General features: G+C 31.3%; 10 protein-coding genes across 14 annotated transcripts in view; 7 read left to right on the top strand and 3 right to left on the bottom strand.

Annotated features, from left to right (window-relative positions):
* The window catches only part of LOC130821404 (LRR receptor-like serine/threonine-protein kinase RPK2), a 3,163-nt gene extending 535 nt beyond the window's left edge, over positions 1-2,628 (top strand). Inside the window, exon 1 of the mRNA XM_057687158.1 lies at positions 1-2,628. This exon is cut by the window's left edge and continues 535 nt beyond it. Within this exon, the coding sequence (XP_057543141.1) occupies positions 1-2,361 (2,361 nt within the window). The 3' untranslated portion in view covers positions 2,362-2,628.
* A 5,244-nt stretch (positions 2,629-7,872) lies between these two features.
* On the top strand, positions 7,873-9,099 carry LOC130821677 (uncharacterized). Its single transcript, XM_057687464.1, has 3 exons — positions 7,873-8,170; positions 8,458-8,805; positions 9,089-9,099. The coding sequence occupies exons 1-3, from the start codon at positions 7,873-7,875 to the stop codon at positions 9,097-9,099; spliced, it is 657 nt and encodes a 218-aa protein (XP_057543447.1).
* Positions 9,100-14,384: 5,285 nt separating this feature from the next.
* LOC130821403 (protein SPIRAL1-like 1) lies at positions 14,385-17,660 on the top strand. The gene is made up of 3 exons (XM_057687157.1): positions 14,385-14,560; positions 16,081-16,345; positions 17,150-17,660. The coding sequence occupies exons 2-3, from the start codon at positions 16,097-16,099 to the stop codon at positions 17,228-17,230; spliced, it is 330 nt and encodes a 109-aa protein (XP_057543140.1). The 5' UTR covers positions 14,385-14,560; positions 16,081-16,096; the 3' UTR covers positions 17,231-17,660.
* Positions 17,661-18,137: 477 nt separating this feature from the next.
* LOC130821402 (ubiquinone biosynthesis protein COQ4 homolog, mitochondrial-like) lies at positions 18,138-25,074 on the bottom strand. 4 transcript variants are annotated; one of them, XM_057687155.1, is made up of 4 exons: positions 24,761-25,074; positions 23,608-23,684; positions 20,740-20,935; positions 18,138-19,423 (listed from the first exon to the last, which is right to left on the bottom strand). In XM_057687155.1, the coding sequence occupies exons 3-4, from the start codon at positions 20,920-20,922 to the stop codon at positions 18,914-18,916; spliced, it is 693 nt and encodes a 230-aa protein (XP_057543138.1). In that variant the 5' UTR covers positions 20,923-20,935; positions 23,608-23,684; positions 24,761-25,074; the 3' UTR covers positions 18,138-18,913. The 4 variants fall into 4 exon arrangements, with proteins under 4 accessions (XP_057543138.1, XP_057543136.1, XP_057543139.1 ...); XM_057687153.1 differs by having other exon boundaries at positions 20,740-20,940; positions 24,761-25,065; XM_057687156.1 differs by lacking the exon at positions 23,608-23,684.
* Positions 25,075-27,485: 2,411 nt separating this feature from the next.
* Positions 27,486-32,426, top strand: LOC130821401 (uncharacterized). Its single transcript, XM_057687152.1, has 5 exons — positions 27,486-27,845; positions 29,796-29,854; positions 30,006-30,181; positions 31,213-31,321; positions 31,752-32,426. Exons 1-5 carry the CDS (start codon positions 27,596-27,598, stop codon positions 32,055-32,057), a joined length of 900 nt encoding a protein of 299 aa, XP_057543135.1. The 5' UTR covers positions 27,486-27,595; the 3' UTR covers positions 32,058-32,426.
* A 635-nt stretch (positions 32,427-33,061) lies between these two features.
* LOC130821399 (probable 6-phosphogluconolactonase 1) lies at positions 33,062-37,194 on the top strand. Its single transcript, XM_057687149.1, has 4 exons — positions 33,062-33,190; positions 34,307-34,508; positions 34,898-35,033; positions 36,511-37,194. Exons 2-4 carry the CDS (start codon positions 34,336-34,338, stop codon positions 37,024-37,026), a joined length of 825 nt encoding a protein of 274 aa, XP_057543132.1. The 5' UTR covers positions 33,062-33,190; positions 34,307-34,335; the 3' UTR covers positions 37,027-37,194.
* A 402-nt stretch (positions 37,195-37,596) lies between these two features.
* LOC130821400 (cytochrome b5) lies at positions 37,597-41,349 on the bottom strand. The gene is made up of 3 exons (XM_057687151.1): positions 41,056-41,349; positions 38,710-38,776; positions 37,597-38,339 (listed from the first exon to the last, which is right to left on the bottom strand). The coding sequence occupies exons 1-3, from the start codon at positions 41,140-41,142 to the stop codon at positions 38,098-38,100; spliced, it is 396 nt and encodes a 131-aa protein (XP_057543134.1). The 5' UTR covers positions 41,143-41,349; the 3' UTR covers positions 37,597-38,097.
* A 5,342-nt stretch (positions 41,350-46,691) lies between these two features.
* LOC130821398 (squamosa promoter-binding-like protein 6) lies at positions 46,692-52,107 on the top strand. Of its 2 annotated transcripts, none has more exons than XM_057687147.1 (4): positions 46,692-46,970; positions 47,277-47,909; positions 49,115-49,218; positions 51,027-52,107. In XM_057687147.1, exons 2-4 carry the CDS (start codon positions 47,287-47,289, stop codon positions 51,524-51,526), a joined length of 1,227 nt encoding a protein of 408 aa, XP_057543130.1. In that variant the 5' UTR covers positions 46,692-46,970; positions 47,277-47,286; the 3' UTR covers positions 51,527-52,107. The 2 variants fall into 2 exon arrangements, with proteins under 2 accessions (XP_057543130.1, XP_057543131.1); XM_057687148.1 differs by lacking the exon at positions 46,692-46,970 and adding an exon at positions 47,022-47,166.
* Positions 52,108-55,098: 2,991 nt separating this feature from the next.
* On the bottom strand, positions 55,099-60,188 carry LOC130821396 (protein CRABS CLAW). Its single transcript, XM_057687146.1, has 7 exons — positions 60,051-60,188; positions 59,697-59,825; positions 59,082-59,217; positions 58,391-58,439; positions 57,934-58,009; positions 56,095-56,166; positions 55,099-55,352 (listed from the first exon to the last, which is right to left on the bottom strand). The coding sequence occupies exons 1-6, from the start codon at positions 60,153-60,155 to the stop codon at positions 56,104-56,106; spliced, it is 558 nt and encodes a 185-aa protein (XP_057543129.1). The 5' UTR covers positions 60,156-60,188; the 3' UTR covers positions 55,099-55,352; positions 56,095-56,103.
* Positions 60,189-70,749: 10,561 nt separating this feature from the next.
* The window catches only part of LOC130821395 (protein BIG GRAIN 1-like E), a 1,532-nt gene continuing 988 nt past the window's right edge, over positions 70,750-71,293 (top strand). Inside the window, exon 1 of the mRNA XM_057687145.1 lies at positions 70,750-71,293. This exon is cut by the window's right edge and continues 988 nt beyond it. Coding sequence (XP_057543128.1) covers positions 70,874-71,293 — 420 coding nt within the window. The 5' untranslated portion in view covers positions 70,750-70,873.

The raw sequence follows: 71,293 nt of genomic DNA, 5'->3' as shown, positions 1-71,293 counted from the left end.
TGTTTTAATGTTACTCGATACCCTTTTTATGGATTAGGGATCAGGAGGTTTTGTGATGCTAGAATTGGGAAATTAAGTGGGGGTTTATCACCTGTGATTGTGAATTTAAATAAACTTAGGGTTTTGTCACTTCCGTTTCATCACTTTAGTGGTGAAATTCCTGGCGAGATTTGGGGGTTAGAGAGTTTGGAAGTGCTTGATCTTGAAGGGAATTTGATTTCTGGGAAGATTCCCACTTCAGTTTCGGGTAAGGGTCTGAGTAGATTAAGGGTTTTGAATTTGGGGTTAAATAGAATTAGTGGGCAGATACCTAATTCCTTTTCAGGATTGGTAAGTTTGGAATTGTTGAATTTGGCTGCAAATGAGATCGAGGGTTTGCTTCCGGTATTTCTTGATGATTTTCCGAGGTTGTGGGGGATTTATTTGTCGTTGAATCGATTTGTAGGGATAATCCCCGATTTGTGGGGGAGTAATTGTGGAAATCTAAAGTATGTTGATCTGTCCGGAAATGCATTGAATGGTAAGATACCAGTTGGCTTGGGGAATTGCAAGGAGTTACGAGTATTGTTGCTGTCGTCAAATGTGTTGAAAGGCGGTATTCCACGTGAGCTTGGCCTGCTTAGGAAGCTTACCGTTTTGGATGTTTCGAGGAATAGCCTTAATGGTAACATTCCAACTACGCTTGGGAGTTGTCGTGACTTGTCGGTTCTTGTTTTGTCGAATCTAGATGATCCGCTTTCGGTAAATAGTGAGTCAAATGGTGCAATTACTCATAGTGAAGGCAATCGATTTCAAGGATCGATTCCCTTTGAGATAACCACATTGCCAAAATTGAGTGTTCTTTGGGCACCGAAGGCAGGTCTCCAGGGTGAGACTAATTGGGGTAGTTGTGATCACTTGGAAATCGTAAATTTGTCGCAGAATTCGCTCACGGGGATAACAGATGTAGCATTTGATAGCTGCAAAAGCCTCATTTATGTCGATGTTAGCTCAAACGGGTTTTCTAGGAAGCTCATTGAGAATCCTAATTTGGCCGAGTTTACATCTAGGACCTGCCAGTCTTTGTTGTCGTGGATTTCCCATCGTCGCCATCATAACAATGGAGTCGCTGCGTACCTTTCGTACTTCATCAGTAAATCTTGCTCGGGAATCTCTTCTCGTCTTTCCATGGAAAAATTTCAAGTAAGGAGACCTAAAAGTAGAAGGTTACTCTCAGAACTCAACAAATCCTTTGATGAAACCGTGTCATCTTCAAGTGCACAGACCAATAATGAGGAATTGCAGCCTTCGGATGGGAATAGTAACAAGAACAACTTCAACTCCATAGAGATCGCGTCCATTGTGTCTGCATCAGTTATCGTCCTTGTTTTGTTGGCACTCGTCGTCCTCTTCATTTATACAAGGAAATGTGCTCCCCGAGATGGCTCTAGGATTCAAGTGTACGAAAGACGGGAAATCAAGGTCTTCACCAACATTGGGGTGCCATTGACGTACCAGAATATTGTTAAGGCCACCGACTGCTTCAGTGCAGGTAACTGCATCGGATGTGGTGGGTTCGGTGCAACCTATAAGGCCGAGATATCTACAGGCGTGATCGTGGCTGTAAAGCGGCTTTCTGTCGGAAGGTTCCATTGCATTCAACAGTTTGATGCTGAGGTTAGAACCCTTGGAAGGATCCGGCACCCTAATCTGGTTACCCTCATAGGTTATCATGCCAGTGAAACCGAGATGTTTCTCATTTATAACTACCTTCCCGGTGGTAATTTGGAAAAGTTCATTCAAGAACGATCCACCAAGTCCATTAAATGGAAAGCCCTTCACAAGATCGCATTAGATGTCGCCCACGCAATCGCGTACTTACACGACGAATGCAATCCAAGGGTTATACATCGAGATGTAAAACCAAGCAATATCTTGTTAGACAATGACTACAATGCCTACTTGTCTGATTTCGGCTTATCAAGGTTGTTGGAAAATTCCGAAACCCATGCCACTACCGGTGTTGCAGGAACTTTCGGGTATTTAGCACCCGAATATGCCATGACTTGTCGTGTGTCTGAGAAAGCTGATGTATACAGCTACGGTGTTGTATTGCTAGAGTTAATCTCCGACAAAAAAGCATTAGATCCGTCGTTTTCCTCCCATGGAAACGGATTCAACATCGTCTCTTGGGCCCACTTGCTCTTACGACAAGGTCGAGCTAAAGAAGTGTTCACAACCGAAATCTGGGAGAGTGGTCCACATGACGATCTGGTGGAGGTGCTACATTTGGCCGTAAAATGCACCGTTGACACGCTCTCAATAAGGCCGACTATGAAGCAAGTCGTACAATTGTTAAAGCAGCTTCGGCCGCTTGGCTAGTTTATGTTGAAGTTAATAGTTTTCATGTTCGTTTTTCAACCAGTTTTGCATCAGCCAGTGTATCTTGTATGCCATTTTAAGAAGGGAAAAAACCTGCTGTGAATGTATTTTTAGAATGTAGATATTAGTCTTTTCCCAGGTATAATCTATTAGGGATCAATTTCAGATTTATGTAAGTTTTTTTTTTTTTTTTTTTTTTTTTTTTTTAACTTTGTTCTTGCAGCATTTGAAATGTATATATCATGAGATCAATTAAAATATTTGTAACTTATTTCTTATTTTCTTCATTTTAAGACTATTTAAGGTTGAAATCTTCAAAAAGATGTGAGGATAAGTTGAACCCACAACGACAGTGGAGTATGTGGTGGGTGTTCATTGTTGATCCAATTACATTGACCGTCCACTCCAGTGTTCTAGACTTCAAGTGGATTTCGGGTATTTATCTACTCGGGCTATTTTTTATTATTGATTAAAATCAGCTAATCTCTTTGAGAGATATATCTCAAGTTAAGTCCATTAAAGATTAATGTCAACTTATCGTATTCTTGATACTTACTTACATTATTTTTAATGATTACTTACCGTATTCTTAATGTCTACTTTTAATATTTTAAATGTCTACTTACATCATTTTTAAGGCCTACTTACAATATTTTTAAAAAGTATATAATTGGCCGGTCCAATTAGAAATGGTATCTTAAAGAGACCGTCTTTCACAATAATTTGTAAATTAAAATATCTTTGTGATTTGATTTTGATTTTTATATCTTAGTTATTTTAGGTCGAATATGTTTATATGGGCTAATTTAAACAATTAATCTTTGATTTAAAATTTTTTCAGAAATTCTTATATGAGACGGTTTCAAATAAAAAGGACTGGAAATCTTTTGAGAAAGAAAATTAAATACTATATTGTTGAAGAGCAAATACTACTTTTCTAAAAATGTTATAAATTTAATTTTAACCTAGACGTCCAATTCCATCGACCCATTCAATAATCTAAAAAATAATTTTTGTACTTTTGACATAACCCCTCATAAAAAAAGAAAAATAAAGATACGTTTAGGATTTTCTCACTCGTTGCTCATGCAACATCCTTTCAGGAAACTTGCTTTTTAAACAATGGAAAAGGATAGCCAAGATTTCGTTGGATTTATTAGGATAAATTAGCATTGACTGTCATTAGAGTTTCTTCATTTTATTAGAGAAAGTTTTTTAATAAGAATTTACTTGAATTGAGTATAAATATTTAAGTAATAAATAAAAATTAAAATAGAAAGACTAAGCTAAATATAATATGAAATGAATTTAATTGTCAAATATGTGGAAGAATTTGTTAGAAATAAATAAAAAGTAAATATAATGAATAACAAATAATTATCTCATATTGGGGTATAAATTACCCTAGGAAGGATAGGGGAATACTTTACTCTAAATAAGCAAAATCATCTTATTTTTTATTTACTCTCATTTCACAATTATTTCAGTCACTTTATCTACACCTCTAAATTACTTTATTCAATTAGTTTGACTTTTTTTTACTCCTTAAATATTTACACTTAATCCAAGTAAGTCTTAAAAGTTTCCTAAATCCCTAGAAAACTTGTAAATCGATAAATAGTTTAGGAAGATAATATTTGAAAAATTATAAGGGAGAAATATAAGTTGGGACATTAAAAGTAATTAATTTGTGTTAAAATATAGTGTGAAAGATAATTAATGAATATAATATGAAAGGTAATTAATGAATTTACTTTAATGTGAATGCATTCAATGTAATTTTGGGTGAACTTGCCTATAAATATAGAAGTTCACCAATGTAAAAAATACACCAATGAGTAAAAACATCTACATCTTCTAACTTTTACTCATTCTATTTCCTCCTTATCTCTCTAAGTTTTAACACGTTATCAGCACCAGCTCTACCCTTAATAATCAAGAAGATAATATTTTTAAAACCTAATTAAGCATATTTCTTCATCGGTACCCACAAATGGACCAAGAATCAAATGGTATCAACATCTTCATCCAAGGTGTTTCTAACACATTTTTATATTTTATAATTTAGCATAATTCCATACTCTTAACTATAAACCCAGCAAGGACTGATTTAAATTAGCTCCGACATAATAATCTCAATAATACTAATGGTCCACCAGTACCACCAACTCGTAATTTACATGTACGACCAACTAATAATCCACTAGTTCCACCGACTAATATTCCACCAGTACGACCAAAAAATAATTCATCAACACAACCAATTAATAATGCTCCAACAACATCAACTAAAAATAAACCCTCACCAAATAATAAAAGAACCAAAGATGATGAGGGAGAAACAAGTACTAAACGTTGCAAGATAAATTTAAATGACCCATAAAATAACCCGATTCTTATTTGTCGCCACCCTTTTCATTTTATCGCCACCCTCCCTCCTAATGAAATTACGAATTTGCCCCTGATTTTTAAAAATTTACAAATTTGCCATTGAGTTAATAACTTTTCATTTTCATTTTTTTAAAATTTTTTTAATTATTTATTTATATTATTATTATTATTATTATTATTATTATTATTATTATAACGGTTATTATTATTACGGTTATTAATAATAATAATAATAATAATACTAATAATAATAATAATAATAATAATAATAATAATAAAAATAATAAAAATAATAATAATAAAAAAAATTAAAAAAAAAAATACCAGTCGCACAAAGCAGTCGCACGTTTTGTGCGACTGGTATTTTTTTTTTTATTTTTTATTATTATTATTATTATTATCACAGTTATTATTATTACGGTTATTATTATTATTATAACGGTTATTATTATTATTATAACGGTTATTAATAATAATAATAATAATAATAATAAAAATAATAATAAAAAATATCAGTCGCACAAAACGTGCGACTGACAGTCGCACAAAACAGTCGCACGTTTTGTGCAACTTGTATTTTTTAAAATTTTTTTTTTATTATTAATAATTTTATTATTATTATAATTATTAATATTGTGGTTGTTATTATTATTATTAAATTATTATTTTTGATTTAATTATAATTGTTATAACTGATATAAGAAAGAAAGTGTAAAAATTTTATTACTAGAGGAAACCCAAAATACAAATATTGGCTAGATTATAAAAAATAAGAGTTTATAAATTACTCCAATACATAAAACCTTAGCCAAAAAAGATTTTTTTGGATGATGCAAAACTAATGCCCAAGACTTCTTTTATAAGGAGAAGAATAACAAGCCTTTGTTATTCTTCCGATGTGGGATAATGATAAACATTAATCTTCCAATGTGGGATAATGAAAAACATTAATCTTCCAATGTGGGATAATGACAAACATCAATCTTCCAATGTAAGGTTATGTCTTGAATCCCACATTGGAAGATTGATGTTTGTCATTATCCCATATTGAAAGATTAATGTTTTTCATTATCCCACATTGGAAGATTAATGATTATCATTATCCCACATTGGAAGATTAATGTTTATCATTATCCCACATCGGAAGAATAACAAAGGCTTGTTATTCTTCTCCTTATAAAAGGAGTCTTGGGCATTAGTTTTGCATCATCCCTAAAAAATTTGTTTTGGCTAAGGTTTTATGTATTGGAGTAATTTATAAACTCTTATTTTCTATAATCTAGCCAATATTTGTATTTTGGGTTTCCTCTAGTAATAAAATTTTTCTTTCCTCTGCCTGTGGACTTAGTCAACACATTGTTGGTGAACCACGTAAATTCTATGTGTTTTGTGTTTGTCAATTTTTATGCTTTCTTTTTTACATCAGTTATAACAATAATAATTAAAACAAAAATAATAATTTAATAATAATAATAATAACAACAACAATATTAATAATAATAATAATAATAATAATATTAAAATTAATAATAATAACCGTAATGATAATAATAATAATAATAATAATAAAATTAATAATAATAAAAAAAAATTAAAAAAAAAATACCAGTCGCACAAAACGTGCGACTGCTTTGTGCGACTGGTATTTTTTTTTTTAATTTTTTTTATTATTATTATTTTTATTATTATTATTATTATTATTATTATTATTATTAGTATTATTATTATTATTATTATTATTAACCGTAATAATAATAACCGTTATAATAATAATAATAACCGTAATAATAATAATAATAATAATAATAATAATAATAATAATAATAATAATAATAACTATGATAATAATAATAACAATAATAGTATAAATAAAAATAATTAAAAAAAATTTTAAAAAAATGAAAATGAAAAGTTATTAACTCAATGGCAAATTTGTAAATTTTTAAAGATCAGGGGCAAATTCGTAATTTCATTAGGAGGGGGGTGGCGATAAAATGAAAAGGGTGGCGACAAATAATAATGCCCTAAAATAATTTATTGAACAATACGTCACCTTTACGGATGACAAGGACACTTTATTGCTTTTGTTATTATTTTATTTTATACCGCCCATATGGCTAGTTAATTTTTTTTTACCGCCTAAATGGACGGTTAGTATTATTTATTTCTTTTGTTACTCTTTAAATCGCCTATATGGTTGGCTAATTATTTTTTCTTTTACCGCCTAAATGGACGGTTAGCATTTTTTTCCATTCTCGTATATTTATATGTGCATTTTTTTGCAGTATTTGCATTTACATCCATGTGCATTTTTTTATTTACCTTTTACTTTACGTATTTTTTTTAAGTATACATAAATAATACGGTATGTTGTACACTTTGGAATAACCCTCTATAAAATCGAATTACCCCTTTTTTTTTACCACGTACCCCTTATCCTTTCAACTTTATTCTTCACATCAAAAACCCTACTTCTCCTTCTTCCTCCCACCGACAACGTACCACCATCACAAAAACAATCTATTTTCTTCCTCGTTCCATACATTTAGATTTGAAGAAAATTTTGCCAAACTTAAATTATATATCTCCTTAATTATGGGTTTGGTGGTCTTTCTTGTAGCATTAGGAATTATAATAATTATGAAGAAGTAATTTATTTGGAAGAAGAAGAAACAAAATGCACATGATTTTTTTTTGTCATATTTTCTTTTGTTTGTTAGTGCATTTTGTATGATAAATTATACTAATATATTATGTAAATGCTATTTTTTTTACACTCTTTAGCATTTATTGTCTTTAATTTTTTTTCGTTCTTCTCCTTATTATTATTATTATTATTATTATTATTATTATTATTATTATTATTTCTCTTGTTCTTGATTTATTCTTAAATTTGTTACCTACAACAAATTCATAATAATAAACCAAGGGGGAGAAGATTATGAAATTAAAACATCATAATTTTTCTAATGGTTTATTATTATGAAAATATAAGAATTATTGCATTGTCATATACTTACAAAACAATTATATATTATGTAGCAAGTATTGCAGAAATTACTAAAAGACTATTCAACATATTAGAATTAACTGGACAAAAATTCTTAGAATGGAAACATCATGAACTTAGAAGCTCAAGGATTTGAACATACTGTATTGGAAGTAAAAGAAAAGGATCCAATAGATGGAACTCAAGCTACCAAATTAAAAGTAGCTACAAATCAAGAAAAGGCCAAAGCCTTAGTCCTCTTGAGGCATCATATTCATGATAACCTTAAATCTAAATATTTATTCATAAAAGATCCCAAAACATTGTGGGACTCTCTTGTTGAAAGATTTGATCACCACGAAAGGGTGCTTTTTCCACAAGCTAGCCATGACTGGAAGAATTTAAGATTTTCTGATTTTAAGACTCTCAGTGAGTACAATTCAACATTATACCGAATTGCATCAATGTTGAAATATTGTGAGCACCTAGTGACTGATGCAGAAATGATTAAACTCATATTATCTACTTTCATCCATCAAACATTATTCTGCAACAACAATATAGGAAAAGAAATTTCAAAAGATATTCAGATCTGAGTATAGTACTCTCACTTGTTGAACAACATAATGATCTTGTCTGAAAAAATCATAATATGAGACCTATTGGATCTTAAACTATCCATGAGACACACCCTACTAAAACATATGTGCCTGTAGCACATGCTGTTGAAAATAAAGGCCGTGGAAATTATAATAACCGTGGTAGAGGACGCGGATATTTTCGAGAAAGAGAACGAGGACAAGGTCGTGGAAATTTTAATGGCCATGGTAGAAAGTTTCAAGGATTCGGTAGAGGCAACTTTCCCCAAAATTGTCAAAATGGTCATTACAATAATAATTCTCGAAGGGGAAAACAAGTTGGATATCACAACAAAAATAACCATCAAGAAGGAGAAGAAAGTATTTGTTACAAATGTGGCATGACAGGTCATTGGGCACGTACATGTCTTACTGTTAAACATTTGGTGGAGCTGTATTTAGCTTCCCAAAAGAAAAAGGGAAAAGGTATGGAAGCAAACTTTAATGAAGCAAGCACCTCAATGCCTAATGTCGATCCTTATAATAAAGCAAGCACGTCAATGCCTAATCTTGACCTTTCAGACTTCTATTTAGATGGCGATGAAAATGATAAAGAATATGACGAAGATATTTGAATTTTTCTTAACAATGTTGTGGTGATATTTAGTTGTATTTCCTTTTTTTTATATATGCAATCTTCTTTTTATGTATTGATATCATCTAATGTTAATAAAATTTTATTTTAACTATCTATTTATCTGATATGAAGATACGGATTAGTTTGAAAATGGATTCAAATATCAATGCCTCCTAGATAGTGGAACAACTCACACTATCCTAAAGCACAAAGAATACTTTTCTGAGTTGAAAATGGTGAAAGCAGATGTCACCACAATCTCTGGAACTACTACACTAATAGAAGGATATGGAAAAGCTCAAATAATACTTTCTAATGTGACAAAACTAGTAATTAATGATGCTTTATATTCGAGTAAATCTCGACGAAATCTCATAAGTTTCAAAGATGTACGCCAAAATGGTTATCATTTAGAAACAATGACCGAAAATCATACTGAATATTTATGCATCACATCTGAAAAATGCGGCAAGAAAAGCATTCATGAAAAATTACCAGCATACTCATCGGGATTATATCGCATTAATATAAAACCGGTTGAGATAAACATGGTATCTAACCAGAAGTTAGATAATAAAGAAATGATAAATTTATGGCATGACCGATTGGGTCATTCTGGTGTGGGAATGATGCGAAAAATTATTAAATTCAATTGGGCATCCAATGAAGAAAATGAGAATTTCCCAACCAAATGAATTATCATGTTCTGCATGCTCACAAGGCAAATTGATAATTAGAAAATCTTTAAATAAAATTGTTATTGAAACTCCTAAATTTATAGAAAAAATTCATAGAGATATATGTGGGCCAATTAATCCTGCTTCTGGGCTATTTAGATATTTTATGATATTGATTGATGCCTCAACGCGATGCTCACATGTAAGTCTCCTACAAACCAGAAATGTGGCATTTGCGAAATTACTTGCTCAAATCATTCGATTGAGAAATCAATTTCCAGATTATACAATTAAGCGAATAAGGCTTGACAATGCCGGAGAATTTACATCTCAAACTTTTAATGATTATTGTACGTCAATTGGAATTGATGTAGAACATCCAATAGCTCATGTTCATACTCAAAATGGTCTGGCTGAATCATTGATGAAAAGACTCCAATTAATAGCAAGACCATTTGTAACACCCCAGAATTTCCGACCCCTTAACAAAACCAAAACCGTAAAGGACGGGAGGAAATTCGGGTGTTACAAAAAAAGAAAAGGAAAAGATTTTAGATAAAGGTTAAATATTAACTTTTAAAAAGGTGTGTGGAAATTTCGGCAGCATCTATTCTAAAAATCGAACATGTGGTAGGGCAATTAGCACAATAAAACATTAAACTAATCTAAGGCATCATTGCCTTTTAAAATCTCACATCACGGCGAAATGATTCGTCGCCGCTTCTCAAATCAACATGCCAAGCATGGATCGTGGTTCCAGTGTCGACGTTTGCGTTTTAGAAAGACTTAACTCCTTAAAACCATACAGAGTTATAAACTACGCAGCGGAAATACAAATATACGAGGGAAGACACAAGGCCACATAACAAACACATACAACCAAGGTTTACAAAAGATAACCAAAGCTACAAAATCGAAAGATAGCAGTACGACACAGGTTATGCTCCACCCTCATCACTCTCCCCCAATGCAATGCAATGCAAAAGAAGCTCCAGTACCTGCTACGCCTGTCTATGATCCTCCTGTTGCTCGACATTAAACCAAAGACCAATGTGTCATAGTAGGACAATCATAGAAGGTCATCAACAATCAAACATAAACACAAACACGTACACGTCAGTAACTAGCATCAAATATAATTAGGTCAACTACTAGATAACATTATATTATAAAACAACATAAGATGATTTCATAAGACGCAAGCACAGATAGTAACCGTTTATCGGCCACTTATACTTCTTAATTTCATTACGTGCTTTCCAACCCGGACCATGTGTTCTTGGGTAGAATGCAGGTCTTCACGCTCCTCTTTTCAAACATAAACTCTTGCAACCCACGTATAGTTCGACTCGACCAAGGCATTAACAGAATACCTAACACATGACCTTATAGAGCTTGTCTATCTTAAGGTAAGTGTGATCATAGTCTGTAATACCCTTGAGATAACTTAACTTAGGCACACTTCTCACTAGTATAAACTATTTTATCAATAAGTAGATGTTCTATCAATGAGTAAATATTCTATCAAAGAGTAAACATTCTATCAATGTAAGCTTTCTATCAAAGAATGAACCTTCTATCATTAAATAACTTTCGATCAACGAATAAACTTTCTATCACTGAATAACTTTATATCAGTGGATCTTTTCTCTACTTCCTGGCATAGTGACACGGCCAAGGGCGTTATCGCCCTCCCGGCGCCCATTGGCAAAGTATGAGCTCATGCCCCCTCCAGCTGACCCTCTCGGGTCCTACCTTCGGGAAAAACTAACACGCTGGGTAACTAAACCAGTGAAGAGGCCACCATATTGGGGTTTGCTAGGCCCGCATGGTAACACCTCGGTTAAGGGGCGTTATCGGCCTCCCGGCGCCCAATGACCCAAGCATGCTCATACCCCCTTTACGATGGTCCCGTCGAACCTCACCTAGGGGACTAATAAAACAACCGGACATAATCCAGTTGAGTCACGCCAGCTAATCATAATCTAGTACCTTATCAGATGGGAATAACTTCCACTCAACTATTAATGAGCGCCCTGGGATAGCAGCGCGCCAAAACCCACTGAGCCACTCAATAGAATAGAAAATTCATCTATAACGGAGTCATTCTAACTCCGATTAAGGCATAATCTAATTCTTAAATAAATAAGGGAGTGGTTCTACTTCCCGCCTTCTATTAACACTCTCATTCTCTAAACTATTCTAAGCGCAAGGATTTCATAGTCGATAGCTCTTCATGTAAAGTGTACTCACTAGTACTTCATAGTTTCGATACAATGCATACTATCAAAATAAACAATAATGTCTTAAAGCAAATTGCATATAAGGGTTAGTTACTGCGTGTACGTAAAAAATTATTTACTAGATATTAATAGAGATCAGATGGTAATGCATGTAAGAACTTAATCAAACCGCAGAATAGGTGGTTAATCATCCTCATTTCTCTTTCAATAAAATTTAATCTTTCATCAAGTCAATTCATGAAAATCAATTAGAATAAGAATAAAGATGGAATATATAAAGTTCACCTAAAAGGGAGCCCCTCAAGCCTCTTCAATCGCCATCTACAAGGACCATAGCATTCACATTCAGCATCACAGTGTTTGTTTCAAGTTTGCACCATTTTGTTGCATTCGGGGACTGATAAAGGAGGGTTGCCAATAATAATTAGCATTTTATAACTCAACAAGCCAATCTTCGGCCCATTTCACATAGATAGCAGGAGAGACAAATATTTTTTCATAGAGCATTTCATTTAGAGCACTCCTACCAATCCAATCATCACTTAATTTGAGAACGAGTAATTGAGATTCTCGCTACCCTCTTCTATCAATAATTGCATATGATGCTTCTTGGTGGTTCGACTTCCACTTGCTAAAACCCGTAGGAAGTTGAATAGTTTAGATAACTTTCATACATTCCTACTTTATGCCGAATAAAGTTGCAAAAGAAATTGCCCCAAATCACTTCTTAGTCATTTTCTTGCATCAATCAAACATCCTTTTATAGCTTATGACTTGGGCAAACACAAAAAAATATTGCCTTCATCATTTCTCATCAAAATATAGTGAACTCTAGGTAATTGAAAATCCTTTAAAAATTAAAAATAAATATAAAATAGATTTAGATGCGACAAAAAGATGACGTTTCACAGGGAAATAGCTATACCTCTACATGGTTTCACAGGAAATCCTTGTTTGGGAATGGATAATAACTAGGCTTTTTGCTTCACCACAGATGCTTAATCTCAGGATTAGAAATTGAACAAGAATATTTGAGATCTAAAATCATGAGAAAGACATGTTTTCAATCATGCTGAATACTTCATTAAAGATCTATAAATATTTAAATTTCATTAAGACCATGTCCACAACTTCCCTTTTGTATACTCCTTCCGTCGCTAAAAAATTGCCATAGTTATATATTGTCATAAAAGAAAAAAATATACGTAACTATACATAATAAGGAAAAAAAATTCTTCGAGGAGCATTTTCTCAATGCTAAATCACTAATCACAGTGTCTAAATCAAGAAATTCAAGTATATCTTTTTATTTGCAAGAACAAATAAACGTTCTTGAAAAATTTAAGATCTGAAAAATTAAGTATTATCAACTTTGAAAAACTCCTCTAAGCTAATGCAACATTGACATCAAACACGAAACCCATTTACATATCAAGTTTAACAATCAAACGCATGATAAAGGAATTAGCATCACTTAAACAATCAAGAAATAAGAGTACACACCATAATCCCCCATTTAACAAGATTACCAAATAACAATATTTTGTATCAAACTAAAAAGAAGGAATTTTAATTTTTTTATCATTTACATATCAAGGCTCAATTTATGGAGTTCCGGTACTAAATATCTTGATGAATTATGAATTTTTGATTATGATTAACAACAATAGCAATCACTCATGTGATAAACATTGCATTCAATATCAAATTAAATAATTAAATTATAAAAGAAAGGAAATACTTGTTTGGACTTTGGAGGCAGTGAGGCAGTAAGGACTAAGGTGGCGGAGGCAGGATGATCGGCGGTGGTTATCTGCCGATTCGCGAGTCCCGAGTGGTTTCTCGGCTTATATGGTTAAATATGTGCATAGCACATTCATACAATTAATACAACTACACATTAACATTCGTATTTCTACTACATTTATCTTAAATTTGTATATCTTCTTAACTAAGTAACACTTAATTTCATACATCAAGGTGAATTGAACTAAAACTCAATAGAATTTACCTTTTAATCTATTATGACAGTTGTTTTCATACAACATTCCAATGGTTGCTTCTCTAGGTAAACAAAAGTTAACCAAAGTATTTCCTCCGTTCCACTATATTTGCTACATTTGACTTTTTATGCAATCTAATATGTTATTTTAATCATTTATATATTGAACTATCCACATCTAAAAATTGTAAAAACTTAATCTTATGAAAGTATGTGATTAGACGATTCAAACAAGATCCCACTTGACCATATTTTTCTCTTATACATTAGCTGTAATATATAAAATAAACTTAAATGATAAATAGTGTCAAAAACGATATGCAGGAAGTATTTCAAAATGAAAAAAGTATTAAACTTATCTTCTTCAATTGAACAAAGTATTGATCTTCAATTATATTTTAATCGATAAAAGCAAATATGCATTATTTAAACAAGACAATTCCAATACTTTAATACACAGAAAAATCATAATTTTCAAAAAAATTAATTAAAAAATTAGTTTTTTTCTTCATAAAAAGATGAATGCACTTGGGGGCACATTATTATTAAAATAAAATTCCTCATTTCATAACTTTTGTTTTGCCTCCTAGCTTTCTTCCTCTTACTCTAAGCTATTAAGCTCTCCCTCTCTGTCTCCCTTTCTCTCTCATAGCTCCTTTGCTTCCGTTTCAGATCTACCCAGGTACTCCATTTTCTTATGTTTTTCAAATATTTTACATTTGTAGTTTATAGACTTAGTTTTCTATGGATTTTTAATTTTGATTTTCAAAGAATAAAATTGGTACTCCGTATTTGATGTTGATTTAATTTTTTGGATTTTCTATTTGTAAAATCAAGATTGAATGTATCATGAGATAAGATCCTTTTGGCGGACATGCTTTTGATGATAATTTGTTGCTTTTCTTTCGAATGATAACCGTAGGAAATCGGATTTGTGACTGATAAATGATAATCATCAAAAAAGCAAAATTAGAAAGACGACTATTTTTTTATTTTTAATTAATTTTTAATTTTTGAGGAATTAGGCAGATCTCAAATTTCTCCTAAAAACATTATTGGAGAGGAGTAATTTAAGAGATTCAAAATTTCCATGATTACTATATTTTGAGAGAATAAAGTTTTCAATGATGTAGATCTTCTTGTGAAATTCCTGTAGGTGTTTGATGAAATGTAGATATGCTGTTCTCTCTTATAATTGGTAAAAGTAACTAAGTTTTTATATGGTGTTTAGTAAGGCATCATATTAAGTAGGGTTGTTATTGGTTTCTTAGTGCCTCAAGAGGTCTAATACAGTTTTTGTGCTTCCGAAACAAGTATAACTATAAGTAGAGAGCACAATGAGTGAGCACTCTCAATTAAATTACAATGGATACAAGAAATAGTGGATAAGAATAAATTTGTGTATTATATGGTATACAATGTAGACATGGAGGTTCATTGGCTTATGTAAAGGCTACTCTGTTATGCGGCTTCTCTTGCTTGTTTGGATGGGTAGTGTACTGGTGTTGTTTGTATGAAAATGGAGCAACATTCCCCTATATGTATTAGTGTAGTGTCGGTTAACCTTTGGCAAAGAAATGATGTAGAGCTATCTCAAGGTATTAAGAAAGAGGTTCTCATGAATGTTCCTCCACTGACATTCATTTTTTCCATAGAGTATTCTAGTAAATCATGATGATCATGTGATGGATCATCACTTGAACTAACTATAAAACTTTGGGCCACTGACACAACATTCCATTTGTTTTTCTATCTATTATTTATGATCAAACTTGTATGGATTATATTATAAAAAGGTGGAGCAAGTTTGTTTATAAATTTATTGATGAAGTATATATTTGTTATAATTAAAAGGCGTTGTATAATTTTTGGTCATGGCCTCGAAAGTATTCAAGATGGCTCTGTGTGGCAAATATAGACTCAATTTTTGACATCGTGGAGTACTTTTCATCTAATATGTCCAATGAAAATGGGGTAAACAAGAGTAAGACCCGTTTGGTTGTGTAAGAGCAGTCATCATTGTTGAATTGATGATGATCCAAGCTTCATTGTTGTGACATATTAGCCTCTCAATTTGACTTTGGCTGCCATGCCATTAGTCAGTCTGTTTCCTTAATGATTTTCTATGCTAAAATTCTCTGATTGCTGTGGTTATCCTTTGTTACTTTGAATTTTAACTTCGTTAACAATTGATCAATTCAGTTGGAGTTTGTTGGAAATGGGACGCGGTGTTAGCAGTGGAGGTGGACAGAGTTCATTGGGCTACTTGTTTGGAAGTGGAGAGGCTCCTAAGCCAGCGGTTAATAATCCTCCAGCCAATACTAGTGCTGCACCGGCTGTAAAAGATGCACCAAAGCCTGTTGTTAATTCCCAGCCTGTAGATTTTAAGAATGTTCCTGCTGGTGTTAATAATAATATAAACAACTATCACCGTGCTGATGGTCAGAACACTGGCAATTTCATCACGGTATAGCTTGCTACACTATTAACTTTTTCTTTTGGCACCTCGTTAGTTTATGCATATATAATTTGTTTTGAATTGCCCTTTGCTACTTGTTATTGGCTTGTTTCATTGTTTGAATTCAATCATAGATACCAGCAATATCTCCAGATTGATTAATTATATTGATTATTGTAATTCATTTATTCCTGGGAATTTGGGATGCTCGTACAAGATCCAGGAGAAAGTAAACTTTTGAAATTATAGGTCTTATATGACAAAAATTTATCATAATTCATATGTACCCTAACCTGTTTGATAAATTTTCCGGAAGACAACTTGTGGGCATCACATGGGAATGCTTTTCCATCACCTTGTGTTAACTGAATGTTGTGTGGGCATGGAACTATTGTGTACCTTTTCTTCTATATTTCTAGGGTTGGTATGTTGGGATTAATTGATGAGACTAGAATTGCGTATTGGCTTTCACTAGTAGTTTGTGGTAAAGTGCAAAAATGCCATTTTGGTCACAATTGTGGTAACAGGTTGGTCCCACTTGTACTGCCAAAAATCAATCGAAACCATGTTGTATCTCTTGAATTGGCTTAAAACCATTTATTATTAACCTTTATGATGCTGGTAGTATTGGTAGTAGTTTCAGTGTCTTGTTTTTGCTTAATTGATACTGCGGGTTAGTATGTATTTTTAACGATGAATAGTGATAAATTATGAAATGCCGATCCCCTTGTGTAAATCTGCATTACATGACATATATTTACGCGATGCCTCTTTACTTATTTGAATTCAATATCATGGGTTTTATAAACACAGGACCGACCCTCGACCAAGGTTCATGCTGCCCCAGGTGGTGGATCTTCTTTAGGTTATTTGTTCGGTGGTGGTAGTAAGTAGTAACTAGCAAGACTAAATGGCCACCATTTCAAATATAGATATCCAAGTGTTGAGTTTGTTTAAAGGTTGTTAAATCTTCTATTGTTGATGCTCAAAAAATGTGGATTAATATCATGTAATCAAACTTGTAGATTTGGTGTTTTCTGAGAATTTCTTTTATGTTTCAAAGAATCACTGTTCTTAGTGACCCAGAAACAAAGCTTTTTCTGTTGCAGGCTTCTAAACTTTCTTGGACATTTTATTGACTTCTTTGTACATGTCATTTTTTTACTGTCAAAAAATGATTGATTTGAAAGAGACTTGCCGCAAAAAAAATCAAATTTTGGAAAAAAATTTTGGCACATAAGACTTGAGATGTTCTGAGTGCGAATCAATTAAGGGTCCAATACTAGATCCCCTCAAGAAATATTACTTTACTATATTTTTTATTTTATTCATCGTATTTATTTGTATTATTTTTTATTTGAAAATAAATAATAACACTCTTGTTAAATTCTATTTACATAGTTTATTTTTGTTTTTAATATAATCAACACAATTTAATAGAAATATTTCTTTTCATACTATAAAATACACTAAGTACCAATTACAACATTAATTCATACTCTTCTTAAAAACTGCTATTCAAATGATACTAATTGTACTATATTTTTTTTATCCACTTTAAAATTCTTTTATTAAAAAAGGAAAAAAAAATTAAATAAAATTTAAAGGGATATGTTAAAGATAAAATATATTCATATACAATCTTGCTATATTCGTTTTAAAGCAAATTTTTATATCGAAGAATTTTATAAATTTGTATGATGATTATTTAAAAATAATAAACCTCAAAGTAAGCGTGCAAAAAATAAAATGGACAAATAAAAGAAATAAGAAAATAACATAAATTATCTACTACCTCCTATTTAACATAAATATTCTATTTGAATTTTGACATTATTCATCAATCAACTTATTAGTAATAGCAATAGTGTATTGACAAAAGTGTCTAATTATTATCATTTTTAATTACGCACAATTAAAGATATTAATAATAAAAATAGTACATTGACAAATGTTTTAAATCAAATGAGACATTTAGGCTGAACACGAAGAGTATTAAAAAGCTCAATCTTAGTTTTAAAATGTGCGCTCAAGATGCCCGTGTATATGAGGTTCAAAGAGCCAACTTAAAAGGCATCAAGAAGCAAAAGCAAAGCAGAAGCGGAAGCAGAAGCAGATTTTTGTATACCCTGTCCCAATAACTGTACCTTTCATTGATCCTCCTTGCTCACATGATTCTTGAAGAACAGGGATTCTGACCATGTCTTGCCAGTTGTCTATATCAGTTAGATCATGGATAAGAGGTAACTAGAACCCAACTTCTCAAACATACAAGTATTTACAGGACAGCACCAGAAAACTATTGACTGAACATTCGTACTTAACCTCGATTTATGACAATGGTTAACTGTAAGCTTGATTCTAATGACAAATTAATAACGATATTCAACCCTCAAAGTTCTAGCCAATGTCGAGAATGAAGGACTAATCCAGAAATCTTCATCTGCTGTATAATAAGACAACAAATCCAAATTGCCTTCCGATCCTGCAAATCTGAAGATGGACTTTGAGCTTCAAATTCGTACACTAAACGCTGATAACTTGCATTAGGGCCGTTGATTATTACTCTTGGTCATGCTATGCTTCAGTTTTGGTCGCAATGGGGGAAGGAGCAGGAATGATTCCCCATTTTCGCCGAACAACATCCAGATCCTCTTCAAAGTGGCGTTCATAATATATGCACATCAGATCTGTGCAGTTCATCCCAGCACGTAAGGCCCAAGGGAAGTAGTGCTCAAAGAAGAGAGCTCTTTGCTTCGAGTTGAATCTTGCTGTGCCTCCTATGACTGACATGAAGCACATAGGAAGGTACATTTGCTGAAACTCTATGACTTTCAGAGCTGACTCCCCCAATAGGTTTGTCGGAAGACCAAACAGAGTGTGCCAAAAGTCATGCACCTCTCGGGCCCGCATCGCCACATATGCTAGTTCTTCTGTATCCATAAAACGTACAGGTGGTCTATCATCTGGGGAAAAATTCCTCGACCCCATGAACTTTGCATAAGCAGCACCGAATGTGTTTTCTGGGAGGTCCCATGCATGCCCAACATTTGTCGATATAACCCGAGGTTTTTCCAGGAGAACCGCCTGAAAAAAGCACTTAATGTCAAATTATAAACAAGAATTTTACATATTAAGCTTCAGATTATAAACAATGCAATAGCGAAAAGAAAAGGTTTCAAGGGACATTATGGCATGAGAGTTCAAGGGAATGAGGGACAACGTACTTCTGATTTTATTACAAGTTGTAAGAGCAGAGTGACAAACCAATCACACAAAAGGTTCAAAAGTCCTGAAGTAAAGTTTTGACGCAAAACTACTTCAACGTAGTACGCAACAGCAGCACACTAAGAAACAAAAATTGTCTAAGCATGCTAGACGCTCGCACACACTCGTATTTGAGCTGGGGCATGTAGGGCTATTGGCCAGGGTCCACAAAGGAAGAAGCCCAATAGTACTTCATAACATAATGCCTAAATGGTAAAAATAAAGGAGAAAACATCAAACTCAATGCATAACAAAATCAAAATCCATACCATACTCAATGGTTTTGTTTAATTTTCCAAATTTCCTTTAATAATTCAATCTATCAATTGATGAGCACACTTTATAAACTCTAACTCAATTAAAATAACTTCTTTCCTAATGCAATATCATAGAGACTCATAGTGGCGGCTAATTGAGCTCAAGAATCTCTTTCAATAAGAGCCCTATCTGTTAAGTTTTTTGAAAAAATCACTTTGACAAATAAGTAATTAAATTGGAATGAGAATTAAATCCCATATTTGCAGTTCGCCTATAGGCCTCCAAATTTTCAGATACGGCCCTGCATTAACAAAATACCACAGACACACACTCACAATCATTTACATTTGCACTTGTGCTATAATTTTTTTGAAAAAATATTACCACATTATTAAACCCCATTACCGAAGAAACAATACAATAATTCTGAATGTTTAGAGCCTGAAACAAGTTTTTGACCATATAAATGCCTCAGAGAAAATGCAAGTAATTTAAATGACATGGTCATTTGATCAATTTCCGAGAGAGGGTGTATTCCTCCCAAACTATGAGAAACTTAACATTTATTTTAGTAAACTAAAACCAAAAGGATTTGAAACAAACAATAATATTCAAGCTTAACTTCACCCATGAAATCATTTGTTCATCAAATCCACAGTCCACACGAAAATACATGACAGTCAACTTGTAAATCATAGTCAGCACAGCATAAAAACTATTCCTACTGAGTTTTCTTTCTCAGGCCAGAAACATACAAAAAACAAAATTGAACGATCATGTGAGAACTATCAAAACAAACCTAGTTAAGATTACCTATTTCAATAAAGTGCTAGACTGATAGCATGTCAAAAGTTAGATAAATGTATCCCTAGACTTACTGTGCCTTCTGGATTTCTTTTCATTCTTTGAAGAACTTTTTCAAAAGCAGGCTTCCCGGTTGTCTCTCCCAAGGCAGCAATGAGATCAGCTCTTCGTGGATCAAGTAATGCACCGACAGCAGAACCAAGAGCAACGGCAGCCTGCTGCCAACCACTAAGTCGGACACGGGCACCTCCTATCATGGCAGCTTCTCACCTAATCTTAAAAATAAAAATACCGTCAAGCAATGACAAAGGAACTGAGCACATCAACACCAATTGATTATGGAAAAGTTAAAGCAAATGACCAAATCTAGGTTAAGAACAACAATAATAAAAGAAATTGCAAGCAATAAGAGAAATCAGACAAGATTTGGGAGGTGGAAAATCCTAAGAACAATGTGTTCATAGACAATAAAACCCACCCAACCATTTGAGACCTTTTATTTGACGTGTTCAAAGTGTTCTTGGTTACAATAAGATTGAATCCAACACTAATTGTGAACACTCACTAATGATTTTAAAGAGAACCACCCCCTTACGAAACCCTAGTTTTTTTGCAATCAAACACAATCATAAACGCTTCTAAATTGTGGAAGAACAAGGAACTAATGGTCCATTTGGTTATCGGTGCTAATTGGTGTTAATTAGAATAATTGTAGTGTAAATATTCATGGTATACATCACATTATTTTCATGAAACCTTAATCATAAAAAAGTTTTTTACCACAATTTTTTATTACCACCTAATGAATGTTAAAATAATCTAGAAAAAACTAAGATTTTAAAAATATTAAATATAAAAATATCTAAATTAAAGAATTAAAAAATAAAAATATCTGAGATATTATAGTAGAAGTTTCTAGAAAAAAGTAATTAACAAATAAAAATATCTAAGATATTTTAGTAAGCATTTAACTATCAATAATTCATCTTTCTCTCTAAATAAATCAATTCACTATTTTTCTATCTAAATTTTCCTAAAATGAATTGGAATGAATTTTATGAAGAAAATGAGATTGTTGAAAGAAAATAAGCATGATCATTAATGTAACACCCCTGAATTTCCGACCCCTTAACGAAACCAAAACCGTAAAGGACGGGAGGAAATTCGGGTGTTACATAAAAGAAAAAGGAAAAGAATTTAGATAAACTTTAATTATTAACTTTAAACAAAGGTGAGTGAAAAATTTTGGTAGCATCTGCCTTAAAACTGTGCGCCTTTGTAGAAAAACAAAAGTTAATTTAAAAACTAATAAAGTAAAGGCACCAACGGCCTCTTAAAGCTATGTCACGGCGGAACGATTCATAGCCGGCTTCTTAAATCAACATGCCAAGCATGGATCGTGGTTCCCGTGTCGACGTTTGCGTTTTAAAAAGACTGAACTCCTTAAAACCATTAAGAGTTATAAACTACGCAGCGGAAATACAAATATACGAGGGAGGGCGCAAGGCCTCACAACAAAACATATACAACCCAAGTTTACAAAAGATAACAAAAACTACAAAATCGAAAGATAGCAGTATGACACAGGGTATGCTTCGCCCTCATCACTCTCCCCAAATGCAATGCAATGCAAAAGAAGCTCCAGTTGCTACTACGCTTGTCTATGATTCCCTGCTGCTCGACATTAGACCAAAGGCCAATGTGTCATAGCAGGACAATCATAGAAAGTCATCAACAAACAAACATAAACACAAACACGTACACGTCAGTAACTAGCATCAAATGTAATAAGACCAACTACTAGATAGCATTATATCATAAAACAACATAAGATGATTTCATAAAACGCAAGCACAGCTAGAAACCGTTTATCGGCCACTTATACTTCTTAATTTCATTACGTGCTTTCCAACCCGAACCAAGTGTTCTTGGATAGAATGCAGGTCTTCACGCTCCTCTTTTCAAGCATAAACTCTTGCAAAACACGCATAGTTCAACTCGACCAAGGCATTAATAGAGCTTGTCTATCTTAAGGTAAGTGTGATCATAGTCCGTAATACCCTTGAGGTAACTTAACTTAGGCACACTTCTCACTAGTATAAACTATTCTATCAATAAGTAGATGTTCTATCAAAGAGTAAATATTCTATCAACGCGTAAGCTTTCTACCAAAGAATGAACCTTCTATCATTACATAACTTTCGATCAATGAATAAACTTTCTATCACTGAATAGTTTTCTATCAGTGGATCTTTTCTCTACTTCCTGGCATAGTGACACGGCCAAGGGCGTTATCGGCCTCCCGGCGCCCATTGGCAAAGTATGAGCTCATGCCCCCTCCAGCTGACCCTCTCGGGTCCTACCTTCGGGAAAAACCTAACACACTGGGGTACTAAACCAGTGAAGAGGCCACCATATTGGAAAGGCCCGCATGGTAACACCTCGGTCAAGGGGCGTTATCGGCCTCCCGGCGCCCAATGACCCAAGCATGCTCATACCCCCCTTACGGTGGTCCCGTCGAACCTCACCTAGGGGACTAATAAAACCGGATATAATCCAGTTAAGTCACGCCAGCTAATCATAATATAGTACCTTATCAGATGGGAATAACTTCCACTCTCAACTATTAATGAGCGCCCTGGGATAGCAGCGCGCCAAAACCCACTGAGCCACTCAATAGAATATGAAATTCACCTATAAAGGAATCATTCTAACTCCAATTAGGCATAATCTAATTCTTAAATAAATAAGGGGTAGTTCTCGCCCTCTATTAACTCTCATTCTCTAAACTATTCTAAGCGCAAGGATTTCATAGTCGATAGCTCTTCATGTAAAGTGTACTCAATAGTATCTCATAGTTTCAATGCAATGTATATTATCACAATAAACAATAATGTCTTAAAGCAAATTGCATATAAGGGTTAGTTACTGCGTGTACGTACCTGTAAGCGTTACTGCACGATCAAAAGTCACAAAATCACCCAACTAAGGCTCTACTTTCCTCTTACGAAATGGGCACCTAAATAAGTTATGAGTAGAACTAATAAGTTCCCTTAACTACTTTGTCATACCAGCTAAAAGCCAAAGTAACCACAATCATCCATTCACGACAAGATTTCAATTACTTCTAACACGTACACATCTCATTCAACACCAAGCATAATCGTCAATTCGACAATGACACAAGTTTTTCCATCGACAAAGAATAAAAGGATTATGTCAAGTGTTTCGTTACACCAGCTAACTTCGAGTTATAACGATTCACATTATCTTGAAATAAAACGACGATTCAGACTTAAGTCTCACAATGTTAGTGTAGTGCTAATATGACGACAAGAACGAATCTTAAGGTTATCGCATAGCAATATCATTTATTATATTCTCCAAGGTTGAGCTAAAATCAAGACATCATACAAGTAACTTCAATAATTCTTAACAGTTGACGCTATGTTCATGGCTCATTACAATTATGTGTTTATGATTTCAATAACAACCCAATGAGGTATTAGTAACTCTAACAATTAAGTCACTAACAATTAGCAACTACTACTCCCAATTAACAACCAAAACCATTTTTATAGTCAACTATAATCAAAATCATTACTAATTACCACAACGATAATCAACCAAGTCTTAAAATATTATATAAGGCTATTCGATTAATCACCACACCACCAAAGTAGCATACACCACACACACTACTAGAAATCTCATTTCTAAATCAAACTCTAATTATTTCATGTTCAAAGATAACACTATTTCTATTACCTATGATAGGATTAAACCAAACTAATATACAATCAACACAAATCCCAAAATTTCTAATCACACTTCAAACCTTAAGTCATGAATATGTTCAATTCATCAATTAAACTCTTAATCACGAAAGAATTCAATGAAAAATAATACAAAATTCAACACTTTTCATCCACATTTCAAAAACCTAATTCATAAGTACATTCAAATCATCAATCCAATTCTCACTCATTACAAGATTCAATAACAATCATACAAAGTTCAACCCTTTTCTCATAAACTTTATAAATTTTAATTGGAACAAAGATGAAATCAAATAAGAGTAAGAAGATGGCTCACAAAATAAAACTAGCAAGAGGATGAAGAAGAGAGAGGAGGTCGCGAAGGCGGTGGCGCAGGGCCAAAACCGGCTGCCCAGCAGCCAGTTGCTGGCGGCACAATAATGCTACGCGATTGTTTGTGCAGCTCAGCTGCTGTTGGTGGGGAAGAACGCAGCCATGGCTGCTTCTGTGAGGAGGCAAACGCAGCCTATTGGCGGCTACTGGCAGCTACGACGGAGGCGTGGCTCTGGGGCTGCTGCTGAACCGTGAGGGAGAGGGATGTGAGAGAGAAGAGAAAAGAGGGAAGAGAGGGAGGGACGGCTCTCCCATGAGCATTTAGGGGTTCACGGTTTTATACTCATTATTATTATTATTATCTTCTTTTTCTTTTTTTTTTCTTTTTTTTTTTTGATTTATTTTCTAGCGAGACCCAAATAAGAAACTCACCTTCGTGGGCTCACACATTTTAATAAATAATCATTTTGATTCGAACCTTTTTATTTAAGAAATCGTAACTATATTTTTAATATATATATAAGTTAACATTTACATTCATGTATGCAAGAAATTTATTAAACTAATTCAGAAATAATTTAATATATAAAATCTTTAAAAGTTATTAAAATATTAAATGATTTCATTATTAAAATTTCGGGGTGTTACAATTAAACTTGTCAAGAAGTATTCTACCAAACATACACTATTCTTCTAGTACCATTACCATAATTTAATACTAATTACCACCCAGTCTGTAAAGATATTTATAGTGGGTGAAGAAAATAAATGCGCACAACAAGGGAAGCACACAACATCATCTAGAAATGCACTAGAGGATGAAACTTTGCCAACAGGTGGGGCACTCGAACGATTAGCCCAATAATACTCGTTCGAGCAAACAACAACAACACATAAGTTTGTCTCTTCGTAATTTCAAACAGCTTATACACACTACTTACCTTCTTCCACTCTATAATTCACCATAGTTCATTAATCTACCATAGCTTTGAATTATTTATGAGTCACATTCAACAAGAAGGCATGACATGATGACAATAAGGGGAACAGAATATAAGTAGTGGTAAGCCTGGAACAAAGTTCAACTTCTATTTTTGTCGGGTATTAATGAACATCGCTTATGTTAAGGCATGTAGACAGGAGAACAATACAACAAGAAAAGGGAAAACAATGTTATTATCTATTTATCAGCTAAAGATGAACAATTAGTTTAATTTTTCCATTCTAAATGCATCTAATTTGAAAAGAAATTGAAGTATATAACATTCTTTATACAAATGTTCAATCCTTAAGGAGATACGGGAGCCAAAAAACACAACTTGGATCAATTTTACGCTTCGCAACTTTCAATATAGCATTAATGACTCAATTTTTGAAGAATAGGGAAAAATATACATGTTTGCTTAAATTTCTGATCAATCAAGGAATTGATCTATATTTTATCTTTCAATTTCCCTAATGATGCCTATTGAATTGTTCCCCTTTCTGAAAGAACGATTACAAATTTTGGCATATTGGAATAAGGGTTACAAAAATGGTTTTGACTGTTGATAATCTTGCCATCATCAAGACTCAAAAACGATTAATGTCGCTGTATCCCTCAATTTAAGCTTGACATAACAGTTGAGTTAGAAATGAATACATTTAACAACTCAAAGCAACGATTCAAAGAGAAAGCAAAACACACCTTTGCTATTCTTCAATGGCCTTATGGCGTCGTTCATAATCGTATGCTAAAGAAGGTATTGGTGATGCCAATAGAGTAAAGTTTGGTGTGAATTTAAGATTATACGGAAGTTAAATCCTTTCGAAAATGGTTATACTCCCCTCATACCTCTTTATATCCCTTTAATATTCATGTTTATATGCGATTATGCACCTTATATAATTGTCATTCTTTACAAATTAATTGTGTTTTTAATTTTATAATATAACTATACACTATATGGTGTAGATAAAGCTAAAAGAGTTTATGTCCAATAATCCATCATGCCATTAATTTATAAACTAATATATTTAAAAATCATAAGGAAAAAATAACTAGAATAATACAACATTTTTATGATTTTTCTACAATAATCTCACCTATTGATTAACCATGAATGATCCCAATTTTAGAGGCATTTGTCTAAAGTAAACTTGGATAAACTTAATTTAAAATTAGAGAAAAATTTAGAAAATTTACTTAAAAAATTCTAAATAATAAAAAAATCACAACTTTTTCTAAACATGTTTTTAACATTTTTTTCGACATATTATTTTAATTTATTTTTTTTTAAATAAAACTTGTTATAGCAAGTATCCGATTACAGAGTTTACTCTTGGAAAATACCCCTCAAAGTTGGGATTATTCATAGTTAATCAATATGTGAAATTGTTGTAAGAAAATCATGAATATATTAGATTATTCTAGGTAATTTTTCCTATTTATAAATCAAATTTTATATTACATATATCTAAAAATTATATTAATTATTATAAAATAGGATATTACGAAAATAAAACATATGGTATAAGACACGTCAAGTGAATATGGTATAAAATTTATATTAATTATTGTACTTGTACTCAGCGGTGTTTATTCGGATCATTGGATTTATTTTGAGCAATATGCTAAAGTTCAGTTTAAAGTCGAATCTTGATTCTATGTCGGGTCAAATGATTCTATGTCGGGTCAAACCAAATTCAATTATAAAGCCGAATAAATATTAGATTATCAAGTTATTTTTGAACCACCGTGGTTGTGCCCCACCCAACAAAAGTGAATAGTGAATACGGTACGGAGATCTTCATCGGCACCGCTTTGGTGTGTGAGTCGTTGGTCGGTCTGAACTCTGAAATGAAATCGCAAACAATTAGGAACCTTCAAACTCTCCTGAGGAGATCTTCATCTTTACTGCCTTCCTCATCTTCTTCTCCTAAACCTTTGTTCCATTACAAACCTGTTAATCTCATAAACCTTTTCCTTAAACCCTCCATCCTTCCTCACAAATTACCCTTTCTGTCCCCCCAACTAAATTTCTCGCCCTTTTATGCTCAATCTCTTTGTTGTTTTAGCACTTCTAAATATTCTGAGGACTCTGATGAATGTAAGCAATTATTCTTCACTTATGCTTTTTTTTTAATGGTTATGGTGTTTGTTGCTTTTGTATGTTTATGGCTCTTCTGGGTTTAGTTAATTTTGTTGATTTTTTGAGTACCCATTAGCTTTTTTTGATTATTATCTAGGAGTATTTCTTTTGTTATAATTGTTTGAGCAAATGCTCAAAGTCAAGGTTATGAAGAACAAGGATAAGAGAAATTGATAGAAACAAGAAGAAACACAAGATTTGGGAGGTAGGAAATGCTAGATACAATATTTCTCAGACTATAAAACCTACCTAAACGATTGAAGACTTAATTATTGATGTTTCCTTTAATGTTATTGATTACAAACTTTAATCCAACACTATGATTTCAATGATAATCAATCCTCTAACAAAACCCTAAACCCTAGTTTGATTTTGGCTCTAAAACATTCATAGAAGCCTTTTAATGTGGGTAGGTACAAGACATTAGGGTATATATTGTTGGGGTAGAAGGGTTTTAAGAGCATGTGTGCTTGAATAAGCCAAAAGGTGCGGTCGACAGAGCACACAAAACAGAAGCTCGAAGAAGCTGTTAAGCAATAGGCCAATGGGGCTCTTGCTGCAGCAGTACATCAGCTCTCGATGCTGCAAACAAAGCCTACGACTCCAAGCTTCACCATGCCCGTTCTCCCACTCTATACACAACTCAAAGTACACCATCTACCATCCTTGAGGCTTGACTATGAGTTACCATTACAACACTAAGTACAGTCCAATCAAAGATTGAGTTCTTTATAGTCCATTATAAATTGACTTTCTTTTTACATTAGTTGCTAGTTATCTGTTGTATTGGATTTCGTTGTGTAGTTTTTTTTATATTTGTTTAAAATTCATGCATGTGCCTCCATCTTTGACAATTTTGAGTTCGAGTTGTTGAGTCCTGACTCCAGTGCCATGTTGTGTTGTGAGTCTGTGCTGCATGTTGGGATTTTGCACGATCAAACTAATTCCTTCATGATTAGGGTTTTTGATTCCTTATTCTCATTGATATTTCTGATATATGTGAGCTTTATTGAGGTTACATGGGTGGAGCCTTTTTTTGATGATGACTTTTAATCTTAAGTTTATTGGGGTGTTAATCGGGTGATTGAATGAGATTTTATAGTCGTTGGAAATGTGTAATATATTAGAGATCTAGTGCAACAATATAGAACGTAAGAAGGAAAATAGTAGACTAATGCAGAAAGTCAGTAATAAAGAATAAAGAAAGGGAAATTATGCAAGAAAGCCAAGAAAGATAGAGAGCATATATTGAGCAACTGCAAGACTCCAAAAGAAGAACTCTAATGCATATCATTCGTAAGCATGGCCATTCATTATTTCATCATATCTATATATAGCTACCAAGTCTAACAACTTGATGGTAAATCTGTTACAAGATTCCCTTTAATGACCTCCTAACAAACTACTTCCACACAATCAATTCATAACAAGCCATTAGTTCTCTTGCTGAGCTGGTATGTTGAGTCATTACATTACCGGCTGCCCAAAGATCCACCTTGTCCTCAAGGTGGGTAATGATCAACTTCAATGTAAATAAGTGGTGGCACAATTTGCACCGACTTTGTACCCTTCGCATTAGCATCAATAAATGAAGAATGTGGCACAAGAAAGCTTGCTAGATTTTAAGATTTGAAGTGGTCCACACCACTTTAGCTGTTGATCACCTTTCACAATTTCTGTCATTCTTGAATTACCCCTTACTCTTACTCGTGCATTATTACAGAAGCTAATAATGGGTTTGAAAGCGGAGAGTATATTGGGTTTGACGAAAAGAAATTCTGAACTGAGGTGGTTGTTCATGATGTATTCAAATGTTTAGATGGTTTTGTTTCTAGAAATTCTTAAATGTGTCTCGATTTCCATCAACATTTTATGATTTAGTTCTTATAGATGCCCAATCTCTTGCAGACGAGATAGAGAATGACCCAACTTTTGAATGGGAGGAAGAGGATGACGGTGAACCTGAGGTACTCAACTTTAATTTGGATTTTGAGGTTACCTAAAATTTTTTGTCTTTTTAAATTTTGTTTTTCTGATTAGTTAAAAGAGCATATGGAATATTTTCGTGCCATTTTAATAGACCTGAATTCCTAATGTTGGTATATTATGATTATTTAGATTGGCGACGGAGGGGCAGGAGGCGGAATTGTGCTTCAAAATGTTGCTTGGGGTGAAAAAGTATTATCTATAGCACGTGAAGTTTTACTACAATTTGGCGATGAAATAAAGTTATATGCTTTCAAGACCACTCCTCGAGGCTATATTTATGTCAGACTTGATCAACTCTCCCATGAGTATGTTTTTTCTCTCTGTAGACTGCAGTATGACTTTTTGTCCAAGCCTCTTGTAACTATGTCTTCGCTAATGTAAAATTTATTTTGTTTGTGCAATTGGTTCCATTTTTTCATTAAATTAAGAAGTACTCTAATGCTAGCTGAAATAGCAGCTTGAGTATGATTTTAGCATATTCGTAGGATCGCATGAAGGATGTTTGTTGGCTGTCCTTGAAACTTCAGATTTTTACCTCGACAGTTCATGCAGATTTTCCTTTCAAAACCTTTTATGGTTCGCAACTGAAAGGAAGCTTGTTGACATGTGTACATATGTTTTGTGAGTTGCGACCTATGAGTCTTATACTCCTTGGCATGATTGACCCGACCGGGGCCTTGAGCCTTACTCGTCAGCCTGTTTTCCCTAATTTTCTCCTCATTTATCTACTTGGTTAAATCTCTTCACATTTGCAGAGTGTCCTTCATGAACCTCACATTTATGTCCAGTTATTTTCCGGGCTATTGTGGCACAAGTTTTATAGATAGCACACTACTCTGAAAACGTTATAACTACGAGATAAATGACATAAGTTGCACACAATATGTACCAAGTAGGGTATAAATGCAATTTAAATAGCTGACATATAATCGGTGGATCACTCATATTCTCTTTATGTTGAGCTCTTTCTGTTTATGTTGAGCTCTTTCTGTTTGGGGTAAAATTGACCATATTCCTCTAGTCCTCTCTGTGAAGGGAGTACGGGTATGGATTGCCCGTCACCTTTCTTCACCCTGACCCTGCTTTTGAATGGGAATATTGGGTATGATGATGATGCAGTAATGAAAGTCAAAATAAGTTCATGAGTGTATAATCTCTAGATACTCAATGACATAAATTCTAGCTTCTTGATTGTTGATACATAGTTCGGGAACCAATATACAATCATGTTTATATGCATCTTTGTCAAACACTATACAATGTCGTTGCTACATCATCTTTGTCAAATTGGATTATTTACTTTTGCCACTTGCTAAATTCTTATGTCATTTATTAGGCATGGCTGCCCAAGCTTGGAGTTACTCGAAAGCTATAGTCGAGAATACAAGAAAGTTTTGGATGAACAAGGATCAAAGGGAGAAATTCCGGATGATCTTGGTCTTGAGGTGATCACTCCTGTCCAATAGATTAGAGAACACTCCTCTGCTTACCCTAATAATCAATCCCCCTTCTCCCCACGGCATGCACGTGTGGAAGTCCAAAGAAAATTTCGACTTGAATTTTTTTCCTTAATTACTTGCGCTGATAAATTTGTCATCGGGCTTGTACACAACAAGACCCGCATAGGAGGAGAGTTAATTGCACACAGACCCGATGAGGTTCAATCCTAAAGTCAACTGGTGATAGGAGTAGGCCATCAAGCTTATATATTTAGTCAGCCTCTCTCTAATTTTTCGATAAGGGATTACATGTGGGTTATTTTTCCAACATAAACTTGCGTTATTTGCTTCATTAAAACCTTTTCCAAAAATAGACCTTCACATTTATACTCGAAAAAACTTGCTGTTTAATACAAGTTCTATCTAACGATCGCAGGTATCATCTCCGGGTGCAAATCGTATAGTAAGCGTACCAGATGACCTGCAGAGATTCAAAGACTTCCCTATGCAAGTAACGTATGTTGAATCAGATACTGAAGCCAAATTCGAAACGAAATGTGGGATTTTCTTGCTGGATTCATTGGATGCAGAATCAGAACACTGTGACTGGAAACTGGCTGACGTTAAAGCAAATAGGGATCCCGCTAGCAAAGGAAGGCCAATGAGTCGTAAAAGAAAAGATTGGAGATTGAGGCTTTCGTTTTCAATGCTGAAGAAAGCAAGACTATACATCGAACACTAACCGGTAAAGCTTATAAATAGGTGTTATATTCGCCTTTTGGCAATATTTTCTCACCCCGGTATTGTATCGTTGATGCACTTTTCGTAAACGGTGTAGATGAAACAAGTGTTACTGCTAATGATATCTGTTATTCTCCTATAAAAGCAGCATAGTTATGTAAACTTTCCTTTGTCTTTTCACCCTTTTTTGATCATCAAGTCATTTGCTGCATTTAGTGGCGGTTGTGGATGCCCTCCGATGCTTGCATGTGACTTTGTAGGCTAAAAAACGCGATAATTTTTGATATATTTTTATGATAATTTTGTATATTAAGTTTTGTATTGGAATTTTATATATTTTGCCACTGCATTGAGTATTACTCCGATTTAAGATTGCTGATTTGAGTATTATTTTATGATAATTTTGCTTCAAATTGTTAAATGGATGGGTTTAGGATTGGCCAATTGCTTCAAAATATTACGAGACACCCGTAAATGGAGAAAATTTAAAAATAAAATGAGCTTTAAAAAAAAACCTTTTGGAAATTTTAATTCTCAAAATAAACGTTTTTGAGTTCGAGGTTAAGGTAAGAGTTTATTTGCTATAACTAACAACAAATAAAAAAAATAAAATGTCATAATTTTTAAAAGAAAACAAAAAACTAATCTTGGTTACACCCAATTATTTTTTTGTCTCTTTAAAATAATAACATTGTCTTTCTTTATTTATTGTTAGTAACATGGAATAAAATTCTAATACATTTTTTTCTCTTGTTCGTATCAATGAATAAACCTTAACCTTAGACTCGACTATAAAAATATTTATTTTGTAAATAAAAATTCTCCTCATCTCGTTAGAAGTTTTTGTATAATGCCAAAGAATCCTAAACCCATCCATTTAACATTTTTTTTTGTAATGCGAAACCATCTTTCATTTGTTTACACTTTATTCAGCACCTTTTTTTTTTTTTTTTTTAAAAATTTTGTATTTGGTCAATTTAAAGTGTCTACAAACATTTTGTGTAATAATAATGGCAAGAACATCGCATGAGTCAAGAAGCAAAGTGTTGTGATTTGTGAACAAAGACAGAAGCCGCCATTTCTTCCTTTTTTTCTAGCAATCGTTTAAGTTTAATCTACTTTCTTCTTTAAAGGGTAATTTCTCTGTTTCTCCCTCTTTATTGTAAGAAAATCATCATCCTCTATCTTTGTTCAGATAATTAATGAAATGGATCTTCAAAATGTGTTTCAGTTAATAGATTTCTTGAACATTTGTAGTTCATATGATGATTAATTGGATTATGGGTTGTTAAAATGAAATGATTTCTACTTGGACAACTGACTATACTTACTATTTTTGGAAATGAGTTCTTTTTTTCTTCATCATCATTCTAGGATCATTGTATTTCCTTTTGTGATTTAATTTATCTTCAGAATAATTTTCATATATGTTGTATCAAGTTTTGGGATCTTCTTTTAGATTGTTGTTTTCTGGTTTTCATCAGGTAAATTGCTAATAATAAAATAAATTCACCTATGAGTATTATTTGTTTTTAAATAAATCTATCTATAAGATATATATTTGTTATAAATAAATCGATTTATTGAGGTTGTTTTCAGCAATTATATCGAACAAGTGGATTCATTTAAAAACAATAGTTGGGTTTTTTTTTTCAGTGGATCGATCGATCAAGGTCGGTTTATTTTTTTACAAATTTTTCTTTGTATTATTCACAAGTCACAACTAATTGTTATTTTGTAATTTGTCATTGTTTGAGTATATTCAATTTCCTTATGTTTCCTCTTCTTATTTGTATGTTGATATTTTCACAAAAGGTAACTCCTATTGTTCACAGCCTTTCGATCCGATCTTAGCATTCGCCCTCCTCTATAAATATTATTGTTATGAGTATCTATATGTCAAGGAACGAAAATCATCTCAACCTTCACATGCGAACCCCATCAATTTCGCATGTAGAGTAATCAATTAGAGTATGAATGCTATTCTTTTCGAACATATTATTTAATTTTTGATTGACTATAAGCTCTGATGCCATATCAAGAAACCAACTCAACCAAAAGTTCAAGCTAAAAGTTGTATACAAAACCCCAATATATGTTATATACGCTTACACTATGAATTGTATATAAATATATAACTTATTTTACGATAGTATCTATTCTATCATATTATATATATATATATATATATATATATATATATATATATATATATATTACGACTAAAATGTAAGAATTTTATTCAAACAGAAGTCGTTGATCGAAATTCAAAGGCAAAGATGGCGTTCCCTCGAATTCAAACGAATAGAGGGGAGTTAAGGATTCATGGAAGTTTAGATTCTCTTAACAATGACTTGGCGGATTATATATGTGAATTATCACAAGCAGCAGTAAATGAGCGGGGTGTCTTCAACATTGTTTTTTCCCGTGGTTGTTACCTTAGCATATTGGGGTACGGATACGTTCCTCTTTTACATTGTTGATTGATACGTTTTGTTTTATAATTTGCATCTTAACTTAAATTCATTTTGTTAAGAATAATTTGCTAATTACAGCCTTAAGTTTAGCATTTTTGCGAATTACAGTCTCAATGTTTATTTTTTGCGAATTATAGCCACCAAAGTATTAAAGCTTACAGATTCAGGCCTAAACATAGAATTCCAACCATTTTGGTGGTCGGAATTTTAAGTTAAGTGGTCAGAGTTTCTGTGTTTTGGCCTAAATATATAAACTTTGATACTTTGGTGATTGTAATTCGCAAAAAATAAACATTGAGATTGTAATTCGCAAAAGTGGTAAACTTTAAAGCTGTAATTCGCTAATTATTCTTTTGTTAAATAGAAAACTTACACAAAGCCCTTACGACCAACTGATTGATTGGAAAAAATGGCATGTTTTTTGGACTGATGAGCAATTGGTATCTAGTCCAATTCCTGAAAGCAATTTTTTTCATGTAATGAAAGATTTGTATCGCAAGGTATGTATCTCGACATTGTGTTTTCCTTGTTAGCATTAACTGATATTTGCTGAGTCAATCAGATTCAACCTCTTTGTTATCACTTAACATTAACAAGGGTAAGGTTGCATAAATTCGATCCCAAACCCGACTTACGTGGGAGCCATTTCATGACATTAGGGTGGGTTATATCATGGCCGTCGATTTGTATGGGCAAAGGGGTCTATTACCCAGGGTCTTAAATTTTTTAGGGCCAAAAGATAAATTTTCATATACAAGATTGATATTAGCTTGAACTAAATTTAGGGTTATTTGGCTAGTACTATGAGTTATTAGGGTTTTTTTAAAAAAAAATAGTTAAAATATCAATATACAAAATAGAAAGAGTATTATATTATTTATTTGGTTAAATTTTTAGGGACCCTTTTTATTTTTCGCTTTGAAAATAAAATTAAACGAGACGTTTCAGGGTTATAATGTTGGGGTGTTAATTGGAATGATTTATCCTGCTTTGAAGCACCTTTACAATGTTTTTAAATACATCTTGTTGGTTTTTAATATCTTACAAAATTCTTTTTGGTTGTTTTATTTTTCTTTGATTTGTAGTCATTCCATCTTGATCATGCCCCTCTTTGAAATTGTTTTTTGGAGTTATTCTTGTGAATTACGTCAACTTTCTTTAATATGTATGCTTGAACTCTTAAGCAAGCTAAATTTTTTTTGTATTTTGATTTTCACTAAAAAGTGTTATTTACCCGATGGTTGGGCACAATTTTAAGTGTTTTTTCTGATTTTGTGTTTCCTTTCTCTATAGTTTCTCTCCATATTTTCTCTGCAAGTTATTTGAGTGAAAGAATCACTTAAGTTTTATTTTTTTTAATTGTTTTTATTTTTATTTTTTTAATTATTTTTACTTATTTATTTTATCTATATGCATTTTTTTTATCTTTCTTGTGCATAAACTTCTCTTGATCTTTCTCGAGTTGGGATACTCTTTTGGCCGCGCTCTCCTTTATGAGTATGAGTTGCCGCCATTTTTTCCTCCCCAGATCCTGTCCTTAGTTTTCTATGAGCGGGATACACTGGGTAGGATGATGATGATGATGATGATGATTAATCACTTAAGTTTCTTAAATTGCTCAATACAATCTCTTGTTCTGCACACTGTCTAGATATATTGTGCTTATATTTAGATGCAAACCGTTACATTACAAAAGTGTATTCCAAATTTAAACCTAAGCACCAAGTAGGCAGAATAACGCTTTTAGGAAACTAGATAGTACCTTTGTTTGTTATCATGTTTCCTAAAAGAGTATTGTCAAAACAATCTTCATTTTAGTGATAGTGTAATTGCAAGTTCATTTTAGTAACTTTATTTTATTAGAATTTTGTCGTAAGTTGTTCAAGACTTGTAATCTTCTTTTCGGTGCTTATACTGCAGTTTCGAACTAGAATTCATTCTTTTAGTATAAAAATATATGGCTCCCTAAAATTTCAGGTGGACTTGGAAAATGCACACCCTTTTTGTACTTCCTTCTCTGCAAAAGAGATTGTAAGCAAGAATGAATCATGGATCCTTGAGCTTGTAGTTAGCGGACTGGTAAAGATGTGTTCGAACAATGACTACCCCAAGTTCGATCTCATCCTTCTCGAAATGGGATCTGACGGACGTGTAGCTTCTCTGTTCCCTAATCACTCCGCGTTGGGTGTGAAAGATTGGATTGCCTACTTCAATGACTATCCCGAGCCTCCACTAAAGAGGATAATCTTTACGTTGCCTGTTATCAACTCGGCATCTAATGTGGTCGTGGTCGCAACAGGGAGTGATAGAACCGAGGCTGTACGCCACGCCATCAAGGAACCTAATGTGGGACCCAACGCCTCGCCTGCAAGGATGATACAACCCACACAAGGAAAATTGGTGTGGTTTTTTGATAAACAAGCTGCGTCTAACCTTGAGGAGGGTGTTCTAGATTCCAGATTAATAATCGAAGGCTATGAAATTGTTTTCTGATTGTGAATACTCATTACTCATAGTCTTAGTATAGGGTCGTTGTGTTCTTTTGTCAATATTGGTAGTACATTTTGCAATTGACAAATGACTAGTTTCACTTTTTTGCATGAATTTGTTGCATGAATTTGTTGATTGTTTTTCTTGTGAAAATTGTCCGAGAAATTTCACACGATAACACTGAGTTTTTGGTTTTTTCATGTGGTGAACAAACGATTTTTTACCCGCGCGGTGGTCTAAGCTTTTAAATTTATCGTAAAGAGTTTTTTTTCATAAACAAATGTAGCCATCACCCTTATTGCACACATTATTCAAAATTATGTACGAAATGAGTATTTAATTTAACAAAAATCTTAACATTTAGTCCACCATATGAAAAAGTTCAAAGCTTATGGGAAGTACAAAATGTTAAGGAATTTTGCCATTGGGGAATCACTTATGGGATTGGTCTCATAAAACCTTTTAAGGATGGAGGGAGGTTTCTACAGGTTGATAGAACGGTTACTCAGATTCATCAGATCATCGCAGATGGGGATGATATAATCGACATTAAAGCACAATCAACACGACCAATGGCAACTCGGAAATCCAACTTCAATGCAAAATGTCGAGAACGTAACATACAATGATGTTTGTAAGAAAGTGGCTCCAGAATCGAGCTCCAGGGTTCTAGATGCAGAATTATCATGCATTCCTGCTTGGCTGTGTCTCACTGTCCCTTACTAATTAGACATTCAAGAAAGAAGTTTTTGGGTGAGATCGGCAATCGTCCTGTACCAACTGATAGGGATCCTGCTACGGTTGCTTCTGTCACTGCTGGAGTTTTCGGTAGTGTGGAAATTGTAAGAGTCAATAACGTAAGAGATAACCTTGATGCTAAAAAAAATAATGTCTAGCATTCGCCAATGACCCTGCTACCACAAGTGTAGCAGGATTTACAAGAATGAAAAGATACTGAAAGACAACTTGAAAATTCTGTCAAAACTGATAAGCTCGTTCTCCTCATTCAATGGTTGTGAAACTCATATTGAGTAGACGCTTCTCTACATGCGAGTTGGTTCTTCTACATGTTCCTCACTTCCTGCGTAAGTAAATGAAGCTAAGTACAACGGAGATTCCAACGACAGCAACAGGAACGGCCCAGTACTGTCGAGTTAAGTCCTTAATCTTTTGGATGGTGTTCGCTCTTTCTTCTTGCTTAGTTTCTGGTATAGTAGCAGCAGATGGGTCTATCTCCCCAACAAAATAATTCTTCAACATGTCCCTTGCATCTTGGCTATGTCCGACATCTTCAAATTCTTCTTTCGCGTCTTTACCTTCATTGTCGCAACAAACATGAAACTATTTCAGTAGATTTGGAATTGCAAGTACTTTCATATATATTTTTCAATGAAAAAGGTTTTGCAACTCTTTTTGGAGCTATAAAGCTGCAGAAAAAGAAGTGTTCATTCGGGTCATCTGATTGATTTCGAGTCGGTTCAAAATCGAGTTGTGTCCACATTGGTTTTTACATAGTTGTAAATCCATTATTAAGTCGGGTCAAATATGGCTCGGTTACAAGGTCGGGTGAATATCGGGTCATTGAGTCTGTTTTGAACACTCCTAGCGGAAATTTTTACTAATTGTGCAGATTTCATTGCAATGACTAAAACTAGGCCCATATATAAACAAAGATAATTGGCATACCAGTTGCAGTGAGAAGTACATCGTCTCCACCAGGGTGTTCATCCAAGTAAGATGTCACATCATAAACCTGAAAACGAAAACCATTTACGGAGTTCCATAATCCAAGTACTTAATTGTAACTAATTGTGATTTCCAAATATAATGAAATAAATGGTGAAAAGCAGAACCCGATTAGGGAAATCAGAAATCAAGTCCTGAAAATCTGCTGGCATACAATATGCAAACAATGCACATCAGAATATTCGAAATATCATTCAACAAAGTAAGATTACTAAGCATTAACACAAACAAGCCACAACGTAATGGAAGAATGAGCATTTTAAGAGCATTTTGTCAGCTCAAATGAAGTTGACATGAGCTCACAAGTCACAAATGATTTTTTTTTCTTTTTTTTTTATATGGCTTACAATCAATATTAGTAACACTATGTTTGGATATAAAATTTGGACGGAAAGAAAAGAAGAGAAGGGGAAGGGAACGGAAGGGGGGAGAATCATAAGAAAATTTTTTCTTGTTTGTTTATGAGGAAAAGGAAGGGAGAGGAAGAGAAAAACTATTTTCCATTCAAATCTTTACACTTATGGAGATTTTGTCATAAACAAAATTAAGAGAAGTAATCTCTTCAAATCTCTTCCTTCAAAATTTCTCCCATCTAAATTTGTTATCCAAACAAAAGAAATTGTATCCCTTCAAATATATGCCTTTTCTTTCCTTTCAATTCCTTCTATGCAAACAAAGTGTAAATGTTTATACTTCGGCTTACTATGTCCTTGAAGAATATTTGAATTGACATAAATCTTGGGTTTGCAATGTGAATTGATTAATCCACAAAGGGCAGTTTCAAGTTTATACATCATTTAATATATATAAAAACATATTTTGGCTATATACAAACTCTATCATCCTAAAAGAGGAAGAATTAGATTCATACAAAAATCTAATACTAAATAGACACATGAGAATCCTGAGTTAGCCTACTAGATAGGGGTTTGATTGCCCTACATACAAAATTAATTAATTCTCTCTTCCTCTTGCATATTTCATAGCCTACTCTTGAATGCAAAGAAAGACACAAGGATGAAAACGAACATAACATGAAACAATTCTTTTTTCAAATAGATCAAAGTTATCCATCTTTAGGGTTCATTTGGTATGGATATTGTAAATGTAATGGGATGGAAACCCTTGAGAAAAGGAAAGGGTGATGATAGGAGTTATTATTAACACTTGTTTAGCATAAAAATAGAAAGGTAAATACTTTGTTTTTCGATCATTTTTCATAATACACTCTTTGGCATCAATCAAATCAAAATTACAAATTCAATGCTTTAGTTCATCTTGCTTTCTCCAACGATCATTTCTCTACCACCTTCGGCATCAAGGACACCATTCTAAGCTCTAAACTTAAGGCTAAATCGATTTCAACAAACCATCGCTTCCACCAAACCGCCACCATTGCGCGTTACTTCAACCATCATCGCACAATTAGGTTAGAATTTGTGTCACTAAGATTTCCCTTTTACAAAACCAACAATTCTCTAGGTTTTCATCATTTCTCTCACCTCGTCAGAATAAAGTTTCAGTAGTAGATCATTGTGGATGTGTTTATTACAGTAGTTACGAGAAGAGTGAGATCCTAGTGGTTTAATGGCGGCATTTTCTGAATAACGCGTCATTGGAGATAGGGATTACATGAAAATTCTAGTAATTAAAGTGATAATGAGAATTAGAGAGTAATTCCCGGTATTTAGAGCAGCCCAGATCGTACAAGATGACGTTTATACTAAATTCACAAAGCAACATCAGCTCACCATATCTCACATAAAGCATTCATATACACATAGGCACTACACTCTACAGAGACAGATCAAAGAAGTAAAACAATCCATAAAGTGCCTGCTCGACTGGTCGATACTATGGGCGGCAATAGAGATTCTTAAACACACACACAAGCAGGAAAATAGGCATAGCAACTAGCATTCTAGCAGAAACAGGTTAAGCTCACAACTCAGTAACAATCCCTAAAAACATCCATTGATGTTTAATAGCAGTGCAATCCATTGATATTCAAACTCGGAGTACATAACAGGAAATGATGATAACAAAATCAAATTTAAGAGAAAAGTGAAGTACAAATCTAGTATGCAGCAAGTAAACAAAATTTTTTAAAACCTTCCTACAAGTATCCACTCAATACCAAAAATCCAATTTCTACAAATAAAATGAGGGAAAACAAGAAAACAATGAGGAACCCATAAATCATGTCCTTTGAATTCAGCACAAATATCAAGATAACATCAAATTCATAGAACAAAATCGAAAACCCTAAAAAGATGTGAAAGATACCTTGCCATCGATGACAACCCAGCAGTCATCCTTGGAATTGTGCTCGGAAGCTTCTTGCATACTGACAAGTTTCGTCAAAGTTGGCATATTTTCAAGGTTTTTCGAGATTTTGAGGAGGGGCTTAGAAATTAGCTTGAGAGGATGAATTGATTAGGTTTGATCTACACTCAACTCAAATCAATCCAGGGTCTGCGTCGATTCAAGTGCGATAGATATTTTCCCCCTTTTTGAGAAGAACGTCGTTACTAATTCAAAGAGTTGGCTTGAGCCCAATTTGGTTGTTGAGACTTGAGACGAAATGAATCCTACTTTAGCTGATCAATGTTTTCAAAGATTAATGTCTACTTATCATATTTTTAAAGTCTATTTATATTATTTTTAATGTCTACTTTTAATATTTTAAATGTCCACTTAAATCATTTTTAATGTCTATTTACATCATTTAAAAAAATATGTAATTGGTCGGTTCAATTAAAAATGGTCTCTCAAAGATTTAAATGTCCACTTAAATCATTTTTAATGTCTATTTACATCATTTAAAAAAATATGTAATTGGTCGGTTCAATTAAAAATGGTCTCTCAAAGAGACCGTCCCTCACAAGAATTTCACTAAACTTATGTTAGAATTAGATAATTGGAATTAGACTTGTAAAATTTTGACCTAACTTAAATCTTGATTTAGACCTGTGACATGAAAATACCGACAAAATTAGGTTGAATCCGAATGTATCTAAATCAGACCATTTTGACCCATTTTTTTTATTTTCATCAACTACATCATCATTTTTAGTTGAGACCCTTTAAATTAGTCCAAATTCTCTGTAATGGGTCAACATATATTTAGCATAGCTTTAAAATAAGTAGATTATAATGAGGATGTTTGATAAATGGTTTTTGGGTTAGTTTTCAGCTGTTTTTGACTTTTAGCTTTTTGATTGGTCAAAAATAGAGGTGTTTAATGGGCCGGTTTGGGTCAAATTTTAAATGGATGGGCGGGTCAAGTCAAAAATAGAGCTCGTTTAAACCTGACTCACGTTGACCGATTTTTTAAAAGTTCATATAATATATTTTTTTTTTACTTTAAGGCCCTTTGGGTCGACCCAACCATGTATATAATAATATCATATAAAAATATTAAAAAAAAGCGTTAAAATTTTTTTCGCAACCAATTCTTATAATTATTTGGCCAGTTAATGGCCTGACCTATTATTGACCCGATCCGCTTATTACCCATTAAAATGTGACCTGATCCTTGACCCATTGTGTCAAGCCGCCCCATTAAACACTTCTAGTCAAAAAGCTCAAAAACTTGTTCGGTAAACTACTTTTTCAAATGAAAAGGCTAACTTAGTGGTCGACTTTTGGTTTGTTGGTCCAATATTTCTCTAATAAGTGACCAATATTCAATATGTAATTTTATTAAACATCTCTATTAAGAGCTAGCTTATCCAGATAGTTTAAATGCCAACGAAAATAAACAACACCAGCAATTCGTAAAACGAGCCAACTAAAACAACTAATAGCGAATTAAACCAACAGTCAACCTCATATCAGTATCTTCTAGGCTTTGAAGTATCTTCTATTCATATCAGTAGAACTGCCAAAAGAATAGAACTAAGAAGTATTATAATTGTTCACTGATATATTCCTAATGATGATCATATAAACCTTGATCAAAGTTGTATCATCATTTCACAAGTTTAAGAAAGTAACCTTTTAAACTTATAACCTCTTTTTTGTTCAAATCCAAATATTTTTATTTCTAATTAATCGGAAACTATCGATAATGGAGTTTCTAACTTTCTATTTTAAAATCAATTGTTCACAGAAGTAGACCATCAAAGTAAGATATTAGTAAACCTCTTTTTAATTTTTCGATGTTGAATTACATATGAGTTATTTTACAACAGCATAAGTATACACTTGTTGCAATTTCATGAGGTAGGAGGATTAGATAAAAGAATTTTGAAAATCCTAAATTAAAGTAGTATCATTTTTTCACAATTTCAACCATTGAATCTCACTATGGCAATTTAGCAAGAGTAACTAAAAAGTACTCTCTCCATCTCTACGGGAATGCATTCAAATTATTTTGAATTAAATTTAGTGAAAAGTGAAATTTAGTTGAATAATAAGACAAAAAATAAAAAGACGATAGAAATGAGTAATTAAGATAAAGAGAGAAAATAAATTTTTAAATGAGATTTAAAGAAAGAAAATAGGTGATTGTCAAAAAAAAATACAAAATAAATGAAACAAAGTAAAATAAAAAAAATACAAATTGAAAGGAAGGAGTAATAGTTGAATATTCAAAGTTTTGCTCAATAGTGACGTTTGAAATTATACTCATTATGAGTTGAAAATTCAAAATTTTGTTCAATTGTGGGGTTGAAATATGAGTTGCATATTATAGTTAAGGAAAATATTGGAGAAAAAGAATGTAAACAAATTCTGGTGAGAAATGGTATTTTTGAGTGATTATCTCTGATTGGGTAGTTTATTATATATTTTTTAAAATATTATAAGTAGGCATTAAGAATGATGTAAGTAGACATTTAAGATATTAAAAGTAGGTATTAAGTATACGGTAAGTAAACATTAAGGATAATGTAAGTAGACATTAAAAATACAGTAAATAGGTATTAATCTTTAATAGTTTGCACTTAAAATATGTCTCTCAAAAAGACAATCTCTCAACATTCTAGCTGATGCATAGGTATCTGCCTCTTTAATGGCAAGCCCTTGACGGTATCTGCCTCTTTAATGGCAAGCCCTTGACGGTATCTGCCTCTTTAATGGCAAGCCCTTTAAAGTGGCCCTAATCCTTTGAAATTGACATATCTTCAAATCAAAATTTTTTATTACATCTCACTTAAATAACACAAACTTATAGAAGTGTTAGTGTCTTCTTTTATTTTGCCCATTTGGTTTGAAATACCATAAATCATAATCATAATCATAAATATTATTAAAAGAGTCGTGAAATATCAAATGTCACACTATAAGAAACTATGATAAACGTTTTTAAAAGAAATGTCAAATGTCACATTTTAAAAAACTACAATAAATGGCTAAAATACATTGATTAAAATTTATTTCCTAATATAAAGATCTTATATAAATTATCAAAGTAAACCTTATATTTTTTCCACCTTTATACTAAGAAAGGGAATTTTTAATTATAAATAAATTCATAATAGAACAACTAATTTAGAGGTAGGTTTAAATAAAGAATTAGAAAACTAATTTAATGATAGGTTTAAATAAAGAATGTTTATAAAAAAAATAAATAAAAAATGTTTGAAACATAGAATAGAAATATTGTGCATGCCTAATTTGAAATATAACATTTCATTTCATTTTTAATTTATTTTTACTTCATCTTATTTTACAAATATTCAAACATTTACAAATTACCATAAAAATAATAACTATATATTGATTTAATGGGTGTCAATCACTTTTCGACTTACATAAAAAAGTATTACTCTAACCTAAAAGAAATGCTATATGATAAATCTTAAAAATAAAAGTAGTCAATTCTTAGCTTTAAGGATAAATTTATTTTTGCTTTCTACCCACAAGTTAGAGATAGGGTCACTAAATCAATCAAAATAAACTCCCAAGATTTTTTTTTCAAAATTAAAAATTATTAATTAAATATTCAAATATCTACGAATTATCGTAAAAACAATAACTAAATATTGATTTAATTGGTGTAGTAATCACTTTCCAACGTACATAAAAAAAGTATTACTCTAACCTAAAAGAAGCGTTATATGATAAGTCTTAAAAATAAAAATACTAATTTCTTAGCTTTAAACATAAATTTAGTTTTTGCTTTTTCACCCACAATTTAGAGATAGGGTGACCAAATCAATCAAAATAAACTCACAATATTTTTTTTTCAAAATTAGTAATTAATAATTAATATTATTAAAACAAAAAAATCAATTATGATATCTTAGTTTTGCAAGATATTTTTTTCAAATCAAATATTTGATTGTTTATTGCCAAAATAATGTGATTTTTTTTTATCTAACTAAATTAATTTGCTGACACAAATATTAAAATCATATTATAAATTACATCGAAAAACTAAGAAAATTTTTAGTGTCAATAGAGAAACTTTGTAAAATGTAAATCATTTATTGGTTAAAGAAAAATGATATGACATTTAATCTTGACCAATATTAACACCATTAAAGTATATTTGACTAAAATTTATTTATAGTTAAATTGAGTACATTAGAGAATATAATAAACTGTATAATATATTGTTGACATCATACATTATACTAAAAATGAAACTTATTTATTGGCTAAAGTAAAATGACATGGCAATTGATCTTGAATAATATCTCTACTCTCAAATTATCTTTGACTAACATTTATTTATAGTTAAATTGAGTAAATTACAAAATATGATATACTACATAATATATTGCTGACATCATATCATGCATTAAACTAAAAAGTTTAAAATTTTCAAGTGTCACAACTAGAGAGAGTTTGTCAAAAACAAATTTATTGGCTTAATAAAAATAACATGTCGTTTGATATTAACCAATATCTCTATCATAAAAGTATCTTTGACTAGTATTTATTTATAGTTAAATTAAATAAATTAGAGAATATAATATATTGCATAATATATTATTTAGATCATATCTTATCATACAATATATACTAAAAAGCTTGGAAATTCTAAATGTCACTATTAAAGAAAGTTTGACAAATGAAATTTATTATTGGCTAACATAAAATGACATGACATTTGATATTGATCAATATCTCTATCATTAAAGTATCCAAAATTTCAAAGTTAATTTACACATATAATTGTCAAATTGAGTGTTTCTACTACATAGAAACTCTGGTTTTATTATTTAATATTATGCGTTTATACATGTCGATGCTAAAAAAACTGTACATTTGCACATGTTTTTACACTAGTTCTACATAAAGAGATATAAATGTTAATTTCTTTGTAAAATTAAGTACTCATTTTGAGTAAATTTTTTTATAAAGTTCCCTTTTAAAAATAATCAGATTGTTTATTTTTACGAAAAAAAATTCGTTATGGTGAATAATAATAATAATAATAATAATAATAATAATAATAATAATAATAATGTAAAATTAACCAAAACTTTTAACTTTTGTTTACCAAGTGAAAAAATTAGAAACAGTCACAACATAGATAAAAAAACGTTTGTCTATCATATGATAAAAGCCAAATATTCAAGGTCATCCATGTAATTTCCAAAAACAAAATACAAATAAAACAACACAAAGCTCTAATTGGGCGATCCATTATATATTTTTTAAAATATTGTAAGTAGGTATTAAGAATGATCTAAGTAGACATTTAAGCTATTGAAAATAAGCATTAAAACTGCATATGTAAATATTAAGATAATATAAATAGACATTAATCTTTAATACATATGGGTTGATATTTGAGTCTTTTGACACTAGCTGTTGATAAAACAAACAAACCTTGAATTACTTTAATTTAATGTCTTTCAACATTTTGATTACAAAAAGCTTCCATATAATGGTGGCCTTAATCTGCTAGAAAATTGATTTACTATTTTGTCTTGTGTAACCTCTAATTTTTATCATTTATTAAGAATGAGTATGAACAGAAATTGCTTTTATAAGTGATTAATGTGAGTAATATGATAGAAAACAAATAAGTTCTGAATTCTGATCCTTCAGACATACTTTCCCATTGAGATTTTGTGAGAATCACACTGACCCTACTCGGTTCCACCGCTCTGTCTTCTTCCTTTTTCCCAATTTAATTTTTTTCCCCATTTTTTAGGTTTAAAAAGAAAGAAAAATCCATTTTGTTTCTTTTCTTACACTGTAAATTTGACCATTTCTTCCTCTGCTTCCTTGTAATTAAGGTATGCACAGAAAACCCATTTAAATGTATTTTTTTCTTTACTTTTTCATTATTGAATAATTTTTTCTTCATTTCACTCAATTTAAGGAATTGGTTTTTTGTTAATTTATAATATTTTTCAATGTATTAAAGTGGGTTTTGGATTGGATTATGAAATAATAGTGATTGTAGTTTCATTTCATTCTTTGTATTGTATGGTGGGTTTTTGCTTATTTTGACTATTACTTCTATTTGAGTTGTATGAATTCAGATGATACAACCTGTGGCTGTAATGATGCTTAATTAAGTTATTTTGTGATAAATGTAGGTTTATTTTGATGGATTCTTGGAAATATGCGTCACAAGAAAAGGGTGTGTGTTTATCTGAAGACCTAGATTTCCCAGTTGATATTCATAATTGTAAGAGTAAAATGATGGGATGTGAAAACAAACCCATTAATAATTTTGAAAATTACCCATTAATCTCTAACACTCAAGCTCTTGAGAGAATGGATTTTTTGGATTTGGGATTTGGTGATGATATTAGGAAGTCATATTCTATATCTGGGGAACCAAGTGGAGAACTTTTTAGTGATGAAATTGGTAGTGATAATCACCCATCTCTTGGTGGGGAAGAAAAAGAATGTAGGTCAAGAGTTTCAAATGTTTTTTCACTTGTTGATTTGAAATTGGGTAGATTGGAAGATGGTGGGATCGGTAAAGGTGATGAATTGATGAATACTCATGTACCCGAGTCTTCTATATCGTCATCGCCATCGAAAAAAGCTCGATCAACATTGTTGAGTATGCGATCTCAATGTTGTCAAGTTCTAGGTTGCAACACCGATCTTAGCTCTTTTAAAAGTTACTATAAACGGCATAAGGTTTGTGATTTGCATACAAAGACTCCTAGAGTTATTGTTGATGGGATTGAGCAAAGATTTTGTCAGCAATGTAGCAGGTTGTTCTTATAGCTCATAGCTTTCTTTCTACTTATTGTTGTTTGATTGTTTATAAAGCAATGTATGTTGTTTTTGTCTTGCCTATGGCGTGTTATATGTCTTTGTTTTCATTTGCCGGTCATTTTCGAGCTGAGGGGCATGTTATATGTCTTTGTTTTCATTTGCAGGTCATATTCGAGCTGGGGTTTCACTGGCTGCAATCTCCTTATCTCGTTTGATAAGGGTATGGTTTGCCATCACCAACCCTCCCCAGACTCTCATCATAGCTCTTAGGAACGGGATATATTGTGTATGATGATAGTGATTCAGTTTTGTGATTATATTTCGAGAAACAACTATTAGAACTTAGGAGAAAACTCCAGACAATTAAGACTTAGAAACCCACAATATGCTGCTCTGACTGCAACCAGAAACACAAATCATTGTCATGTTGTAATGGGAATTTTGTGATGCAGCCTTAAATAGTTTTAGGGTTTTTTATTTAGCCCAGATTAGTATTCAATTTGGGAAGAAACCTTATTTCTAAGTGCTACCATACGTTCAATGAGCGATAATTTTGTGAAAAGAACCTCTAAGAACATTTTTGATAGAGTTTTCTTTGATACCGGATTTCAAGCAGAATCAGATTGCGTCGATACATTTAAGTATTGATATAGATGAAAGTACAAACTGTTTTATCTCAAGATCAGATAAATGTCCAAACAACTTCATGGCAGATTGTGGTATCTTTCTTTTAAGAATTTTCTTGTTTTTGAATCCACGCAGTAAGCATAGATTTTCTGTTTCTCATCGCTTCTTTTGTACTGTTTCGAACCTAGTTTTTGCTTGTGCTGTTTCGGCTGAGAGTAGTTTTACTCTTGAGATAATGTTGTCACTCATTTGCTCGTTATGCTGGGCTCTTTCTTTTTTTGGGTAAAATTGTCCACATCTTGTAGTCCTCCCTGTGAAGGGAGTACGGGTATAGATTGTTTGTTACCTTCCCTCACCCAGACCCTGCCTTCGAGCGGGATATTGGGCATGATGATGATGATGGTGATGATGAGTGAATATGTATTAATACCTTTCCTTTAGGTTAAAGGTTTTGAGCTAATTGTCTTGTGTTTTTTCCAATTGTAACCACTATCATTGTTCCCTTGATTGTTTTCATCGGGATTATAAGTTTTATGAATGCTCTATCTATCTTTACGTGTGAATGGATCGCCAGGTTCCATCTGTTGGGTGAGTTTGATGACATCAAACGCAGTTGTCGTAGACGTCTTGCTGCTCATAACAAACGTCGAAGGAGGCTGCAGCAATATGCCGAATCAGGTGAGTCAAAAAGCCCATTATAGGTATACAATTATATACACATATACAAGGTTTATCTTCTTTTTAAGAATTGAAATTTCTTGTATCTTCCTTTTACCGTCTATTTTCTTTGTTTGTTGATATAATGTCTTTTTTGTTAAAACCCGGAACTAGGCAGCCCAGAAACCTAATGATATTTAAGTGTTCTTCCTTCATATACTTAGATGTTATTCAAATTACTGAACATTGTGAATAGAATTTTTTGTAGATTTGTTTGTAAAGATAGGAAAATATCATGCCCTAAGATTTTACTTCTAAGGAACAACTTAATTGATTTCTCTTAATGCTTACATGCATAAAATTTACTTTTTATAGTTTTTACTTATCCATAGCTAGATACAAAATATCAAAATAGTGCATGCAACAATGTGTAGGGAAGAAATGTTACAAGTAAATAAAATCAAAGGAAGTACAACATTAGCAATAACTAAAAGTTCGGTCCTTCGGTAGAAAATTCACACACTTGTTAGGCTGTCTTTGGTTCAACGGCACCAACAGTTGTTGTTCAAAATAGATTCGATGATCCGAAATTTACTCGACCTTATAACGAACCCAATTTGACCCGATTTCAAAAATGATTTATAATTATGTAATAAACAATATGGACAAAAAGCCACAATTTCAAACCGATCCGAAAAACATAACGTAAAAACGTAAATCTTTTTTCAAGATTGTTTTAGATATTTTCTCTCCTTATAAACCAAACTAATGCAATTGGGGAATGAATATTTGTGGTAAAATGACTAAAACTAGGCAAATTGAAATGTTCGATGGCTATTCACTCTAGGCCTAACAAGTAACAAGTACACTTGTTCTTTTCAGCATTAGTGCGTTCCAAGCTTTATTTTAATTCTAGTAAAAATTACTCTTGAATATTTCAACCTTTTATTGATTTTTTTATAATAATATTCCAACTTTTGATTAACTATGTATGATACCAATTTTAAGGTCACTTACTCAAGAACATTGTTGCCAAATGGTAACCGGTTTTTGTAGTTTATTTGCAACAAAAAAAGGAGAAATAAAATAAACATAAAAAATATTAAAAATTAAAAGCTAAAATCAAAAAAATAACTTACTTTGATTTCTCTTTTAAATTTTTAAGTTATTTCAATTTTTTTACTTTAATGTTGTATTTACTTTAATTTATACTTTAATGTTGTATTTGCTTTAATTTTTTTTTTATGTAAAATGACTTGTTGTATAGGTAAGAGATTACCTTGGTGCAATTCTCAGCAAGCACCCGCTATAGTTAGAATTATTCATGTTCAATTAAAAGTTAGGATATTGTAGAGAATTCAGTAAAAGATTGTATTATTCATCGTAATTTTTCTTTTAACTCTATTCATACTTCATATACTTCCCTCCTAAATTCATCCAGCATCAAGTTACTTCAGAACTCTTGAAGTTGTTAGCCTTCATGTTTTTGTTTTTCTATCCTTTGGAATGAACATATGTTAGTGGGCAGGGGCGTATCTAGACCCGGGCTGGCATGGGCCACGGCCAGGGTCATGAAAAATAAAATAATATGTTAAACTAATCTTTAATTCGATATTATGAAAGTATCGAATGGGGTTGGATATTAATTTATATAAATATAATTTTTTAGGTTTTATCATAGAAATTATTCATGGATTTTAATATATTTTCTCACATGATGAAAGGTCATATAATATTGGCTTAAGTAATAAATTTTTTCTGAATTCTCCCTTGTTTGTGGGGTTCGAGTTTCGCATTGAAAAAGTCACATTTTATACTACACTTTGCAGGTGCTGGGATTATGAACTTTTCCTCATCACTTGCTTTTCCAGAAGGGATACCAAGTTCTTATCTTAGTCCAACAAAGTATGAGGAGGGGATTGAAAATTCTGTGAAGAGCTCAAACTTTGTTCTCCAAATGGGATGTGTAGAAGAAAAAAAGGAATCGATTCCTTCGAATGTAAAGGGCGATATTTTTGGACTGATGAAATCGACTATTGAAAATTTTAGTATCCAGCCATCTAGTCGTGCTCTCTCTCTTCTGTCAACTCAGTCACACAATTTCTCGAGTCCATTGCTGGAAACTACAAGCACGTCAAGGGTCTATGAACCGGGCACATACTCGATGAAAACTAACGAGTGTGGATCCACCACAATCAACCCTAGTCATGGTGACACAGTCGGTCTTCATCCCAAGAGTCGTGGCATCATCCTTAACTTGCTTCAATTATCTTCGCGTCTTCAAAAGGTCGAACAAGAAAGACACTTAACAGACGATGAAGCAGGATAAACAACGTTTATGGTAAAAACACGGCTTAATTCCTTAACAAACTTCAATGGGTCTGGGCAGTGCATGTATTGAGGTTCGTTACGTTCTACGTATTATACTCATTATTGCTGTGTTTCTTGATACCTTACAGCTATATTGGTATGTTCAGTAGTGTACATTTGTCAATTCTCTTATTAAACAAATATATAAGTTGGTAGAATCATAGAATACGAGGTTTTATGGGTGACAGTGTCGTAGAGGAGGCGCCATGTGCGTGTGTCTTTGTTCCTTTTTCCTTTTTTTTACTGACTACGGCTTCAGATACCGCCTTTTCCGTCTTATAAGATGTAATCAAGGGGAGACAGTTTAGATTCCCTTTGAGCAAGTATGGAATCATTATTTAAGTGGGTTTGCCAACTTAGTGCGCGTGTTTCTCCTTGTTCATTCCTTGGAGGGGGCATAGGTATGATTTATCCGCTACCCTTCTCCCCCGAATCTTGATTTGTGCAGGATAGTGGGTTGCTGCCATTGACTTTGACTTGAACCGATGAAACCACGACATCAACAAAGTCGAATAATAAAGACGGAACCAGTTATTATCATTATCATCTTACTCAGTGTATCCGTAAAATAGAACGTGAATCAGAGCATAATTTTGATTTTCTATATTATAAAATGTCACCTTTATTGGCCTTCTGTTTAGGTAGTTAATGGAAACCTAAGTGTTATATATATATATATATATAGTAATAAATGCTGGCATATCATATTCCGAGGTGACTATGTTTGCTATGTAATATTGTTGTGGAGTTGTGTTATTATTCTAATACTCTTGTCATTAATCATTCCTTGATTGTGTTTTTTCATGTTCTAATTGTTGCTGTCATTACCCGTGTCATATACGCCCATATTTTATATCATCCTGTAATTGCAATTTGCTTCATCGGTGTACACTCCTTATTATGACATAACCTTCTATCTGACCGACAATGCACAAAGTGGTTTCAATATAAAATTATTTGCTTAACGAGGTTTGAACTCAGGTTAATGTTGTCACATAGCAAAACTCTTACCAATTTAACCATCATATATATTAGTATCTATAAGTATATGGTTTTATACATAAGTTGAACGTTGTCAGTTGATAACATTGACAACCTTTGGATCCGGCCTTGCATTAATACCTTTTACGTTTTTACGCTGCGTTTCTTTGTTTTAGATATCTTCACCGCTATTTTCCATGTCTTTTCCCTGAACGTGTACTATAATAGTAGTATGTTTTATAGGGGTACTCCCACCGGTAGGGATGGTCATGGGTCCAGGACCCTGTTGGACCCGCCCCTTTTTTTATGGTCTGGGTCTTAATTTTTGAGACCCATCGGATCCAGGTCGGATCTGGATCCAAAAAATATTTGACGGGCCTGGGTCCGGGTTCGGGTCCTAAGATGAAGACCAGGACCCTAAACTTTTAAATTTTATATTATGAATTCTGATTTCTAAATTCTAAAATTAATTTTTTTTATTATTAATATATAATGTCTTGAATATTGATAGCCTAATTTGCCTTCTCATTAATCTCAATCCAGTAACTAGTAAGGCACTACCGCAGTACCAGTGTCCAGTTAACCCTAACTTTTTCTTTCTCCTCTAATATAAACTGTGTATCTCATTTAGTCTTTTATATTTGATTTTTAATTATGTATTTAGACAAGTGTTTTTACGTTTTAGTAATTATTTTGTATTTGAATTTTATGGACTCGAACAAGTGTTTGTAATACGATAATAAGTTGCTTACAAAAATACAAAAAGACTCGCAAAAGATTCAATTTTGACAAATCAAAGAGGCTTTGTATAAGACCCATTAAGGATCCATTAAGGACCCTAGACCCGTCAGATCCGTAGGGTTTGGGTCTAGGTCTGAAAATTTTGGACCCTTAGGGTCCGAATTCGGGTCTGGATCCATAAAAAACAAAAGGGTCCGGGTCTGGCCAGACCCGCTCCAGACCCGCCCCATGACCATCCCTACCCACCGGTCTTCATATTTTTTTGAAAAAATTATCATTAAATAATCTAGCCTTTCACCCATTCGTTGTGTATAATTCAAATTTAGATTATCTTTTAATAAACCAATATTTGTCATTAGTTTGTTGCCTTGATACTTATTGTGTATGTTGATACCAAACTAAGGGCAAATGTTAAATTATTAGAAAATTAAAGGCTATGCTAACAACAATTAATGTCAAAGATTGAATTATTAAAAAATAATTCAAAAGTGAGATTATTTACTGCAGATGAGTAAAAGGTTAAATTATTAATATCTATTTTTTCTTATCTTCTTTTCTTGTTATTGCTCTATGTTAGGCGTCGAGCTTTTGATCTTGGTAGGGTGTACTAGTTTATTTGATGGAAAAAAAAATTGAGAGTAGGATTCAAGGTACATACAACTCTGTATCTTAGGTGATGCTTCATTCGGTAATTGGTAATAGTAAATTTTGATCACCAAAAAAGCATGAAAGTAGAAAGGGAGCCCCCCAAAGCCTAAGAAACAAAAACTTGCTACATGAAAGTAGTAATAAGAGAAGAGTTGACTACACATAAACTCGATGAGGTTCCATTCTAAAATCAATTGGAATTAGGAGGAATAACCCATCAAGTATATACATTAGTTAACCTTTCTCTTTAATTTTTCGATGTGGGATCAAGCGATGTTTAATATCGACAACTTGGTGAACAACAACGAGTATGTACAAAATCAAAACTTATTCTCTAATACTTCATTGCATCAATGTTTGATCCCTTAGTTGTGATTGTGATTATGAGTTATCATAGGATATGAGTTCCCTTAGTTGTGATTTCCATTTCACTTCCTTCTAGTTTTACTAATATATAGTATATACTAGTATACTATAAATGCTTATGTAATACACGGTTTGTGTTAGTTTGGTGGTTTATACCTTATATAAATTATATTTTAAAGTATTTCTAGTATTTATTTTCAATTTTATCTACATTAAATTGCGTATTCACTTTGAAAATAAAGAAATATTTATACATGGGCAGGTATTATGAGAAACCTTAATTTTGATACAAACCGCTAATCTAGTATCAACGGGTTAAGGGGTGACATATATCACTTCGGGAACAATATATATATGTATTGCAACATTATCTATTAAATGGTACAATTTCATGATAAGAATATGATGGTACAATCAAAAGTGTTAAGGAAAAGCTAAACATGCATCTAGATTTAGTACAAGGTAGAAAAAGGGAATAGGAGTGGCCGAGTGGGTAACAAAAATTAGACCAAAGTTCTTATTCAGAAAAAGTTAGTAGCGGTACATACTTCAACTGAGATAAGATATGATTTTTAAACATATCTAAATAATTATTTGGTTATTATACTAAAAAATGGTTATAATTGCGTTAACTAAATAATAATTATAATGAAGTTTTATTTTATTAGTTGAGGGATGATAACAAACTCAATCATAATAAACATTAAATAAGGTAAGACAAGAAAAGAAAAGGATTAGGTGAAAATCTAACGTATGAGCTTATGAGGTTCATAGAATATGACATTTGTTCTTTAAATGAAATTAAACTCGATAATCTAATAAATAATTGAAATGGATGACTTAAACTCAGAATACAACTCAATTTAAAACTTAACTAAGATGTCCTTTAACTTAAAACTTACAACTTACAACTTACAAACCACTACATCATCTCATCTACATCTACTAAGTTACTTCAAGTGAACAATACGTACATATTTTTGAACATAAAACTAGTCGATCAAATTCAGCTAAGCGGGATCTAGTCGATCAAAAGTTATCTTCTTTTCCTGTATAACCACAATAATTATAAATATAATAATTTTTCAAATTTAACCCACTCCATTTACATTATTTTATATTTGAAAAAATAATATTAATAATTGAATTTTTACTCATTCGCTGTAAATAATCTCACTTTTAGATTATTTTTCAATAAATCAATATTTGCTCTTAGTTTGCTGTCAACATACTAATAGGGTAAGCTGATAGCAAATTAAGGGCAAAAGTTAAATTAATATAAAATAAAAGGTTTTGCTGATAGCAAAGTTAGGACAAATGTTGAATTATTAAAAAAATAATACAAATATGGAATTACTCACGATGGATGGATGAAAGGTTGAATTAATATTAATTTTTTCTTTATATTTTTGATTTCATCTATTTTGCATCATTTTCTTATTTGAAAATAAACCTATTATTTTTTATGGTTTCATCATTATTTTTAATTATTATTATATATCATCCATACAATTTAGTTACATTCTTCATTTATCATGATTTTTTATTATGAAGATTCAAAAAGACAGAGTATTATTTAAAAAAATCTAGCAAGGAAGATATCAAGCTTATTTCATCATCATCATCCAACCTTATATATTTCGCTTTTAGAAAACTAAGGCCAGGGTTTGGGAAGGGAAAGATGGCGGCAACTCATACCCATAAAGGAGAGCGCGGCCAAAAAAATCCCCCGACTCAAAAAAGATAATGATGACGTGAATTACACGTGCAAGATAACTTGATCGAGCTTACTTGGTTTGATTAATTGGTTTTGCTGCTCCCTGCAAGTGATCCAGCTGGAGAGTGCGGAAGAAACCTTGCCCACTGCTCGTTATCATTTTCATATTCATATCAATAATAAAAACAACACTGTCAGAGCGACTATATAATTCAATGCATCATTTTTAAATAATTGTCAACTTGGACTCCTTGTTCATTTATACTTCTTTTGTTTTGAAAAATTTGCTATATTAAAATTCTCTATATTATTTACCGTTCAAGCTTATTGTATATATTACGGATAATGTATAAATACGATTAACCTATTAAAAGCTCATTTTTAATAGTTGAATCCTCTAATTGCATATTTTCATGATATTAACTTTTTATAATTTTTATTTATACATAATTATTATATAAATGATCAAAATAACATATTAAATTGCATAAAAAATCAAATATAGCAACTAGCAAGTATAATGAAATGGAAAACGAAGAATATTCTATATTTTTTCCAAAATTATTCATTTATGTTAAATTACGTTTAATATTTGACATGCCACTCCTATGTCCCTTTAGGATAGTAGCTTTAGGATAGTAGCATATGGTAAACTAGTATAGAAACTCATACAATGTACGAATTTTTTGGTGCAAAATATATATATAAAAAAATAGTTTCAAATAATAATGTAAGTACTGTATAGTATCGTTATTAATTTACCAAATACATGACTTTTTGAATCAAAATATAATTATTTACTTTTTTAATTATTTACCTGATACATAACTTTTTTTTCATTCAATTAAACATATTAAATTCTAAGTTAACAAAATAGAATTACTATAGTATATCATACAAATACTTTACCTAATTTAGCTCCAAACTTAAAAAAAAAATAGATTCTAGATTAGATAAATATTGTGATGTAATCAACTATTATTTAATTTACATAATCTTTTGATCTTATTTTCCGTCCCAAAACATGCATTAAGTCAAAAATTTTACTATATTTATATTCTTAATTAATTGTTCCTATATGCTTCAATTCATTTACCATTTTTAGTCATACTGTTACTAAATAAAAATTAATTAATATGACATATAATCATTTCGCATTCAATGATATTTTTTCATTTTTTCATGCCTCTTTAGAAGATGATACTTAGAATTTTCCAAGACTTTTATAATATTGTATGATGATGTTTTAAAGAAAAATGTAAATATTTCGTAATGGAGTAAATAATAAGAAAATGAATTATATCAATAAAATCAGTTAAGTTAAAATATATATATATATGATATTAAAAGAAATAATAATCAAGATAACTAAATTTATATTTTGCATCTTTTAATATGATGATTATTATAATATAATGCTAAGATATCCTAGCATTATATTATATAGTATTATTCATATTTAAATGCAAAATATAATTTTTGATACTATATATACCGTTTATTAATTTGAATCCTACATTCTTTAGAAAAGATTACAATAACAATGATTAACCATGTTTATTCTTTTCCTAAATAACCGAATTCTAAAACTATTTTCTTAAAATGATCCATTTTTTTAAAAAACTACTTTAAAATTTAAATAATAATTTTCCAAGCTTTTAATGTTACTAAATTAATCTAAGGAAAAAGCCATACAATTGGAAAACTATTCCCTTCGTTATTTTTTAATCTTCTCGTTTAATTTTTTCTATAGTGTTTAAAGCAATTTTTTAGTGTCAATATCTCTAAATACAGATAATAAAAAATATAAAAATATATAATAAATAGTATATATGAAGACGACTTTAACCGCATCTTATAATAAAATTAAATTAAATTTTTACATGTAAAAATAAAAAATAGAACAAACATACATTCTTAGCGGCAGTGCTAAAAGCCTCCCTGTGAGCAATTTCCGGATTTGCTGCTTTGATGCGCTGTATCTCCTCCCTTTTAATTAATTAAATTAATTAATTAATTGTTAAAAATAGGCAATATGTTACTTCTATTATGCATTGTTATAAATAAAGTAATCCTTCTGTTATTTTTATTTGTCCACTTTAGAATTTTTATTTTAAGAGATGATTTTAAGTAAGTATTTTAAGGATTTTATTGATGATCAAATATTTTCATGAGATTTTATTAAATTTTTTTAAACGTATAGTTTTATATAATTATTAAATACATTTTATATAATTATTTTATGATGTGTATTTGAAAATTTTAAGATTCAAAATTTATTTTGAAAACTGTATAAAATTTAAAATAGACAAACAAATAGAAACAAAATGAAGAATGAAGTGATCAAGATAATAGGTAAATAAAGCTTACTTCATAAACCTATTGTAAGCCGATGGAAGCCTGTGCTTCTTCTCTGGAGCTACAATACAAACACATTTTTTTGTCATTTAGATTAAAAGTCTTCAACATAAATATATATAGATAAATTCTTGTATAGACTTGGCCTACATTATTTAATGTCTATCAACTTTAAAAGGTAACAAAATAATTTACTTGACAAATAATAATCATTGAAAATTACTTATTATTGTCAAGTTGGTGTGCACTAAAATAACGTGATTCAAATCTATACAAGATTTTTACATACTTCTTTTGTTTCATATTACTTGCTACATTACAAAATAATGCACTATTCATCCATCACTTTTAATTTGTGATTGGTTTTTAATTTATAAGTTAAAACATAGTCAAGTGGGATCTTATTTGATTCGTCTCTAGACAAAGATTATTAATATCAATTTTTATAATTTTGTATTATTAATAGTTAGAGATATTAAGGATTGAATTAGTGCATTAAACTGTATAAAAAGTCAAATGGCGTAAGTATTTTGAAACGGAGAAACTATATACATATCTATATGTACTTCTCTGTCTCACTCATTTTGTAATATTTAAATTAAAAAACTCAGATTAAAATTCAAAATATTATTAAATGAGAAGAACTAGAGAGTACTAATTTTTAAAATATGCATGATTGTCATTAAATAACGAAAAATGTTACGTTTAACAACAAATGGCCTTGGTGAATCAGGCTGAGTTGACGCAGAAGAGGAAGACGAAGATGGTTGGACTTTCTTGTTGATGTGATGATCAATGCTATTGCAAAATCCTCCTGACTTCTCCAAGAAATTATAGCCCTAAAATTAATCAACATAAACATAAATATTTATATGAAATCTAAAGGAAAAAAGAAGTTAGGGTGTAAGAAGGGGTCCCTCAACCTTTTCCCTAATATAATACTCTATTTGTTCCTATAATATTTCCAAAAAATATATATAATAATAGCATAAATATTTAGAAAATTGGTTATTAGATTACTTAAATTTAAAATATTGTATAATAAAAAAAATCAAATAGAAATATTTGTAAATACACAGATCAGATCATAAAGCTTGCTACACGTTTTCTAACCATTTTAAATAACTTACGATATTATTATTTTTGAAAAAATATAATTAAATAAATATTTATTTTGTCCTTGTTTTTCTTACTTTATACCTTATTATCTTTAATTTATATCTATATGTTTAGGTATAAATATAATAATGATCTTTTTAACACAAAGTATCGTATACATAATTAATTTGGTGATGTTGGTAGTCTAAAGAATATAAACCTGAAGAGTAATTTGGCGGTCTAGACATTGGCCTTGGAGAGGAGGCCTAGTGCTCAAAAAAGATACATTTCCACAATGCCCACATTTAACTGTTACCGTCTCCATCAACCTCTTGTATGGAATTACAACCTACATAAATTAAACTTAAAAATTATTAGAAAATTTTCTATAAAAATTTTATTCTTAATTGTTTATCTATAAAAATATTCCTTAATTGAGTAATAGTACACTGATCATATAATAAGTGTCTACATTAAATGTGAAAAAATAAAAAAATAACGATAATTTACGTAAAGTTTTCATAAGATCACACGTAAAAAAGAAAGACAAGATAAAAAATTATAATTATAATACCGCAAGAACAGTGTTGCAGAAGTTACAACGAACATAACAAAGATGTTCAGGGGGTGGTGCTAACTCCATGCTCATTTTTTCTTCCATGTTATTGTTTATGTTCATTATATGTTAAACAAGATGTAAAGGAAGAGTTGAGTATAGATATATAATGAGCAAAAACAAGAATAGTTTATTAGGTATATATAGAGGGAACAACTACTCATTCTATAAATGCATGTTAAACATAAATTTATATGACCATTGACGGATAGACTAAGGGGTCTAGGATTATATAAATAACAATATTTAAAAATAAAAAAAAAATCAACTCAGCCAAAAATTTAAACTAATAGATGAAACCTTATCATAATACTCTAACATAACCTGACATATGAGAGCTCTTTAGTTTAGAAGTGTGGATGCAACACATACTTTTTTCATACTGAGGGTGGATTAGATTTAAACCCGACCTAACTTTCGTTATGTTAACTTTTGATATCGTGAATGATATTTGCCTTTGAATGATAAATTGTTGTATTTTATTCAATTATATATAAAGAAATGTATAATCTAAGTTTATGAAAAATAATATATATTTACATAACAATTGTATTTTTTGAAACTATACAACATACGAGAATAAATAATATTCTAAATAAGATATTATTATATTCTAATAAAAGATTATGAAAAAGTTGAATATCTCAAGTAAAATATTTTATAATCTCTCTTTGTTTTTTTTTTTTTTTTTTTTTTTTTTTTTGATTTTGAGTATATTTTGATAGTTTGTTAAAAACCTGAGTTCACCGTTATTAAATTGTGACTATACCTTAAAGTGTTGGAATTAGAGTGATTTAAAACAAGTCCAACGATTTGATATTAACTCGATTTAACACGATTTTAAAAATAACTGACAATTATGTAAAAACAAAAAAAAAAAAAAAAAAAACTAAAATAGACACAAGACGTTATATTTAACAAACCTAAAATACCTGAATCGAAATTAATCCAATAAACCGAATGACACTTATAGTTGTAGTGTACGTGGTCTAGGACTGAGTATCCTTTATTACTAGTACATAGTGCTATTTTGGCTTTGCAAATAGAGATGAAAAAAGTGAGTAGGACGATTAGAGAAAGGCGAGAGGTCTAATCAAAGAAGCCAAAAATAGAATAAAACTGTAGGAGTCCAGTTCCATAGTAAATTTAATGATTAACACCAATTCCGTTAATAACGTACCCTTCCTAAACCAACTCAGCTGCATGCACAAAAAGTGCTTCATTTTCGTTTCGCACACACTTCACCTAAACACCTACTTCTAACTTTTTTTCAAACTGTTTTTTAATAAGACGACTTTTAAATAAAGAGTTTATATCTCATAATTTATATTAATTACGTTATTTAACTTATATATGAAACACGTAATACAATGAGACCGCTTCTACGTATTATTGAAAACAAAATCAATAAGTGGGTAAAAATAACACTTATTAAGTTATCACTTCTCAATTTGCTACATTTTTCAATCAGTGATGTTCGAATCATTTTTTTACTTTATTTTATGAAAATGATCGGATAACTTTCTTTAATTATTATCTAATAATGAATGTTTTCTATGTAATAAAATGTGCACAAAATTAAGTTTATTATCTTTCTTAATCCCAACTCCTAACAATCAAAACATCTATAATAACTAATACTCCCTTAATTTATCCCATTTACCTTTTTCACCCTCGGTAAAACAACATTTTAACTATTAATATCACTAATTGTGCATAATTTTAAATTATAATAAATTGATATTAATAATCGTTGCATTGAGATAAATGAAACAAGATCTCAGTTGACTATATTTTAACGTTTAATTAAGAATAAAATACAAATTCAAAGTGATTAGCAAATAGTAAAAAAAGTAAACCGGATAAGTAGGAAGAATAAAAGAAACTATTAAAACAAAACATCTTTGAAATCATCTACGTTTAAAGGTGCATATTAGCATATGTGTCACTTTCCTATGAAATTTTTTTATTTCAATGATAATGTTATTTTTTTATCTCACAAAGATTTGTGACTATACTATAATATTCGAATTGATTGATTTTTCAATTTTATAACATTTAAGATATTAAACTGTAAAAAAGAAATGGCGACAAGTGGTTTTTATCGTCATTCTTGTTGCCAAACATTTGTTAAACGACAAAAATGGCAACAAGAAACTATGTCACCACCATTTTCGCTGACTAAATGTATATCCTAATGATTTTTGACATCTAATAATTATAAATTACAAATATCATTTTTATAACTTTTTATATTATTTATATAATCTCTTCAATTTTCTTTCAAATAAATATGCACATAAACATTCTCAAATTCTAATAATTTTGTATAGTTTGATATTATTGTGTTACTTAAAAAAATTAAAAATAGTATTTTGTATATATATATATTTAACATTGAAAATTTGTTAAAATTATAAAAATTTTATATAGGCTTTAATTTATAGAAATAGATTAATGATAAACTACTAAAGTATAATTTATTTTATTATCACCTGCATGTATTGCGCGGTACTAATTTATCCAGTAAATTAAAATTGTTGGCTACATGGTCATGCCTACATATAAATGTAGAAATTTAACACGACGACAATTATTTTTGTGATTGAGGAATTATCTTTAAATTATATTATTATATGAAATGAGTTAAGATGAGATAGATCTTAGCAGTCACCGGCAGCGTAATAAGAGTTGATCATAGCGTATATACTCTCTTTGTTTGTTTAAAGAAGTTTCCATTTACCATTTTAAAGTGTTCAGAGATGACTTTATTCATCCTCATTTTAATATTTTTATGTTATTTAATACTTATGGTCTCTACATATCTTCTACCAACTCTATTTTAATATTTTTGTATTCCTTATGGTACCTATATGTTTCCCACTAATTTATTAAAATTATTTTTTATTAGTTGTGGTCCCTATATTTTTTCCGCTAATTTTCTTTTAATATTTTTTTAATGTTTATGATCTATACTTTTTCTCTATCAAATTTATAATTCAATAAAATAATATATCTATTATCTAAATGATTTTATTTTTCTTAATTCTTGTAACATTTTTTGTAGGAACTTTATTTGGAAATGGAGGGAGTACATTATTATTTGCATCCACTAAGTCATTTAATATTTTATGTGTTTTTATTTGTTTTTCTTATTTATTTTGTTGCACATCCTAATGTAAACTTAAAAACTAAATTATTTTTAATTGTGAGTTTTTTAAAAAATATAAAAAATTAATATTTATAAAGTATTTATTGAGAAGAGTCTATCAAGAAACCACATGAATATGTCTTTTTCATATAGATTGATAAGAAAACATAGTCAAAGTTTTAAAATCTTATGAAAACCGAGTCTAGGAGATTGTTGAATGTGTGCATATGGAGTAGTTCATGTACGTATTATTTAATTATTTTTTCTTTAATATTTACCTTTTCTATTTATGAGTTTGTCAATATTTTTATTTTAATGTGTTACTTTTATTTAGCAACATTTCTATTTTACGAAAAACATTTATACAATTTTTCTTTAATTCTTATCCACACATTTATTCTAATTTTCTTCCACTTTTAGTTCATTTATACAATTTAATCACCCCCGCAATTTGTTGATACTTATATAACAGCGTTTTGTTGTTATTTCATGGGAAAGAGTAATTAATAATGATAATATTTTTTCTAGTAATCAATATTAACTTATTGGGTTTCATTCCTAACTCAATCTTAATTGGGTTTTATATGTAAACCACTTAATAGGAAGAAGATTGGATCATCAAATAGTGGGATGATTACTGATGTTATTATTAAGCTATTTTTAAAAATTCCTCGACCGGATCCAACGCAAACATAACTTGATTCGAATTTAATCAACTGAAAATAATCCAATTCAAAATTCGTCCGATACATCGTACTGACAAGTCTATGTATAGAAAGTATACGATATTTTGTACTTCTAAAAAAGATGATTATGATATTTCATCAGTCCCTTTAAATTTGCATACAAAATTCAAATATGTGAAAGTTTTTAAAATCATATAGTGCAAATTGGAAAACACAGATAGTAAATATTTAGCAATTAAGACTTAAAAATTGTGTGTAGATATAAGTCACATAATACAATGAGCAAGTAATGATGTTACGAAAAAGGAAAGTGATAGTGATGGTGATGTTGGCAATATTCAAGCCGACAGTAATGCAGTTAAATTGTTAAGTGAGTGTGACTGTAGCATAAAGTACTGAAACTGTGGTCTACCCTCTACGACTCACTAGATATGTAGTGCTATTTTGGCTTTACAAACACAAACTGATCCAGATAAAGAGAGTTAGTAGGACGATTAGAGAGAGCCGAGAGGTCTTATCAAAGATTCTAAACTTACAAAAAAATAAACTAAATTTGTTAGAGTCCAATTCCATAGTAGATTTAATAACTATTACCATTTCTATTAATAAACCAACTCAGATGCATGCACACATAGTGCTTAATCTTTGTCTCGTCCTCCACTTGTTTTGCATGGGAATTGCTAAACTTTCACCTCTCAATTTGCTATTAAAAGTTATCAAACACCAACTTAACCAAAAACTTAAACTGATGGATGACGCTTAAAAATATGTTATATACTCTAACATGCTCCTCTTAAACCTGACTCTGAATATTTCACTATAATTAAGGGGTGATTGATGATGATGATGATTTAGGAGTGATTGAGATTCGAACTCGTGACCTCTTGTCACACTAACTCTGATACCATATCAAAGGATTAACATAATCATAAACTTAGCTCATGATTAAACATCAAAATATGTTATATACTCTAATATAACATTTTTCCTAATAACATATCATTATTAATTATCCAAGTCTTAAAAGACTATTCAATGTTGAAAGTAAATTGTAACTCATTAAATAAAGAGAATTCAGGATTAAAAGAAACCAAGTCAAAAGGGTCCATTTTATAAGTTGATTAATTATAAGGGTACCAAGTATTCTACCGTTTGTAATTAATGTCTTTTATTTTTTGGATAAATTGTATAGATATTATTGTTTATCTGTTGTGAACAATCTCTACTATTGATTATTTTTAAATAATTTAACCTTTGTATATTATTTGCTGACAACACCGCTTTTTCACATTTTAACCGACTATTATAAATACCTACCACCAAAGAGGAACAAACATAAGGGGAAGAAAAAGTAAGTGTAACGGCTAGTAGGTACCTACGATAGCCAGTTTAAATATGAAAATAGGTGTTGCCAGCAAATAATAAACAAAGGTTGAATCAGGTTAGTTAGATGTAATGGTGTCATGAATCATGATAATACGTTACAAAACTTGCTGTATTATTATTTATTATATTAAATATGTTTGAAACCTTAAAGTGCTCACAAGATTGCCCATCCATGTCGCCAGAGTATACCTAGTTATTCTAAAATATAACTCATTTTCTCACACCAGTTTGTCATCTTTCTTACATAGGAAAAAAACCATTTAAGAAAAATATAGTAAAAATTAGTATATTAATAATTTAATCTTTTATCCATTCGATTTGAATAATTTTATTTTTGTTTTATTTTCTAATAATGTAACATTTGTCATATATTTTTCCACAACATACTATATTACTAATAATAAGTAATAATAATAATTATACATTGACCCTAATTCTTTGATGTTAGTTGTGAGCACTAAGTTACAATATATCTGTCAAAGCCAACGTGGTTATATTTCATGATTAAGAAAGTCACCATCATGAAAAGGACTTGCATAATCGTAATTATGTCAATCTCTTTAGTCCATTTATGCTTTGAGTTGACTTACTTGATTCTATTAATGCTAAAAGTTTTAGATGGTAAATAGAAAAGTTAATTTTATTATATGAACTAAGAGGACGCAAGATTACGTGAAAATCAAATTTAAAATTTTATTTAGTGGAAGTAGTATTAATTGCTTCAATTGAGATTGTGAGAATTAAGAAATTAAATGTGTCTCAGCAACCCAACCAAAGAGAATAAGAAATGGGTATGTATGTACAACAAATTTTGTATGAGACCGTCTCAACGTGAGACGAGCTCATACAAGCAGTCCATTAGTAAAAAAAAATATTTAAAAACAAAAATTTGAATTGTATAGGGCAACAATTTTTTTTAAGCATTTAGGCCGACCCAATTGAGGCCATTTCATGGTGAGACGGTCTCAATAAAGAATTAGTGATGTATGAATAACCTAAACAACGAGAAGAAATGATAAACACTAACAAGTCTATAGGGGTTCACTACTAAAATCAAATGGTAGTAATAGAAGTTACTCTTCAAATTTATAAAACGGTATTAGTAACAGCGAACAAAGTCATGATAATTTTTTTTCTCTTTTTTATTGTTAATAACAGCAAACAAATCCTAACCATAGGCTTGGACGCAAAGACGATATTGAAAACTAAAATTTTTCAAATTCAATTTTTTTTTTTAAAAAAATCATTTTATTTAATTTTCCTACAATGTGCATGTGTTTGGGGCCTTGGATTTGGACTTACAAGTTCCCTTTTCTCTTCAAGTTGTAGAATTTGAAGAATTGAACCCACGCACAAAAAAAGTTTTACTTGGTTCTCCTCCTTTTTTTTTCAACTTCTAAATTACATATCAATCAATAAGGGTGAAACCAAATAAAATTCAAATGATATCAATGATATAAATAAATAAATAATTGACTTTAAATTCTTCAAAAAAAAAGCTCCTACAAAGTTAATTAGCACATATTAATATATCTAAGTTTATGACTTTATACATAACTTAAATATTATCAGTTTACTGCATTGAACAGCCTTACATCCACTCCTATCAATCACATTTAGTTAGAGTTAATTGTTTGACATAATTTTAGATTCTTAGACTATTGGTTGAAATAAATCTTATTCACCCTTTATTTTAAATGCTATAATTAAGTTTAGATATGAATTAAGGAGGCTTAAACTTTTTACAAGAGTTTGTAGGTTGATTTGATCCTATTCCTTGGTAGTATCATCAATATATTTTTAGTATTTAGAGGAGTTGCAGATTAAAAGGTATGTTGAATTATTAAATATTTTGATGTCAATAACACCGTAAATTATAACACTCATTAAATCAAGTAATTTATTCTGGAAAAATGGACATAGCTAAGTTAAGTAGACAACGATGTATAGACGCTTAAGTTGTATGGTCCACTTTTGTCATCACACTAACTAAAAGCTCCATGTTCACCCGACTATCTAAAAACCAATGTGGACACAAGATTTTATTTTGAACAAATCTAAACACATAACCCAAAATCAACCGATGACCCCAATAAACATCTGACTTTCAAACATCCTATATCTATTTCTTTACGTTCAGTCAAAAATAAATTTTCAGACCAAGTCAACTAAAAGTTAAAGCTAATGATTATAGTCATAATATATGGAGTATCACATCCTCTTATATAAAAGTCCTTTTAAGTTAAAAGTGTAGAATTGTAAATGTATAACAGATATTCTCCAATCTCCTCCTACATAGTGATAAAAAAATATATTTGAAAATAAGGTGTAAATGAAATTCAAACTTATAACATTTGTATTACATAGAGATAGTGATTAATTTTAAAAGACATAATGCTTGGTATGCATTAAAGAAAACAATAGAACAGGAAGTATCCTTTTCCCTTTAAATTTAGCCTTATTTTATGAGGATGATTGAAAGTAGAAATCTATCATAAATCCATAAAGCACATGACAAATGTCATATTCTTGTTGGCGGTTGCAACATAGACACTTACTTGACATAGAAGTTGAGTAGAGCTAACCTGACTTTATCCATTCATGCATGTAGCTTTCATTTATGTGAGCCATATGTGAATCTCTCATATTGGACACCATTGAATTCATTATGTTCATGGTTATGCATGATATACATAATGCAATAATTTTTTTATACCATTATTATATTTTTGGTGATGATAAAGTATCTGTTGAGATAATTTGTCCCTCATCGATGAATTAAAAATAGTGTGCATACTTTATATGTTGTTCAACCTTTTTGCCATTGCCATATGGTTTTGGGATTGTTTTTCCATGGCTTATTGAGTGCATGCACTTCAAGTTTTTCCGATTATATTGTTGTCATTGACAATAAGTTTAACTCAACTTTACATAGTATCAGAGCCGATGGTTCGAGCAAAAATTCAATCGTAGGTCCGTAAAAAATGGTCTCCTACTCTAATTGATTGCTCCCACATGCGAACTTGATCGGGGTTAGCATGTAAGTGGGGAAGTTGGGATGATTTATCCTACAACGATGAATTAAAAATGGTGAGCACACTTTATATGTTATATCGAGCCCTTCTAGCTCCCATAGTCATACCATAGTTATCAGAATCCCGATTCTGATCTACGATTCTACGATCCAAAAATAAGCGACCAATCCAAATCGTAGGTAAGATCTTAATCTGGTAGAATTGTGCGATCCTACTTTGCTAAAAAATTTAGGTGATAGGATCATAACACGATTCTACGATCCGAGCCTACATGAGTAGTTTCAATCGTAATATATTTTCATATAATACAGATTTCACTTACGTATAAATATATAATTAAAATAATTATACTAATACCTTTATAAAATTCAAGTTTTTCTTAATTTGCAGTTTAAAACTGATTATTAAAAGTATTTTTTGCTCAAAACTTAATAGATGAAATCAAATAAGTTTTTACGTACACCTTAAAACCTAAAAAGAGAACAAATATAAATCATAATCAGTAATTCAAAGCATATTGATGCATATTTTTAGGATCACACGATCCTATGATCCGATTCTACCAATTTTGATCCTATCCCTTCAACAATCCTAGGTAAAATCCCATCCTAATAACCTTGGTCATATGGTTTTAAGATGATATCTTTATAGCTTATTGAGAGTGTGCACCTCATATTTTTCCCAATATATACTGACATAAACGATAAATTCAATTGAATTAAGGGTCAAGTTAGAAATTTGATTTAAGGTTTAAGTAGTCCACACATTAGCAAAACAATTAAACTCGAATAACTTATACACTAATAGAATAACTATACAAAAGCAATTTAGTATTTTGATGTTTTTCAATGGGAAAGTTCAAAGATTATTAAATAGATTATAACAAAATATCAAAATTATAGATTTGATAAGGATTCGACTAACAAACTTTAGATTTATTCCTAATACTTTAACTATTAAACTTCATTTGACTGATATTTAATTAACTGTTATATCATATTTGATTAACTGTTACATTATATATAATAAACTGATAAGCGTGTCACGTTAAAAATATAACAAACAAGCATTTAGTTGGGGGCGAGCCACCCCCAAATCCCTGTATGGCTTTAGTTCTCATCACATTCACTTTAATTGCTTTTTATAAATAAAATCATTATTTCTTATTATCTCATCCTCAAACTCATCTTATGATCTTCTAGTTAATTCTACATATACCTTTGATTCACTTACTTTATTTACTATTTTTTCTCAAAGTTTCTAAGAATTGAAGTAATTTATACAATAATGACAACAACATTTCATTATCCCAATGTCATAAAGTAACTCCCACCTATGATGGAGTTTGAAAGGATCAGATCTACACAATCTTACCCTTATTCAAGATAAAACTATCAAAAATATTATTTCTAATTGACCCTTAATAACATACATCATATACAATTTCATGAAAAAAAAGTGTGCTTATCTCAAAAAAAAAAAAAAAAAGAAGTGTGCTTAAGGCCAATACTTTCTTTCCCACCTCCCACACAAGTCACACCCACAAGTCTATGACCACACAAAATATGTCCTAATATTGCTTGTGTAGGACAATATCAATAATACCACATTCCCTTGAACATTAATCTTCCAAACTTAAGGTTAGACTATTACTAGTTACTAACTTGTTAGGAGTATAAGATGAGTACAGTTTCCCACACAAAGAATCCAAGGTGACAGAGCACTATGCTCCCCACAATCACCAACATAAACTCTATTATCTTTCACTAACCATAGAAAAAGGATAAAAGTGTATGACCCCCCACCCCTTCCATTCCCCCATACTTTTGTTCTTTCTTCAACCCATTACACTACTCACTAAAGCTAAATTTCACACATCTATTTGTGGGACTCCCATTAACATAATTTCTCATCATTTTAACTTACATTCATTCCCTTTGACAACTATGCCAATATTCCATTACCCTATTGTCGTTAAGCAACTTCAACATAGAATGAGGTTTTGGAGATTGAATGTACACAATCTTACCCTTGTTAGTGATAATCTATGTTACTTGGACTCGGGTACTAATACTGAATATTGGTACGTTTCCAAATGTTGAATACGTCTAAATATACAATTTTACGCCTAAAATAAAGTGTTTAAGTGCTATACAATGTCCGAGCATCAAGAATCGAACACGGATACGTGAAGCAAAATGAAGAATCCGAGTAACATAGGTGATAATAAAGAGGTTGTTTCTGATAAACCCTTGGTATCAAACATTATTTGCAACTATACATAAAAAATAAGTGCATATAATTTAACTAATTATTATATAATAGTCCATTATAATTCAAAATTAAATAACTACAAATCTTTTGTCAAAACAAAATAAGGGAAGATTTTTTGTTATAAAATAAACCACCCATTTCCCACTACACCATACCATTTCTAAAAAACTAAAACACCCATATCCCTCCCTTTCATCTCCCCTACACAAAACATCAAAAACATTCATTCTAAACATTCAAGACTCAACCATGTCTATCAAAGATTACAAAGAACCCTTCCACCGGCGAAACAACTCCGGTGAGCTAGACGTTTTTGAGGCAGACCGATACTTTTCGGGCTCCAATGACAATTATACCCTTCTAGCTAGTGCAAACTTGTCCCAAAAGATGGCAAGTAGAGATGAAAAAAGAGGGTATTTAAGACAAGGAAGAGCTAGCTTAGATATCCCCTCTCCTAAATACTATTACCTCCATCAAAACAATCATCCCATTGTTGAAACTAAACAACATCATCATCAACAACAACAAAAGACCCAAGAAAAGAAGAAATTGAAGCAACCAAATTCTCCTAGTGGGAAGATTGCCCAATTCTTAAACTCACTATTTAACCAAACAAATTCAAAGAAAAATAAAAAGAAATCAATGAAATCTTTATCTTCAACACAATCT

This window comes from Amaranthus tricolor, chromosome 8 (assembly GCF_026212465.1).
Source record: "Amaranthus tricolor cultivar Red isolate AtriRed21 chromosome 8, ASM2621246v1, whole genome shotgun sequence".
Classification (NCBI taxonomy): Eukaryota; Viridiplantae; Streptophyta; class Magnoliopsida; order Caryophyllales; family Amaranthaceae; genus Amaranthus; species Amaranthus tricolor.
Note: the sequence above shows the minus strand (reverse complement) of the source record. Positions and strands in the feature narration are given on the sequence as shown.

Coding starts and splice junctions, on each gene's coding strand:
- LOC130821400 (XM_057687151.1), bottom strand. CDS start 41,142: ATGCCAACTTTGACGAAACTTGTCAGTATGCAAGAAGCTTCCGAGCAC. Junction 38,777..41,055: donor GGGTTGTCATCGATGGCAAG/GTATCTTTCACA, acceptor TTTCGTTTTCAG/GTTTATGATGTGACATCTTA. Junction 38,340..38,709: donor TGTACTTCTCACTGCAACTG/GTATGCCAATTA, acceptor GCGACAATGAAG/GTAAAGACGCGAAAGAAGAA.
- LOC130821398 (XM_057687147.1), top strand. CDS start 47,287: ATGGATTCTTGGAAATATGCGTCACAAGAAAAGGGTGTGTGTTTATCT. Junction 47,910..49,114: donor TTTTGTCAGCAATGTAGCAG/GTTGTTCTTATA, acceptor ATGGATCGCCAG/GTTCCATCTGTTGGGTGAGT. Junction 49,219..51,026: donor GCAGCAATATGCCGAATCAG/GTGAGTCAAAAA, acceptor TACACTTTGCAG/GTGCTGGGATTATGAACTTT.
- LOC130821677 (XM_057687464.1), top strand. CDS start 7,873: ATGAACTTAGAAGCTCAAGGATTTGAACATACTGTATTGGAAGTAAAA. Junction 8,171..8,457: donor TTCTGATTTTAAGACTCTCA/GTGAGTACAATT, acceptor ATGTGCCTGTAG/CACATGCTGTTGAAAATAAA.
- LOC130821399 (XM_057687149.1), top strand. CDS start 34,336: ATGGCGTTCCCTCGAATTCAAACGAATAGAGGGGAGTTAAGGATTCAT. Junction 34,509..34,897: donor TGTTACCTTAGCATATTGGG/GTACGGATACGT, acceptor TTTGTTAAATAG/AAAACTTACACAAAGCCCTT. Junction 35,034..36,510: donor TGAAAGATTTGTATCGCAAG/GTATGTATCTCG, acceptor CTAAAATTTCAG/GTGGACTTGGAAAATGCACA.
- LOC130821403 (XM_057687157.1), top strand. CDS start 16,097: ATGGGACGCGGTGTTAGCAGTGGAGGTGGACAGAGTTCATTGGGCTAC. Junction 16,346..17,149: donor ACACTGGCAATTTCATCACG/GTATAGCTTGCT, acceptor TTATAAACACAG/GACCGACCCTCGACCAAGGT.
- LOC130821401 (XM_057687152.1), top strand. CDS start 27,596: ATGAAATCGCAAACAATTAGGAACCTTCAAACTCTCCTGAGGAGATCT. Junction 27,846..29,795: donor TTCTGAGGACTCTGATGAAT/GTAAGCAATTAT, acceptor AATCTCTTGCAG/ACGAGATAGAGAATGACCCA. Junction 31,322..31,751: donor CGGATGATCTTGGTCTTGAG/GTGATCACTCCT, acceptor TAACGATCGCAG/GTATCATCTCCGGGTGCAAA.
- LOC130821396 (XM_057687146.1), bottom strand. CDS start 60,155: ATGAACATAAACAATAACATGGAAGAAAAAATGAGCATGGAGTTAGCA. Junction 59,218..59,696: donor ACCGCCAAATTACTCTTCAG/GTTTATATTCTT, acceptor GATTAATTTTAG/GGCTATAATTTCTTGGAGAA. Junction 58,440..59,081: donor AAGGCCATTTGTTGTTAAAC/GTAACATTTTTC, acceptor TTTGTATTGTAG/CTCCAGAGAAGAAGCACAGG.
- LOC130821402 (XM_057687155.1), bottom strand. CDS start 20,922: ATGATAGGAGGTGCCCGTGTCCGACTTAGTGGTTGGCAGCAGGCTGCC. Junction 19,424..20,739: donor AAAGAAATCCAGAAGGCACA/GTAAGTCTAGGG, acceptor TGCTTTTTTCAG/GCGGTTCTCCTGGAAAAACC.